The sequence below is a fragment of the Mauremys reevesii genome, unplaced genomic scaffold, assembly GCF_016161935.1.
Source record: "Mauremys reevesii isolate NIE-2019 unplaced genomic scaffold, ASM1616193v1 Contig116, whole genome shotgun sequence".
Taxonomy (NCBI): Eukaryota; Metazoa; Chordata; order Testudines; family Geoemydidae; genus Mauremys; species Mauremys reevesii.
In genome coordinates, this window is record NW_024100734.1 from 36,877 (window position 1) to 97,824 (window position 60,948).

Below are 60,948 nucleotides of genomic sequence, written 5' to 3' on the forward strand. Positions count from 1 at the left end.
ATTGCACTCTTTAAATATATCAGAGGGATAAATACCAGGGAAGGAGAGGAATTATTTCAGCTCAGTGCTAATGTGGACACGAGGACAAACGGATATAAGTTGTCAGTCAGGAAATTCAGGCTTGAAATTAGACGAAGGTTTCTAACCATCAGGGGAGTGCAATACTGGAACAGCCTACCGAGGGAAACAGTGGAAGTAAGGACCTCCATGACTTTAAGATTAAGCTAGATAAGTTTATGGAGGAGATGGTATGATAGGATAACGGGCTTAGTCAATAGGTCAATTAAGTGCCACACTGGTAAATTGTACAATGGGTCAATGACATGATATAACCTTTTTCCAGAGGGTAGTGCTGGAGAGTCTTGCCCGCAAGCTCTGGGTTCAGCTGACCGCCATATTTGCGGTCGTGAAGGATTTTTCCTCCAGGGAAGATTGGCAGTGGCCCTGGAGGTTTTTCACCTTCCTCCGAAGCATGGGGCAGGGGTCGCTAGCTAAAGGAGTGGGTGGATCGGCTTATGTGGCCTGCATCTTGCAGGAGGTCAGACTAGATGATCATAATGGTCCCTTCTGATCTTGAATTCTATGATTCTATGATTCTATGATTATTCACTCATGTCCCAGACATTTCCTTCTTTTCTGGTATCTTGGGAGATAAGAACATGTTCAGCTTCCTTACCAATCTAGTCATTTATTACAAATAGTACCTAGTAGTTCCCTGAGGAATAACCTTTCAAAGCATTAAGATGTCTGTGTAACTGCAGTAGATTTTCAGATTTCAGATTTATATGTTAAGGTATAAATAACATTTGAGTAGAAAGTTCATAGTTTGGCCCTTAAATGGTAGCTTTCCAATGAACAAGTCTTGTTTAAATCGGTAAATGGTTCATGGAAATTCATTATCATGTTAGCTAATGACCCTTTGGAACTCATTGGCATAAAATATATAAGTGATGTCAACAGTTTACCAGATATTGTTTTTGTTTTTTAAAAAAGTGGGATGATTTTATGGATAAATTCAGAGTTTCCCTAATGAGGACTTAAAAATTGAAAGATGGATAAACTTTCCAATCTCAGACAAACTGATATTTGTCCAGGTTTAGGGGAGAAACACCCCTATCAGAGATAATCCCATAACAACTACCCATCGGAAGGTGTCTTATCCCTTCCGCTGATAGCTGATACCGCTGGTAGAAGATAGTCAAAGAGTAAACACTGAACTGGATGGCCCTCTGTTCTGATCCAGTGTGGTAAATGCAGTGTTCCTATCTTCCCAATTTCTACCTCATTCCATTTCTAAAGCCTTCACATAGGAGACACCAGAGGAGTTGCAGGAGGAATGAATTGCAATTCATTCACAATGTCATATAATTTAATGGGTCAGAGCCTCCGCTGTTGCGAACAGGAGTAGCTCAACTGTTTCCTTTTAAGTGCACTGCTTCAAAACAAATGAGAAACTGGACCATTTTTCAATGGAGCTATGGCCAGTTAACACCAGCTTGGGCTTTGCCGCATCACTCCAGGGTAGATAGGCAGGCAGATTTCCACCACTAGGAATCTGACACATTCACTCCATAGTTGCCATACAAATGTATATCATTTGGTCAGCTAGGCCACATCTGTGTCCCATCATCTTCCCCCAGTGGGTTTTTCTGCAGTGACCCTGCTGGGTGCAATCATTGTGTCACTCATGCCACAGTAGTAGATGGCAGAGTTGCTCAGTTCACTGGAGTTTTTTTTCAGGTGGAAGCTCTCCTGTTCTTTGGGTGTGGCGGAGAACCCTCGCCTGATCTTTCTCTCTTCCTTATCCAGTGCTTCATATTGTGTCAGCAAGAGGCGAGGGGCTTCATTTGGGTACAGCTCGTACCACCAGAGCGTGGGATTCAGGGTGTTGTCATAGATGGAGTAAAACGTTCCTGGAAATAAGGCACAAAGCAATTGTTTGCCATTGCTTTCAAGGAGGGAGGGAGGGAGGGAAGCAGCAGAGACTGACGACATGTACCCAAAACCACCCCTGACAACGTTTTTGCCCCATCAGATATTGGGAACTTAACACAGAATTCCAAAGGGCAGCAGGAACTGTGGGATAGCTACCCACAGTGCACCACTCCGTGACTCAATGCTACCCACAGTATTAAGGAGGCACTCTGCCTACCTAATGCACTTACTGGGGACATGCACCATCGACTGTATAAAAATTGGTTGCTAAAGATCGACTTCTATAAAATTGATTGGGGTTTGGAACAGGTCCCATATGAGGAGAGATTAAAGAGGCTAGGACTCTTCAGCTTGGAAAAGAGGAGACTATGGGGGGGATATGATAGAGGTATATAAAATCATGAGTGTTGTGGAGAAAGTGTATAAGGAAAAGTTATTAACTTATTCCCATAATACAAGAACTAGGGGTCACCAAATGAAATTAATGGGCAGCAGGTTTAAAACAAATAAAAGGAAGTTCTTCTTCATGCAGCGCACTGTCAACTTGTGGAACTCCTTACCTGAGGAGGTTGTGAAGGCTAGGACTATAACAGCGTTTAAAAGAGAACTGGATAAATTCATGGTGGTTAAGTCCATAAATGGCTATTAGCCAGGATGGGTAAGGAACGGTGTCCCTAGCCTCTGTTTGTCAGAGGGTGGAGATGGATGGCAGGAGAGAGATCACTTGATCATTACCTGTTAGGTTCACTCCCTCTGGGGCACCTGGCATTGGCCACTGTCGGTAGACAGATACTGGGCTAGATGGACCTTTGGTCTGACCTGGTATGGCCATTCTGTTGTTCTTATGAACTTCTCCACCGTGATCATGGCAGAGTGCGTGTGTTTATCTGTTTAGTTTCAGTGATATTGAACTATCTGGTTGCACTTTCCTTCGAGAACGGGGCTGGGGGCAGCTTTCACTAGAGCTGCTCATGAGACGGGGGATGTGTTCTGGTCTTTCCTGATTTTCCCTTACTTGGTGACTCGTGACATTCACCATCATTTCTGAGATGGTGACACTCCGGATTAGGGCAAAGTAGGAAAACACCGAGAGCTAATGAGTGAATATGTGTGAGACAGAGATTTCTGTTTCAACTTCAATGTTTGCAGTTCTTCCCTTTCTGCCACCGACTCCCCCAGCCCCCCAGGGCCATCTCCTCGCTGCTCCACACTGACCCTGCACAGTTTTTGCTCAGCGCCCCTGACGGCCCGTGTCACTGTGTCTCTCGCCGCGCAGTAATAGGTCCCGGAGTCGCTCAGGTCGCTGGCCGGTTTCCACAGGTGGAAGGATTTGTTCTTTTTATCGTGGGTGGCATTGAACCCTTTTCTGATCCCTTCATCCGAGTCCTCGCGTCCCAGGTCCCCAGGAACAGCCGGGGTGTTGGCTGGGGAACTGCACGTACCAGAAGGGGTAAGGAAACCCAGAAATCTGATAGGTGCAGTTCAGACGCACCGGATCCCCTTGGCGGGTGATAACGCTGCCTTCAGTTTGGGTCACTGAGTCTGCTCCATAGATGCCCTCTGTGAGAGGAACAGAGCAGCAGACACACTCAGATAGAACCGAAGCTGAGACACTCAGAAATAACATGCAGGTAACAGATACAAACAAGGCAGCAAAAACGCGAGATAGACTATAAACATAATAGATACAATCAGATATAAGCACTTCCTGATCTTCGGCATCTAACATAAATTATGAAGACACAGTACAGACAACATGGCTCGATAGAATGTAACACATTTGAGATCACTGAATGTTACTCACTTAGAATAGCTGTGACTATAACAGCGGAGAGCCAAGTTGGAGCCGTCCTTGGGTTCATGATTCTTTGACTAAACAAAACCAATTTACTAACCCCGAAAGAATTTATTTGTCTTCTTGGCTAGTAGCTCCAGTTTAGGGAAGCCAAGAATTCTGCCCTATAAAAGGTGCCTTTCAAATGAATGTTGTCTCTCTCAGCAGGAGCTCTCAGAACAGCATGAACCCAACTTCACAGGAGTGATTCTCTCTGCTCTGTAAATCCTCATCAGTGGCACCGTATCTAAAAGGAAACGGGGGCTAGACTGGCGCCAGGGGCGGCAGAGAGCCGGGGACAGAAGAACGGGCTGTTACTTGTATTATTTATCTTCTAGGAACACACCGCCTCCAAGCGGCAAAATGTGATCACAATAGGAATTCGCTTCAGCGGTTTTTCTGATGCAAAGATGGGATGTTCCGGTAAAGACTCACTGTTTATCAATGTATCCTGGGCAAGTGAAGATTCTTCAACTGCTCAGTACCAGTTTTCCTCTAGCATATGAACTTCTACACCATGATAATGGCAGAGTTCGTGTTTTTTTATCTGTTTAGTTTCAGTGATATTGAACTATCTGGTTGCACTTTCCTTCGAGAACGGGGCTGGGGGCAGCTTTCACCAGAGTTGCTCACGAGAGGGGGGATGTGTCCTGATCTTTCCGGATTTTATCTTATTTAGTGATTCGTGAAATTCAGCATCATTTCTGAGCTGGCAAAATTCCGGATTAGGGCAAAGAAGGAAATCGGAGAGAGCTAAACTGTGTGTGCGTGAGAGAGATTTTAGTTCCAAGTTCATTGTTTGCAGACCCCCCGCTTTCGGCCCCTGAGTCACCCCAGACCCAGGTGCCCGCCTCCGTGCTGCTCCGCACATCCCCTCCCTGAGCGGTTTTTGCTCAGCGCCCCGGCCGGCCCGTGTCACTGTGTCTTTCGCGGCGCAGTAATAGGTCCCGGAGTCGCTCAGGTCGCTGGACGGTTTCCACAGATGGAAGGATTTGTGCTTTTCATCGTGGGTGGCATTGAATCCTTTTCTGATCCCTTCTTCCGAGTCCTCCCGTCCCAGGTCCCTCAGGAAGAGCCTGGGGGGCTGGCTGGGGAACTGCACGTACCAGAAGGGATAAACCGTAACACCGGAAGAAAATTGATAGGTACAATTCAGACGCACCGTGTCCCCTTGGGAGACAATAACGCTGCCTTCAGTTTGGGTCACTGAATCTGCTCCATAGATACCTTCTGTGGGTGGAACAGAGCAGAACAGACACACTCAGATATCACAGAACAGAACTGATATACTCCGAGACAACATGCATGTAACCGGTACAAACAGCGCAGCAAAAACATGGTAGATAAACGCGGTAGAGTCACTAAGACAAAATAGAAACACAAAGCGTGCCCTGACAGACCACACAAGAAAAAATAACATCTAGGCTCAGATATAATGAATAATATTGGCGTGCTCAGAGACAACACACACACAGAAGACATTCCTCTATAATAGAAATATAATATTTATACTGGAAACAACAGGAAACATAAACCCTCATAGACAATATAAACACACTAGGTACAATCGGATGTAATGTGAACGCTTCGTGATCTCAGGCGTTCAGACAAACTAGAGGATGAAGGCAGGATGAAGACACGGTTCGATAGAATGTAACAAAGCTGAGAACACTGAATGTTACTCACTTAGCGCAGCTGTGACTATAACAGCGGAGAGCAAAGTCAGAAACATCCTTCGGTTGAAGGATACTTTTGACTGAAGAGAGCTAATTCTCCTAGTCAGCAAAAACTAATTCCTCTAGGTGTCTATTAGCGCCAATTTAGGAAAGGCGAGAATTTTGTCCTGTAAAAGGTGCCTTAGAATGAATGTTGTGTCTGTGAACCGAAGATGCCCATGGAACAGCATGAACCCAGCCTCACAGGAGTGAGTCTCTCTCTGTAAATCCTTCTCCACGTACTGTCAGCAACGGGGGCGTGTGAAGGACAAAGGGGGCAGGTTGGTGTCCGGGGCGGGCAGAGAACATGGGACCTGGTTACTTGTGTTATTCACCTAGCACCACAGCGCCCCCAAGCGGCAAAATGTGATCACACACATGGGAAATGGTTTCGCAGATTTTTTTACACCTTGCCATAAAACAGCCTTCCCGATACAGATGGTGAGTATTTTTCTGATGCAGCAGGTGATGAAGGTCTGCTAAAGACTCTGTCTGTCTGTCTATGTACACTGGGCTGGAGAAGATTCCTCAACTGCACAGGGCCAGCCAGTTTTCCTATCGAATATGAACCTCTCACCTGTGATCAGGCTCGAGTTCCTGTGTTAATTGGTTTAGTTTTAGTCACATTAACTGTCTGGTTGCACTTCTCTTCAAAAAGGGACCTGGGGGCAGCTTTCACCAGAGTAGTTCATGGCGGGTGGGGCGGCTTGATGTGTTCTGGTCTTTCGTGATTTTACCTTATTTAGTGATTCATGACATTCACCATCATTTCTGAGATGGTAACAATCCGGGTTAGGCAAAGAAGCAAAACACAGAGAGTTAAAGTAAATATGTGTGTGTGTGTGAAAGAGAGCAAAACAGCTGTTTCAGCGTAATAAGCTGTGGGAGGGAGGAGGAGCTGGACCGCAGCACGCTTCGGGGTGGAGGCGGGGAAGGGGCAGGGATTTGGGGAAGGAGTCCAACAGGGGCAGGGAGGGGGCGGTATTGGGGCGGGAACTTTGAGGAAGGGGTTGGACTGGGGGCGGGGCAGGGCGGGGACGGGGTGGGGCGGGTCGAGCACCCACCGGCGCCAGACGAAGTTGGCGCCTATGAGTAGGAGGACAACGGTACTGCTGTGCCATTTAATAGGCTATTGTTTTTGGAACACACTGGTGCCCTCATGGCAAAACTAGCTGCCAGAAGTTCGTTGACGGAAAATGCAGTATGGTGACCAGATCCCGCCTCTAATTCTCCTAGGCTCCTCTGAAAATCCCTGTCACCGGGCGTTTCTCTGTCCTTGGGCCTCCTTCCGCTCCCCTCTCTGCAGCCAAACGGCAGCCAGAAAATGGGCTGGTTATTATACAGAGGCAGCCCCTGACTGTCACACAGTGTCGCTCTGAGCACAGTAATACACAACAGCATCTGCCATCCTCGCCCTGCACAGGGCCAGTGCGCTGGACTTTCTGTCTGGGGAGAGAACATAAGAACATAGGGATATAAGAATGGCCATACTGGGTCAGACCAAAGGTCCATCCAGCCCAGTATCCTGTCTTCCAACAGTGGCTAATGCCAGATGTCCCAGAAGGAATGAATAGACAGGTTATTATCAAGTGATTCATGCCCTGTCACCCAATCCCAGCTTCCAGCAAACAGAGGCTAGGGACACCATTCCTGCCCATCCTGGCTAATAGCCATTGATGGACCTATCCTCCATGAACTTATCAAATTCTTTCTTGAACACTGTTATAGTCTTGGCCTTCACAACATCCTCAGGCAAGGAGTTCCAGAGGTTGACAGTGTATTGCATGAAAAAATACTTTCCTGGTTTGTTTTAAACCTGCTACCAATTAATTTCATTTGGTGGCCCCTTGTTTTTTTATTATGAGAAGGAGTAAATAGCATTTCGTTATTTACTTTCGCTATACCACTCATGATTTTATAGACCTCTATCATATCCCCCCTTAGTCGCCTCTTTTCCAAGCTGAAAAGTCCCAGTCTTATTAATCTCGCCTCATATGGAAGCTGTTCCATATCCCTAATCATTTTTGTTGCCCTTTTCTGAACATTTCCCAATTCCAATATATCTTTTTTTGAGATGGAACAATCACATCTGCATGCAGAATTCAAGCTCAGGCTAAAGATAAGACACTGGCCCCATTCAAGGACACTGCTCACAGCTAAGACTTGGCTGACAACCAAGAAAAAGGCGGGGCTTGAATGTGCCCAAGCAGCTATGAGATCTGCAAAACACTTCCAGGCACTAATGAAATGTGTTAGGTTTCTTTCCTCACAGGTAAAGAAGCGCTACCCAAAGACCCTAGCAGCCCTGCCACTCCTTGGAACCAGGAGACTGGATCAATGTAAAGGTCCACCAACGAAAGACTGCTTTGGCTCCATGCTGGAAAGGCCCTTATTAAGTCCTGCTGACTACCAACACCGCTGTGAAGTGCCAAAGACTGACTGCTTGGACCCATGATTCTCACTGCAAGAAGACACCTCCACCTCGGGAGGATTCTCCTACTGATGATTAGCCTATTCCTTCTTCTAGCTCCACTGTGCCTTCTGGACAGCAGGGAAAAAGGACAAGGTGAAGTGCTAGTAACCTCTCCCTTGTCCACTGACAGACCTACTGTGCCTTTGGATTTTTCTAGAAGAATCAAAACAGGGTGATGTGTTGGTAACCTCTCCTCTGTAGGATGCTGAACCATGACTGTTTCTGAGAAAGAAGAAGGAACACTCACTCCACTGAAATTGCCAAAGTCCAGGAATTCCTGACTAGAAAGGACATTAGAACTGACCCTGGTGAAGAAACAAAGAATTATACACTGGCAGGAAGAAATTTGTGGGACCCATGCCTGGGAATGTGGTATTGATTGGATTTTGGGGTTATTCTACAGGCTGTGCCCTGTGTTCTGATAAATCCTTCAGCATGTATTGCTCTCTACTTGATTTTAAATGATAAGTACCAAAGGCACTTTGCCACTGCCTCTGCCATCTCCTCCATTACACTATTACCCATGTAATACATCCAAATACAGACAATGCCATATAGCTGATAAAACCAATGGTCAAGGCCCTCACACTTTAGTGATTTATTTAAAGATTGTTTGGAAAAAAAGATGTTTAAAGTTCAGGATATCCCTGTGACAAAGTGGGACTGTTCGTACTGGGGCTGGGAATGCTGTGTGCAGTTCTTAAGTATCTAGCAAAGCAAAGGGCCAGTGCAACTGAATGCCTGACACTCTGTCTCCTAGCAACTGATGGCCTGGGCACCTCCTGCGAAGGTGCAACCAGAGGTGTTGGAGACAAAGAGGTCAGGTGACCTCCTGGCCCGGGAAAGAAGCAGAGGAGAGAGGAGGGGCTGGAGGGGGTTGGGCAGACTGGAGCTGGCTGGGGAAAGAAGGGAAGCACAGACAGGCCTCTGATCCCCAATGGGGCCATGGGGCCCTGGGGCCCCAAGGTGAACCTAACAGGGGGGATCCTGTTATCTGTGCCTGCAAGACCTGTGTTGGACTGTGTTCCTGTCGGCTAAATAAACCTTCTGCTTTACTGGCTGGCTGAGAGTCCTGGTGAATCGCAGGGAGCCCAGGGGTGCAGGGCCCTGACTCCCCCACACTCCGTGACAACTGGTGGCAGGGGTGGGATCTACTGCACCCCGTGGATGGCGCTTCCTGCAGCAAGTTACTGGGGAGCAGTAAAATGAAGGGGCGATTGCAGGGGTGATTAACCCCTGGGAGTGTGTGACCAGAGAGAAGGACTTTGCAGTAACAGGGTCCCCGGGGATCGTGAGCGAGCGGTCCCAGGGGCGGAGGAGTCTGCAGCTCGACCATGGCAGAGAGGTGGTGACCTCAAGGACTGGCACACTAGGGGTCCCCTGAACCTGTGGGGAGTGGCAGCACCCGGCCTGCGAGTGGCCAGCAGGAAGATGTATGCCAAGCAGCGTAAGTGCGACCTGGTGGAGCTGTGCAAGCAGAGGGGCTGCTCAGTGGGAAGCTCATCAAGGACCAGCTGATTGCCCAGCTGAGGACGAAGATCGCATGAATGAACCGATCCCTGTCTCTGAGGGAAGCAGCATGGCAGATGCAGCCCAGGCACCAGTGTCTGTCCCCGCTGGGAATGGTCAGCCGGCCACTGAGGGCTTCCTGAGACCTCCCACCCCTAGTCCTAGGGGGAGGGGGAGGAGGAGCCCAGCGACTACCAAGGGCACCGTGATCCCCGGCCAGCAGGGGATCCTCCCGCGAAGCTCACCCCGAGCAGGAGCGCCCCGGCGACGCTGCATCCGTGGAGCGATGCGGCTGGAATGGGAGAAGGAGCTAAAACTGAGAGAGCTGGAGGATCGTGAGAAACAGAGGGAACAAAAACAGAGAGAGCTGGAGGATCGTGAGAAACAGAGGGAACATGAGGAGAGACAAAGCCAGCGTGAGCTGGAGGAGAAAGAGAACCAGCGTAAACACGAGGAGAACCAGCACCAGCAGGAGTGGGAGGCGAAGGAGAAGCAGCGTAAACCCGAGCTGGACATGGCCCAGCTGAAAAACAGTGCGGCCCCAGCTGCGGTGAGTGAGGGGGGACCCAAGCCTACAAAGAGCTTCGATAAGAGCTTCCTGGCCCGGCATAAGGAGGGGGAGGACATAGATACCTTCCTGACGGCCTTTGAGAATGCCTGCGAGCTGCACCGGGTTGACCCTGCAGACAGGATCCCGTTTCTCACCCCCTTACTGGACTCCACCACCGTGGAGGTGTACAGCCAAATGAAAGGGGCAGAGGCAGGGGACTACAACCGGTTCAAACAGGCCCTGCTCCGCGAGTTTGGGCTGACCCCGGAGATGTACCGGAAGAGGTCCCGGAGTCAACATAAGACCTGGGAGGTCACATACTTACAACTGGTCAACCGGGTGCAGGGGTATGCCCGCAAGTGGACAGCTGGGGCCCAAACTAAAGAGGACCTGCTTGACCTATTCATACTGGAGCACCTGTATGAGCAGTGCCCATCTGACCTGAGGCTGTGGTTGATGGGCCAGAAGCCGGAGAACCCGCAGCATGCAGGCCAGCTGGCCGACCAATACATGGACATTCGGGCAGGGGATAGCAGGGAGGCATCTCGAAGGAGCAGGTCTGCCTCAACGCAGAGAGAGAGTCACCATGGGCCTCCAGCAGGGGCCTATGGAGAACCCCCACCAAAGGGAAACATCCGGCGTCAGGTCCATCCGACCCACTCGAGGGGACCCACGAGACATGGGCTGCTATCACTGTGGCCAACGAGGCCACATACGGGCCGAATGCCCCAAGCTCAGGGACAGACCGAGCAGACCCAACCTGCAGAGGGTTGACTGGGTAGAGACCCAGTCGGATGAGGGGCAACATTCCCAGGAAAGGGGGGCTGGCCGCGCACCACCTGGGAAGGAGGGAGGAGGGCCCCAGGTCTGCTCCTCTTGGGGGCTGGATGCTCCAGACTCCAGGTTTTTGGTTTACAGGGTGGGCACGGGGCTTCTCCAGAGCGAGTGCCTTGTTCCCTGGAGGTGGATGGGAGGAAGGTCACTGGTACTGGGACACGGGCACAGAGGTGACGCTGGTCTGCCTGGGGTGGTGGCCCCAGATTGATGGTGCCTGATACCTACCTGACCCTGAGGGGTGTGAGCGGGACCCCATTCAAGGTGCCTGTGGTGAGGGTGCACCTGAAGTGGGGACAAGGAGGTCCCCAAGGACGTGGGGTGCACCCACATTTGCCCACGGAAGTGTTAATTGGGGGACCTCGAGGCCTGGCCAGGCAATGCTCGGGTGCCCTGGTCGTGACCAGAAGTCAGAGTCGGCGCAGGGCACCGCGCCTGACAACGGGAAGGTACTCCGCCCGAGGCGCAGGACCCTGACCTGGTGGGGAGGGGAACACCCAGGACATGGCTCAGAGAGGCTGTGGCCTCAGACCCAGCCGGTGAGAGAGAGCAGATCCTCATCCCTGCCCCAGCGGCTGAGTTCCAGGCCGAGGTGCAGAAAGATCCTCCTGCGGAAGCTCAGGACCTGGCAGACCTCAGTGCAGTACAGACCATGGGGGGAGGTGGCCGGAAAAGGTTCCTGTGGGAGAAGGGGTTCCTGTACCGACAATGGGCTCACCCAGGGAAGATGGAGTCAGGGGGGATCAGGAGGCAGCTGGTGGTACCCCAGAAGTATCGCCGCCAGCTGCTGTGCCAGGCCCATGACATCCCCCTCTCGGAGCACCAGGGAGCCTGGCGTACCCAGCAGAGGCTGCTACAGAACTATTACTGGCCGGGGGTCTTTGCCCATGTCCGGCAGCACTGCTGCTCCTGTGAGCCCTGCCAGAGGGGGGGGAAGGCCCGGGACAAGGGTATAATGGCTGTAGGACCCTGGCCCAGCACAGAGGATCCTGTCCAGAGGGGGGCCAGGGTCAAAAGGGGGGCTCTGAACCAAGAGAGCCCGAATCACAGCCCCCCAAACTAGAACGCAGGGAGAAGGCCCCAGCCCAGCTTGAACCCCAGGCGTACTGGGGTGGGGAAAGGGCACGAGCTGCATAAACCTTCCCACCGGCAAACTACGAGTGCCCTTGAGTCCCCTGACCTACAGGGGGCAGGAAACTGGAATGGCCTGGGTAACTCTTCCCATAACTGGGGGCCCTGGGGCCTCTGTGGCAATGTAGGTGGGTTCGAACTTCCCCAGGTCACTGGCTGGAGTAACCCCGCTCAGTTTGAAGGGGGGAGAGGTGTGACGAAGTGGGACTGTTCGTACCGGGGGCTGGGAATGCTGTGTGCAGTTCTTAAGTATCTAGCAAAGCAAAGGGCCAGTGCAACCGAATGCTAGGACACTCTGTCTCCTAGCAACTGATGGCCTGGGCACCTCCCCTGCGAAGGTGCAACAAGAAGTGTTGGAGACAAAGGGATCATGTGACCTCCTGGCCCGGGAAAGAAGCGGAGGAGAGAGGAGGGGCTGGAGGGGGTTGGGCAGACTGGAGCTGGCTGGGGAAAGAAGGGAAGCACAGACAGGCCTCTGATCCCCAATGGGAGCTATGGGGCTCCTGGGGCCCCAAGATGGACTTAACAGGGGGGATCCTATTATCTGTGCCTGCAAGACCTGTGTTGGACTGTGTTCCTGTCGGCTAAATAAACCTTCTGCTTTACTGGCTGGCTGAGAGTCCTGGTGAATCGCAGGGAGCCCAGGGGGGTGCAGGGCCCTGACTCCCCCACACTCCATGACAATCCCATATAAGTGAACAATTGAGTGGGGAATAAATGGATCAGTGGAAATAGAAATCTATGATATCACTACAAATGAACCCCAAGAATCTGTAATTGAAATTGATGGGTTCCATAGTGAAGTAGATATGATGGCTATTCCTGGAATTTGTACTGTGTTACAAGAAAGAGGGCCTGGGTTATTTCCTCTGGAAGAAGAGGGACTTGACCAGATCCCTATGGGATGGGACGAATAGTGCAGCAGCCATTTGGAATATTCTTAAAAGCCAAGAACATGATGAGAAATTGGGCCAACTAGAAAAGGTCACTAGCCTTATTGCTGGAGCTCAGCTAACCCAAGTACAGGCTGGAGTTGGTGAGTTACATGTCATTTCCACGCTTAGTTCTATGACCCAGAAGTTACTGACAGAGATGGTATTGAATATCATTGAGGCTGGGCAGGCATTGCAGTGGGATCTAGCTTGTTTGGGAATTCAGGATTTCCTGAATGACCAGCTGATGGCCATTCGGAGTGATCTTGAGCACCAGACTTGGCCCACTGCCCTTACAGACACATCAGGAATCATCTGATCTGTGATCATGGAGACATACTTGGACACTTTCTGGGTGGAAGTGTGAACATTCACAGTGCTCCTTCCAAGCATATGGACCGGTTATGGGGGTGTGGGACTGGATTATTCACCGTGACATCTGGGAGATTAGACCACCTGGTATACCTAACTGATTTATAGTCAGTGCCCCTAGAATAACACCTGGTATTTTGGATAGGAATAGGGAGTCAATGGACATTTTGGCTGTTAGAACCCCTACAGCTTCAGTGTATCCGTAACTGAAGTCAGGAGAAGTTGTCACTGTTCAAGACTACATTATCTGGGAGGGTAGAGGACAAGGAACTATCCTGACAGGACACCTACTTTTTTCAAGTTAATGATAGCTGTGTGTATATTAAAACCACCGCATTGCAAGATATACATTTTAATCTCATTACCACTGCAGGCAATCATATTGTTTACTGGCCTGCAGATAGAATTTTGCAAGTAGCTTTAGGTTCCAGATACCCTTTAATTGACCATCTTAGTACCTGATCGATTTAAAGATTTGCTTCATTGTTACCAGAGGTTCAAAGAATCTCTGAAATACAAGGGCAAATTCATATGCTTCAGAATATATATCAAGATGTAGTGTGCTTTGTGACCAAAACTGTACAACAACCCCATTATATTATTGCTATGGGAATGTTATTGCTTGTATTGCTATTAGTTAGCTTAGGATTATGTTGTTGTTGTTGTTGTAAAGGATGTACTAAAAGTAATACCTTTCATGTCCATACTAATCATGCATTGTCATTACATCCAATGAAAACCCCTAAAGATTGAAACATTTGATGTAGAATCTGAGATCCATGGCTTAATGCAAATAGAGGTTTGAAATATTTGTTGTACTAGAAGTACAATAGGGGGAAGTGTGGAAGTACAGAAAGAACTGACAGGGATTTGTAGGGGATCTTAATGCATGACAGTCTCTGTTAGCCAGAGTTAGGCTAGCTGTAATCCTAATAATGCGAGATTTGTAGAAGCGAGGATTGTGTGAGGCGAGCAGAAAAGAACTGTGTGAGACGTTGTTTTGACCTTGTGTAGATAATGTGTAGATAGACTGGCATCTCTCAGAAGTGAGAAAACAAGATATCAGGATGACCTATGTATAAACAAATGCAGCTGTTGCTTATTATTGTCTGTAACAAAAGTATAAATGCTGCTGTTGTATTTCATGCTGTATCTCTTGATCACACTTTTAGTTTTGAGGACCTCCTCCCAGACCTTGGGTCATGGTTTACGGGCTCTTCCAACAATTGTTATGGATTATTTTCCTCCTTTTCTTTCTATGTGTTATTTGAATAATGATACCATGTGCCAAATGTCTGTGTAATGCTGTGACCAGAAGCTCTGCTGTCCAAAAGAAAACCCAGTATCTGTCCCTCCAGCTTGATTGCAATTATGTGAACGAGCCTGACAATCTGGGCTTGTCAGGCCGAAGGGGGACTGTGAAAGTTACTGGTGGCTCCCAATAGCTTACAAGCGGCCAGTAGGGGAAGCAGAAGCCTCACGTACACAGTAACCTGTACTTTGAACTATCTTTTCTCTTCTGCCTCAAAGCAGAGAAATCTTGCTCCAAACCAGTTTTCCCTGACCAGATAACAGAAGCACGGGGTTTGACACCCACCAATGAAGTGTTAACACAGCATGATCTTTGTCTGAAAGTGTATAAAAAGTTTGTGAAACTTGTGTGCAGCACAGTTCTTTGTACCTGAGTACAAGGCTCTCCTTTTTTCTGCAGAATAAAGCAATCTTTCCTTATCCCTGTCAGGCTGTTATTGGCTCAGCTAGACGGACCCAATATTTTGGTAACAAGTTGAACCAGGTTTCATTGGGTTTTTATTGGGTTGTTTGGGATGTAAGCCCCTGAGCTGGCTTTGGGGTTGAGTTTAATTGAATTGATTTAGGTTGCACTGGTTTGGGCTGGGTTTGATTGGATTGTGTTGGGATCGGTTCAGCTGGATACAGGGTTCAGCCAGGTTGGCTTGATTTAGGTAGGGTTGGTTTGGATTACACTGGGCTCAGGTGGACTGGATTTCATGGGGTGGAGGGAGGAGGAATGAACGCATGCCCACGTGTCTTGTTGCCACATAGGATGCTAAAATTTGTCTGTGTTTACAGCGTGTGAGTTACAACTTTATTGACAGAGTTCTTCTCCTCCTCTCTAGAAGGGTCAGACTTGTTATGGATATGTAGCATAAGACTGGGAGGAAAATCGTGATTCTACTTTTCATATGAAATTAGAGTAGTGACAAAATATTATTAAAAGTTAAACTAAATGTGTACCTTCGGTCTAACACTTGTCCTTTGTGGCTTACCTTTCTTATCGAAAAATCTATTTTAATCCAAAGCATCTTCATTGATAATAATAAAAAAACCAGAGGACTATAATTTTTGGCAAAATTCAGGAACTAAATTGTTTTGGTGAGGATTAACAGATTATCAGATAGGTTAAAAACATTGTCTTTAAAGAACAGATTTTACAAACACCTGTCAAGGATGATCCAAGTACATTTGGTCCTGCCTCATCACAGGGGGCTGGACTAGATGGTCTTCCAGCCCCGTGTTTATACGATTCTGTCATATTGCCATAAACAGCCCCCAGCTCACTTATTGTACGAGCGGAGGTGCAGTTCTCCCCCACTGTGGGTCTCAGAGCACAGTAATACACAGCGCTTTCCTGGTGAGAAACAGCCTCAATCTGGAAGGGAACCGTCCTATTAGCCATGTACAAAGATGCTGAGAATTTTCCCTGGACAAGCGCCTGATCCGGAGCATCAAATTTCGCTTTAGTCAGTATATGCTGGGGAGGCTGGTTCGGATACTGCCGGTACCAAAACAGATACGGGCTTGTGCCAGCGGTGGTGAAGTTACAGTGTAAAGTTACACTTTGCCCCTCTGAGACTCTCACTTCTGGAGGAGACTGGTCCACGGAGTCACTTTGTGCAAGACCTGTGTGGGGAAAGAAAAGCTTTAAACATCGATCTATGCGTGGCTGGAACTTTTAAACTCAGTGCCACTTGGACCCCTCACTCCCTTGTGCTCCTGTGAAAATTTCAGCCTGTATGAAAATTTCAGCCTGTATATGTGTAGGTCTGAGTCACTCCTTGAAAACATCTCTGTATTCCCAGCACACTGATGACTTAGTTCGTGATGCTAACCTGGCTGTCTCTTGGCAAAGGAAACAAAATTCCTCCTACGATGTCTTTGTTCGGAGACCTTTTTTTTTCTTTGTAAATGCCTTTACTTCAAATGAAAGTTTTTAGCCTCACCTGACTGAGGAAGCAGAAGCCAGAGCTGTACAGCCACGTACAAGAGCATTTTGCAGCTTCAGGTTATCCTTGTGTTGTTACTGAGATCTGCCGCTAGTTATAGAATATCTCCTCCTCCTCTGTTTCTGTAAATGACCATTCATGTCCTAAAGATGAAACCTGCTTCCTCCGTTACCTTTGTCTCCTCCCTCTCAGCTTGTGACGCTACACAACGAGGCAAACTCATTCAGCTTCTGATTCCAAATTACTTTAATACACACACGCAAAACATAATGTAAATTAAAATATGGATGCGAATGTGTGGCGCGCCCCCTTGTGGATATCAAATAAAACAACAAGAAAACCATGCGCTCATCTCTTGCGAAAATCTTCTGTCTCGGCTTTGGCTACACTTGCACTTCAAAGCGCTGCCGCGGCAGCGCTTTAAGCGCTATGTAGTCAGCGCCAGCGCTGGGAGAAAGCTCTCCCAGCGCTGTCCCGTACTCCACCTCCCTGTGGGGAAGCTGGGGCTTTGACCACACTGGCGCTTTGCAGCGCCGCAATTTGCAGCGCTGGAGAGGGTGTGTTTTCACACCCTGCCGCAGCGCTGCAAATCTGGGGTCTCTCTCCAGAGGATTTTTGAAAATGAGGCTATTGTTTTGTCTGAATTATGGGAGGGTTACTGGTTTTAAAGTACCCCCCAAAATACAAAAAATTCCATCTTTGTTTACTTGCTGTGACACAAATTACATGGGTGACTTTTTGGGCAAGTCATTTAGGCACTGATTATTATTGGTTCTAAAGAGCCTAATGAAGCAAAAAAGATACTTATGGTATTTTTAAATCTATTAAATGCATAACTCTCACTGAATCCCTCTAGGCGCCTATCTTCATCTTAACACGCTTAAGAGTTAGAGTCGCAAAGGGATTTAGACGCCTAAAGTGGCAAATAGGTGCCTAAATCCCAGAATCAGGCCCCTCTGCTCCAATAGACTTTTTAAAATTATTTATCCACTGCGGAACAGCTTCAGCAGAAGACACTGAGGTTCCCCCTCCGCCCCACCCAGAACGTCCCATGGCCCCGTGAGTACCTTAACTATTGGGTTAAACGTTACAAGGGATCCCCTCCTTCCTCCCCCGCAGCTTAATGGAAAGAGGGTTTGCAAGTGAGACTCTAGACTAGAGAGGTCTTTCCCTACAGCCCAGACTGAGGCGCCTATCTCCCCGAGAGAGGCGGGGCTTAGCACACACCACTCAGCTTGGTATCTCCCTGTAGGCTAGTTTAGGGGAGGAGCCGCCTGCCTGCTGGATTTTGTGGATCCCATTCGGAGGTGTCTGTCTCTCCCAGCTCATGGTATAGGGAGCCTGGGCACCCAGCTTGAGTTTTGTGACTCCCAGAGATTTCGTAGGCACCTAAAAGCATGTTCAGCTTCACCGCACCCAAGTTCCTTGGTGAGCTCGCCAGACAAACCTAGAAACCTCACTCGGTACCTCACTTTCCCCGTGTATGATAAAATGGGTGTAGTGACACTTCCCAGCATCACAGTGGTGTTTGTGAGACAAATGCAGTAATGTTTGTGCAGTGCTGAGATTACACTGGGATACGGACCCGGCACAGAGACCCCATAAGCAGGGATAGGCAGTCAGTACAGTTTAGGACAGTAAAAGGGTAATAAAAAACTGATTTTAATATTAATCTGAACCCAAAATCTCAGTCATAAAGCCTAACTCAGAATCCTAATGCTCTCCATAACGCCTCATTCTGACCATAACCGACACTCGAATCCTCACCCCAAACCCTAACTTCTCCCTAACCGTAACTGAAAGCCTAAACATAACTGAAGGACATAAATCCACACCGTATAGAGGCCAAACATAGGAGTTTATTATGCACAGCACTGGAATAGTGGCAGAGTGATTGATGGGAATGAAGGTGCGGGGTTGGAAATTACGGTATCCGAGGTAGAAGCCAAACTTGAACAGCTTAACGGTAGTAAATCAGGCGGCCCGGATAATCTTCATCCTAGAATATTAAAGGAATTGGCGAGTGAAATTGCAAGCCTGTTAGCGATAATTTTTAATGAATCTCTAAACTCGGGGGTTGTACCATCTGACTGGAGATTAGCTAATATAGATCCTATTTTCAAGAAGGGGAAAAAAAGTGACCCGGATAACTACAGGCCAGTTAGTTTAACATCTGTAGTATGTAAAGTCATGGAAAAAATATTAAAGGAGAGAGTAGTTACGGACCTTGAGGTCAATGGCAATTGGGACAAATTACAACATGGTTTTACGAAAGGTAGATCATGCCAAACCAACCTGATCTCCTTCTTTGAGAAAGTAACAGATTTTTTAGACAAGGGAAATGCAGTGGATCTAATATATCTTGATTTCAATAAGGCGTTTGATACGGTACCGCATGACGAATTACTGGTGAAATTGGAAAAGATGGGGAGCAAAATGAAAATCCAGAGGTGGTTAAGGAACTGGTTAAAGGGGAGACTGCAGAGGGTCTTATTGACAGGTGATCTGTCAGGTTGGAGGGAGGTTACCAGTGGAGTTCCTCAAGGTTCGGTTTTGGGTCCAATCGTATTCAATCTATTTATCACTGACCTTGGAACCAAAAGTAGGAGTGGGCTGATAAAGTTTGCGGATGACACAAAGTTGGGAGGTATTGCCAATTTGGAGAAGGATCGGGATATCCTCCAGGGAGATTTGGATGACCTTGTAAACTGGAGTATTAGTAATAGGATGAAATTCAATAGTGAGAAGTGTAAGCTTATGCATTTAGGGATGACTAACAGGAATTTTAGTTATAAGCTGGGGACGCACCAGTTGGAAGTAACGGAAGAGGAGAAGGACCTCGGAGTCCTGGTTGATCGCAGGATGACTATGAGTCGGCAATGTGATGTGGCCATTAAAAAAGCTAATGCGGTCTTGGGATGCATTAGGTGAGGTATTTCTAGTAGAGATAAGGAGGTGCTAGTCCCGTTATACAAGGCGTTGGTGAGACCTCATTTGGAGTACTGTGTGCAGTTTTGGTCTCCCATGTTTAAGAAGGATGAATTCAAACTGGAACGGGTACAAAGAAGGGCCACTAGAATGATCCGAGGAATGGAAAGCCTGTCATATGAAAGGAGACTTGAGGAGCTCGGTTTGTTTTCCTTAACCAAAAGAAGGTTGAGAGGAGATATGATTGCTCTCTTTAAATATATCAGAGGGATAAATACCAGGGAGGGAGAGGAATTATTTCAGCTCAGTACTAATGTGGACACGAGAACAAATGGATATAAATTGGCAGTCGGGAAGTTTAGGCTTGAAATTAGATGAAGGTTTCTAACCATCAGGGGAGTGAAATTCTGGAACAGCCTACCGAGGGAAACAGTGGGGGCGAAGGACCTCTCTGGCTTTAAGATTAAGCTTGATAAGTTTATGGAGGGAATGGTTTGATAGGATAACGTGATTTAGTCAATAGGTCAATAACGTGCGACCACTGGTAATTAGTACCAAGGGTCAATTGTCATGAATAGTTAGTAATGGGTTAAAAATAGTACCTGGTAGGCACCTGACCTGAGGACCAATCAGGGAAGAGAATTTGAAATTTCTAGGAGGGAACTTTTTCCCTCTGTTGCTGTGTGTTTTGTTCTTAGCCGTTTTGGAATTACAAGGGTCCAGACGATTTAATCAAGTCTCTACCAGCTTTCACCTTTCTGAACTAATTTCTTCTAGTCAAGATAGTGAGTATTAGAAAGATACTTTGTGTCTCCATCTAATAATCCTATGTTTGCAATTCTGTGTGTTTGTTATTGATTATTCTTAATTCTGCCTGTACTGGTTGTACTGAGAAGGAGAGGGGATTCTCTCCAGAACTTAGCAAGGTTATACCCTATGAGTGTCCGGCTTGGGCTCATAGAGATTCTGTATTTTCTTGTTTTCTTTTAATAAATTCTTTCTATAAAGATTTGATTAAATCCCTTCTACTGTGGATAGGGGAAGGGGCTGAGAAACTCTCTCTCGGTGGTGAGACGGCTTATCTCCGGGCAGAGAAGGGAGGGGGAAGAGAGAATTCTCCTGGGTTTGATTCAAGCAGTTTGAATCAGGTATCTCTTTCCAGTGGCTAGAGAGAGGGAGGGGAGGTTTCCTCCTGTGAGTGGATCTGTATTTCCCAGGAACGTCTCTGGAAAGAGGAGTGGAGGGGAATACAGGGGTGTCCCGTCCCACGTAATTGACCGAGGTGGTGGCAGCAAAGGAGAGACCTACACTAGGATTTTGGGGTGGGGAAAGGCATGCGGGTCCTCACTTTGAAACCCCCCATTTTCAAGTGAGGGTAGACTCTGACATCAATGTTGGGATATTGAAAGTCTTTTCCTGAGTGTCTGGCTGAGAGTCTTGCCCACATGCTCGGGGTTCAGCTGATCGCCATATTTGGGGTCGAAGGAATTTTCCTCCAGGGTAGATTGGCAGTGGCCCTGAGGTTTTTTGCCTTCCTCCGCAGCATGGGGAAGGGGTCGCTTGCTGGAGGATTATCTGCTACTGAAGTCTTTAAATCAGGATTTGGGACTTCAACAGCTGAGTCAAGGGAGAGAATTATTTCAGGAGTGGGTGGGTCAGCTTGTGGCCTGCATCTTTGGGAGGTCAGACTAGATGATCATAATGGTCCCTTCTGATCTTAAGTTCTATGATTCTATGATTCTATGATTCACTGGCGGAGTGTCACCTCGCTTATTAGGCTCAGATACACTGTCAATCAATTGATTACAATTGAATATATAGATTTTCCATGGGCGGGAGAAAGTGATGGGATAGGCAGTTCCACACCCGGGATAGGTTTTGCAGCAAGACAAGATAGCACATTAGCCAACGGTTAAAATGTTACACAATGTCTCCGCCCATGGTCTCAAGTTAGCAAGTTAACATTTAATTAATACTTTGATAAAATGTTATTAGTATAATACTAATAACATTTTATCAAAGTATTAATTAATGTTATTAGTATTAGTATTATATATATATATATATATATATGTGTGTGTGTGTTGAATTTGATTTGGGGTCCATAGGAATGGAGCAACTTCTTTGATTGTCCAACAGGTACATTCCTAGGGGTTAAAGCAAAGAAACAGTGAAAGTATATGACAATAAAGATTGTCTCCTTAAGGCAGGCATTGGTCCCTGGGAAGGGAGGTGGAAGGATGCCATAACTTATACTGACATGTGCCAACTTTTCATAAACTCAAGGTTGGATCTGTGGGAAGAACGTTCCCTACAGAAGAGACTGACACAATAGGAACAGGGATCTTTTGTTCAATTTGCAACTCTGAATAAGACACAATTATTTAGTTCTTAGTTCCAACACTTGGCAATTTGCTGACCAGGCCTCTTTTAGGAAAACAAGATTATCTGTTTACTCAGCTTTCTCTTAGCTAATCACTATTCTCTAGGCCTCTGGTCTCTTGACCAAACTCTGGACTTTGGGTCTGAGTAAGAGCTGGCACAATTCATATACCAGGTTGTTATATAAAATGCATATGGATTTTAACCCTTCAATAACCCTCACCCTAAACATAACTTCAGCCCCAGCCTTCAATCTAACCTAACCCTAAACAATAATCCTGAAACTAACTCCTTCACCCTAAATTTCTTCTAATCTTAATTTTAAATCTTACCCTGTCCCTAATCTTAAACATCGCCCCAGTCCTAAACAGAACCCTAAACATTAACTTCTACCCCTACTCTGACACTAAGATTTATTAACCCCAACCATAACAAACTATATACATACCCCAAACCTAATGCTAATCCTACACACTAATCTTAAAGACTAACCCTTAATCCAGCGCTGGGCAAACTACGACCTGCGGGCCAGATCGTCCTGCCCCACTAAGCAGTGGACAGGGAGCAGGGGGCAGTTGGTTGGGGCGGAGGTTGGGGGACAGTAAGGGATGGGGAACAGGGGATTGATAGGTGTGGGAGTCCTGGGGCCTGTCAGGAGCGGGTGTGGATAGGGGTTGGGGCAGTCAAGGACAAGGAGAAGGAGGGTTGGATAGGGATGGGGTCCTGGGGGCAGTTAGGGGTGAGGGTCCCTGGAGGTCTTGGTCAGGGGACAAGGAGGGGGTTGATGGGTCAGGATTCTGAGCTGGGCAGTCAGGGGCGGGAAGTGGAGGGGCCGATAGGGGCGAGGCCAGGCTGTTTGGGGTGGCACAGCCTTCCCTACCCGGCCCTCCATACAGTTTTGGAACCCCAGTGTGGGCCTCAGGACACAAAGTTTGCCCCCCATCCCCCTTAATCGGTCTAACTCTAATCTCCACCCCTCTAGCTCCCGGCTGTGCCCCAACCCAAAGCGTTAACTCTAACCCTAATCCTTAAACTGACTGTTATTCCAACCCTAATCCTTAACCTCAATGATACACATACATTTAACCTACATTCTAAGCAGTAGATAAAACCGTAATAACCTTTAATCCCTGACTCCTAATTGTAATCCAAATGCTACCCAGGGCTAGGGTAAAAAAAAGAGCGAGGGGCGGGAAGAAGGTGAAGAATAAAACAAAGATATGAAGGAATAGAGATTGCACTCTGAGGTCTTGACACGCGAAATCTCAGCTATTTCAGCCCTTTGTGTTTCTGTCAGTCAGGGAGGTTTTTGTTCAGCTCCCAGGTGGCTTTGCTCACTGTGTCTCTCAAGGCGCAGTAGTAGACAGCAGAGTCGCTCACTTCGCTGGAGTTTTTCTCCAGGTGGAAGGATTTGGAGTCTTTCTCCAGTTTAGCAGAGAACCCTCGCTCATGCTCTCTTCTCCTCCTCGTGCGAGGCTCCCTATTGTGTCAGCAACAGGCGAGGGGCTTCATGGGGATACTGCTCGTACCAGTAGAGTACAGGAGACCCAGAGTAACCATAGGTGCAATAAAGAAGCACAGGTTTTCCTTCATGGATGGGAACGGTGCCTTTGGGCTGAGTTACTGAGTCTGCATCTGTCCTTTCTGCAAAAGAAAAAATAAAATTGGTAATTGATCAGGGCTGGAAGTTTCATAGAATCTTAAGGCACTTGGGGTCCCAAACTGAACTGTAGATCGGCTCCTCGCTTTCTTAAAATCCTTCCAAAATCTCAGCCAAACATAACATGAAACATCCTCTCACGTGTGCCTTACTTCCAAAGCTCTCCTTCAATTTACTCCTACAATTACCTATCTTAAGAACGTAAAACCGGCCATACTGGGTCAGATCAAAGGTCCATCCAGTCCAGTATCCTGAATGCCGACGGTGGCCAATGCCAGGTGCCCCAGAGGGAGTGAACCTAACAGGTAACGATCAAATGATCTACCCTCTTAAAAATGGTGTCCAGATTCCTTTATTCTTAAGCAATTTACAGCAGAAATAAATAACCATTTACACAAAAGGAAGGAATCCATCTCTTTTCACACGAATAATTTTCTATGTCCTTCTGTTGTGTCTCTCTCAGCTAATAGTTTCATATTTAGGCACTGAAAGATTGGAAGGTAAGAAAATAGAATAGAATGTCTTGGCTGCTGCAAAATGCAATTTAGAAAATGGAAAACAATAAAATAGTTCAAAACAAATTATACTCACTTGAACAAAAAAATATCAAAACCACGTAAGGAGAAAGAGCGGCATGGCTGTTTTAACAATTTGTTGTTTAATAATTTTGCAAAATCTGCCCTTTTCCCACATCCACATCTGTGTCCTTTTCTTTCCCTGATGCACAGAAGAGCAAAGACAAAAGTTTGCTTTGGATGCGATGCCTTTAAAAATATTATATTTCTGCTTTTGCAATAGCTTAGCAGCGGTGCTAGTTGTATGCTTGTGTCTCTTTTCTGTCTGCGAGAGACCTTGAACTTTTTCTGACCATGCCTGAGGAGAAGAATTACAGGAAGCTGCGGATGAAAGGAAACAGGCTCTATGCCGCAGACAAATGGAATAGGTCTTGCAGCGGTAACAGCGACCCCTTGTGTGCAAATCTGTTAAGCAGTGGGGAATACATCGCAGAGCAGATGGAAAGCTTCAGTCGGTCTGGGCTCCACATTTGACGTTGTAGAGAGGATGTTTTATTTGTTTGTTTGGGTTTTTTTAAGGTCACTTAGTTTTATCCAAAATAAAAACTGAGGGGGTCAATTAAAATATTATTTGAGTGAGTATAGGAGGTAAACTTCCTGCTTTAGGGTGTAAAATAATGTCGAATGAGGGGGAAGTAGAAATACATTTTCTCTAAGGGCAGGTTCTCCCATGTCGATCCAGCAAAGGGTTCCTTGTACCTTCCTCTGGGGCATCTTGTACAGGCTCCTTCTGGAGACAGAATACTGGACAAGGTGGAGCCTGATCCACTATGAACTTGCGTTTCCTGGTAACTCTGAACCTTTATCCCAACCCCTTACCCTAATTCCCCCAGAGCTGTAACTTAATGCTGAAATCCTAACCCTAAACAGGACACCAACCTTAACCTAAACTTAACCTAAAAATTGCCAGAACCTCACCCTAACCTAACCCTAACCTTAGCTGTACCACTACCCTTACCTAACCCTAACACCAGCTCCTAATTCTAATCCTAATTTCCCCTAATCCTGTCCCCAACCCTCATCAAAAATTTAACTCTGACCCTAACACTATATGGAAACCCAATCCTAATTCTAATCCTAGTCCTAACCCTAAATCCTAACCTGACACAAAAATTGCTCTAACCCTAAGAAAATGGTAACTAGAAATGCAATCTTACCCCTAAACTACTGCTAGCACTAACTGCTTAGCACTAATCCTAAACCCGAAATTAAAACACTAACCCCAATTTCCACCCTCTAGCTTCTAACCACGCTCCAATCCTAAAGCTTTAACCCAAATCTAAACTGAAACCTTAAAATAACCATAACCTTAATCCCTAACCCTTACCAATAACAATACATGTAACCCTAAATTCTAACTCCTTGCCATATACACAATACCCCAGCCCCTTACCCCTAACCTTTGACCCTACCCCTCACCTGGACCAGAGTAAAGAATGGAGATTAGAACATGTCAGAGTTATTGAAAGTGTTAAAGAGAAGGGATTTGCATTCTTTGGGTCCGGTTATGAACATTCAAACACTTTTGAGTTCTTGAGACACCCACAACCTCAGCTATTTCAGTCCTTTGTGTTTCTCACTCAGGGAGGTTTTTGTTCACCTCCCCAGGTGGTTTTGCTCGCGGTGTCTCTCATGGCGCAGTAATAGACAGCAGAGTCGCTCGCTTCGCTGGAGTTTTTCTCCAGGTGGAAGGATTTAGAGTCTTTCTCGAGCTTAGCAAAGAACCCTCGCCTGCGTCTCTTCTCCTCCTCGTCCGATGCTTCATATTGTGTAAGCAACGGGCGAGGGGCTTCATGGGGATACTGCTCGTACCAGTAGAGATATGGAGCCCCAGAGTAGTCGAAAGTGCAGCGAATAAGCACAGGTTTTCCTCGTGGACGGGAATGGTGCCTTTTGGCTGAGTTACTGGGTCTGCACGGGTCCTTCCTGCAATAGAAAACAAAATTGCTAGTTGATTAGGGCTGGGGTTTTCATAATTTCCTAAGGCAGGTGCGAGCCCAAATGTAATTGTAGACGGGTTCCTCACTCCCGTACTTCTCAAGATCTCATTCAGTTTACTCCCACAATTATCTATCTTATCCCGTTTATCCCGTCCCCCAGAAAAAATGGTGTCCTTTTTCCTTTTATAGCTGAAAACTATTTACATCAGAGATAAAGAACCACTTTCACGAAAGGAAGGGAAGCCCATCTCTTTTCATTTCCACATTAATACTTTTCTGTGTACGTCATATTGGATCTTTCTCAATTTTCAGGTTTCACATTTGGGCGTTGGGAGGTTGAGAGGTATGGGGAACGGAATACAATATAGGATATGAGAATATAACTACAGATTATAAAATGAAAATTATATAATATTTAAAGTAGCGGAATTGAATCACACTCACTTAAAACAAAACCACTACAACCCATAAAGCAAAAATCAGAGGAATTTTCATTGTAAGAATTGTTAACATTACACCTCTTCTCGTCCCCGATCATCTGCACAAAGAAGAAGCTTCCTGTGTCCTCTTTCTTTGCCAGATTAAAAAAAGCACAAAGCAAAATATTGTCTTGGCGGTGATGCCTTTAAAATCTATATCGCATCCCTTGGACTTCTCCTCTCTCCTGGCATTATGCAGGTAGGCGTCTTCCTTTTGTGCCCTCCCCTTGCTCAAGAATTCTTTCTGAGTCTCTCCGAAAGGAAGGAGGAGGTGGGGACTGGAGAAGGCAGAGTTCCAGAGCGTACAGATTTGAGAAACTGTTACTGATAGATGGGATGTATACTGCAAATGCAACACTGCCACCAGGTGGGAGTTTTCTCTTCTCTATCACTGGTTATAAGGCTGTTTCCCAGTTGAAATTGTACCACCAAAATGAGGAGAGTATTGGTATGGTGTTATCTTTTTCTTTCTTTCCTGTTTTTGTGGGATTGTTATGTATTTGTTTTGGAATGAACTAAACTCTTATATTTCAGGGCATGAGCCAACTTCTAGCTAACAGGAGTTCGGGGGGGAAAGGCCCTGTGGACACCTTACTCAATGAGAGGGAAAGACAATAACAGAAAATGTGGAAATGGAAGAGGTGCTTAATAACGTCTTTGTTTCGGTTTTCACCAAAAAGGTTGGTGGTGATTGGACGTCTAACATAGAGAATGCCAGTCAAAATGAGGATCAGAGTCTAAAATATAGAAAGAACAAGTCCAAAATTACTTAAACAAGCTAGATGTCTGCAAATCACCAGGGCCTGATGAAATGCATCTTAGAATACCCAAGGAGATGACTGAGGAGATATCTGAGCCATCAGCAATGATCTTTGAAAAGTCCTGGAAGACAGGAGAAATTCCAGAAGACTGGAAAAGGGCAAATCTAGTGCCCATCTATAAAAAGGGAAATAAGGACAACTCCAGGGAATTACAGACCATTTAGCTTAACTTCTGTACCCAGAAAGATAATGGAGCAAATAATTAAGGAATCAATTTGGAAACATCTAGAAGATAACAAGGTGATAAGTAATAGTCAGCATGGATTTATCAAGAACCAGTTGTGTCAAACCAACCTGATAACTTTCTTTGATGGGGTAACAAGCTTTGTAGATGGGGGAGGAGCTGTAGATTTGGTATATCTTCAATTTAGTAAGGCTTGGGATACTGTCTCGCATGACCTTCTCATAAACAAACTAGGGAAATACAACCTAGATGGAGCTACTATAAGGTGGGTGCATAACTGGTTGGAAAATTGCTCCCAGAGAGAAGTTATCAGTGGTTCACAGTCAGGCTGGAAGGACATAACAAGTGGGGTCCCTTGGGGATCAGTTCAGGGTCCAGTTCTGTTCAATATCTTCATCAATGATTTAGATAATGACATAGAGAGTACAGTTATAAAGTTTGTGGCTGATACCAAGCTGGGAGGGGTTGCAAATGCTTTGGAGGATAAGATTAAAATTCAAAATGATCAGGACAAACTGGAGAAATGGTCTGAAGTAAGTAGGATGAAATTCAGTAAGGACAAATGCAACCTACTCCACTCAGGAAGGAACAATCAGTTGCATGCAAATTGAATGGAAAATTACTGCCTAGATAGGAATATTGCAGAAGGATCTGGAGGTCATAGTGGACCACAAGCTAAATATGAATCAACAGTGCAACACTGTTGCAAAAAAAGAAAATATCATTCTGGAATGTATTAGCAGGAGTGTTATAAACAAGACACGAGAAGTGATTCTTGGGCTCTACTCCGCACTGATTAGGCCTCAACTGGATTATTGTGTCCAGTTCTGGATGCCACATTTCAGGATAGATGTGGACAACTTGGAGAAAGTCCAGGGAAGAGTGACACAAATGATTAAAGGTCTAGAAAATATGAACTATGAGGGAAGATTGAAAAAATTGTTTAGTGTGGAGAAGAGAAGTCTGAGAGGGGATATGATAACAATTTTGAAGTACATAAAAGGTTGTTACAAGGAGGAGGGAGAAAATTATTGTTCTTAACCTCTGAGGACAGGACAAGAAGCAATGGACTTAAATTGAAGCAAGGGTTTTAGGTTGGACATTAGGAAAAACTTCCTAACTATCAAAGTTAAGCACTGGAATAAATTGCCAGAAGGTTGTGGAATGTCCATCGTTGGGGATTTTTCAGAGCAGGCTGGACAAACACCTGTTAGGGATGGTCTCTAGATAATACTCAAGTCCTGCTTTGAGTGCAGGGGACTGGACTAGATGACCTCGCAAGGTCCCTTCCAGTTCTATGATTCTATTATCCTACAACTGCTCATTTGAAGGTTTCCTGCAACTTCTTCTGCATCTTTTTTGGAGGTGGGAGACTGGGGTATATTTAACACCTGATATAGTATGGTCCTATGTCTCCTGACTTAATTAAAATTTGTGTACACAATTGTTAATTCTTAACCTAATCCCAGTCACTAATGCTTTTTTGCCCAAACTTTACCACAAAACCACTAACACTTAATCATAACCTTCATCACAAAGCCCGACCTAACCATAACACTAACCCTAAACCAGAACCATAAACCTTACTGTTAACTTTATCCATAAATTTGAACCATTACTCTGATCCTGATGCTAACTCTAATGATACATATACCCTAATATGAACCAGAATTATCAGCACTTTCCTTAATGATAACCCCAATTATAACCCTATACCTCACCCTAATCTAAAACCTTGACCCCTTAAATGTTTACCCTAATGCTAACCTTTAGCCCTAACAGTAACCTGGCCTAGGATACACGAGGGAATTGGAGCATGGTAGAATTATTGAAAACATTAAAGAAAACGAAATTTTATTTTGTCTGTGTCCTGTTATGAACTTGTCACATGATGAGTTCTTGAGTGACCCAGACTTCAGAGGCATCAGTCCTTTGTGTTCCTAAACACTTGGATGGCAGGAAAAGCCTGTGTATTCTTAGCGCAGGGCTAAATCTGCTGTGGATCCTTTATTATACTCATGGAGAGGCTGTCAGTCTTTAGGTAGCTCAGGCGCTTTCCCACCTGGAGACTCTGTATAGACCAAGGAACGCTGAAGTGAAATGAGGCCCTGGGCACAGAGCGAGGGCTACTTTAGCCTATTGTTTCAAGGTGAATGAAGGCAGAAGGAGCTCCTGGGTGGCTGGGGAGGTTTTTGTACCTCCTGGAACACCCCGTGGCTCAGTGTGGGGCTCATGGCGCAGTAATACACAGCGGAGTCACTGAGCTGGGTGGAGTTTTTGCGCAGAGGGTAGGAGCTTTGTCGTGTTTGGCTTTGAATCCTTTCCTGTATCCTCCTCGTCCTGCTCCTCAGAGTCTCTCAGGAGGAGCCGGGCGCCTCTGTGGGATATTGGACGTGCCAGAAGCTACGAGCAGGCACAGAGCTCTGATACGTACAGTCCAGAAGCAAAGATGCCCTTCAGAGAGAAGGATGCTGCCCTGAGTCTGTGTCACCGACTGTCCATGTGTCTCCCCTGGGTGGGGAAATAAATGTGTATGAGTTGTGATAAATATGGTAGATAGATGGAAAGAAAATGGGAACTTCCTAATTTCTCTGAATCGCTGGGTGAAACACATAATCTAGGTGCCGAAGGCATCACATTACTTCGGATAATAAGGTTGGAGGGTTTTTTATTGTTTTGTTTTTGTTTTTGTTTTTTTCAACAGTTGCACAAGGTAGAGCCATGAACATAAACCATGGACGTGTTTACTTACTGCAAGGAAGGAAAATTATCTTCCTCCATTAGCCTTCTTCTGCCCTGCCCCCCAATACATTTTATAGCTTAACTCGCTGGGTCGGGGGGTGAAAAATCACTCCCCTGAACGCAGCAAGTCTGAGCGCCAGCGCACACAGGCTCATGGAGGTGGATTACCAGGAGCGCTGGGAGAGCTCTCTCCCAGCTGGCGCGACTCACATTCACTTAGCGCTGCCGTGTGAGTGTTCCCCGACAGCGCTGTGATATTTCCAGTGTAGATATACCCTTACTAGAGAAGACAGAGGATTACCCTGCTCTGGGTCACCTACCTCCCAGAGCATCCTGAAAGCAATGAACGACATTGACACTTAAAGCGAACCCACAGTGTATACACTGGCATTTGGGGATATTTCATCTCAGCTTCGGCGATGGAAAAGGAAGAATGCAGTGCTCAAAATGCAAAAGTCTGGACTTCTGCCCCCCAAAAATACTATGAGGCACTAATAATTTCCACCCAGGACAAAATAAAAAGTATATTTCCACAAGAATATTGCCAAAGTGGCTGGTATGCTTCATGGTTTCAATGCTTCCTTGATCAAAAAGATAAGTCGCTATTTTTAACAAAACTGAAATATAGTTCTGTAGTTCCTTGATAAATGCTAGGGGGAGTGGAGGAAAAATATTGTAAGCCCCGATACAACGGTTAACTTTATCATCCTCTCTTGGAAATCTTGGAATTCCCAAACTGGATCAGATCAGAAGTCCTCCCAGTGTCTAGCTGTGGCCAGAGCAAGTTACTTCAAAGGAAGACAGATGCCAAACACCCTTCCAAAGCCAATTATGGGTGAAACTATCCTCATTTAGATCCCTCTTTCTACAAGGTATTTTATAGCTCAACCAGAAATGCTGGTATTATTGCAGGAAAAACTGGTGAAATTCTCTGGCCTTTATCACACAGGTTGTCTGACTAGATGAGAGTGGTCCCTCCTGTATAAAATCTAAGAATCTATTAATCAGTTTGAAGTAGGTTTATGCCCTGAAGCAGGGGTATTTCTGACCCTTCCAAACTTCCACCATCTATACTAAATTAGAGGGATAAAAAGAAACTGGATTCAAATTCCCAGCTGGCTTAACCTGATTTAACTCGGTTGAAGTCTGGGGATCTGGCCCAATAGTTCTGACACATTTCTGAGTTAATACGCACCGAGAATGGAAAGGATCAAAGTAACTGAGATCCAGTTGACGAACATTGTCCGGCTACCAGCTGGGATAGAACCTTCTCCCCAACACCAGCGAATTAATCTTCCTCCTTTTTCTTTCCCCAGAGATGAAGAGGGGATGGGAAGAGAGGTCTTATTCTGAGCGATGCCTTACATATATGTACAGCTTCAGTGGTGAGAAACTCTCTGATCTGTAGAATGACGGTGATCCTAACCACACAGCAGTCTGATCTCGCCCTTGAATGATACTGTCTGGCTTCTCCACAGTGTCTGAGAGAGCGTGGGGAGGAGAAATGGCGGGGGTAGGGGAGACCACATTGAACACCAGGCTCTGAAAAGACAGCCCTGCCTGAGAGGAGTTGGTTATAAAACATCGCCCCATGTGTTAAAAGGAGGAAGTTATTTTTCCAAAGCAGCGTAGTGTTTCTCTTTTAACTATTCCCATGTGTAATAGCTGCAAAGCTGACTCATGTTAAGGAAAGGGAATTATGTGGCCAGATTTTCGGCTATTGGCCACTGTTGTTAAATGCCTTAAGTTGCCCCCTTTAAGTAGTGTTCAAAAAAGGAAAAAGAACAGGAGTACTTGTGGCACCTTAGAGACTAACAAATTTATTTCAGCATGAGCTTTCGTGAGCTACAGCTCACTTCTTCGGATGCATAGAATGGAACACACAGACAGGAGATATTGATACATACACAGAACATGAAAAGGTGGAAGTATGCATAACAACAGGCAGAGTCTAATCAATTGAGATGCGTTATCATCAGCAGGAGAAAAAAAACTTTTGAAGTGATAATTAAGATGACCCATAGAAGGTGTGAGGAGAATTTAACATGGGGAACTACCGGTAGATTCAATTAGTGTAATGACCCAACCATTCCCAGTCTCTGTTTAAGCCTGAGTTAATTGTATCTAATTTGCATATTAATTCGAGTTCAGCAGTCTCTCTTTGGAGTCTGTTTTTGAAGTTTTTTTGTTGCAAAATTGCCACCTTCAAGTCTGTCACTGAGTGGTTAGAGAGGTTGAAGTGTTCTCCCACTGGTTTTTGAATGTTATGATTCCTGATGTCAGATTTGTGTCCATTTATTCTTTTGCATCGAGACTGTCCGGTTTGGCCAATGTACATGGCAGAGGGGCATTGCTAGCACATGGCACTAAAAAGGAGTTATTTTGGCCAGCTCCTTTGGGAGATAAAAACGTGTTCAGCTTCCTTACTAATCTCGCCACTTATTATTAATCATTCCAGTTAGTACCTAGTAGCTCCCCGAGGACTAGCCTTTTGGAGGCATTTACATGTCTGTCTAACTGCGGTGGATTTTCAGCTTTCACACTGATATGTTAAGGTGGAAATAACATTTGAGTAGAAAGTTCATAGTTTGGTCCTTAAATTGTAGATTTCCAATGAACAAATCCTTGTTTGAACAGGTGAATGATTCATGGAAATTCATTATCACGTTAACCAATCACCCTTTGGAATTCATTGGTACAAGACTATATATGTGATGTCAACAGTTTACCAGGATTTTTTGTAAGGATGATATCATAAACAGATAGTTAAGGGTTAAGGTCTCTTTTACCTGTAAAGGGTTAACATGCAGTACCTGATGACCACCTGACCAGAAGACCAATCAGAGACAGATTAATTTCAAATCTCTGTGGAGGGAAGCCTTTGTCTGTGTTCTTTGTGTTAGAGCTCTCTTTGGATCTAAGAGAGGTCAGTCATGTCTCCAAGTTCTCCTGGAGTAGTTTCTACTATTTAATAGAAGCAGCAAAGAATCCTGTGGCACCTTATAGACTAACAGACGTTTTGCAGCATGAGCTTTCGTGGGTGAATACCCACTTCTTCGGATGCAAGTAGTGGAAATTTCCAGGGGCAGGTGTGTATATATAAGCAAGCAAGAAGCAAGCTAGAGATAACGAGGTTAGATCAATCAGGGAGGATGGGGCCCTGTTCCAGCAGCTGAGGTGTGAAAACCAAGGGAGGAGAAACTGGTTCTGTAATTGGCAAGCCATTCACAGTCTTTGTTTAGTCCTAAACTGATGGTGTTAAATTTGCAGATGAACTGGAGCTCAGCAGTTTCTCTTTGAAGTCTGGTCCTAAAGTTTTTTTGCTGTAGGATGGCCACCTTAAAATCTGCTATTGTGTGGCCAGGGAGGTTGAAGTGTTCTCCTACAGGTTTTTGTATATTGCCATTCCTAATGTCTGATTTGTGTCCATTTATCCTTTTCCTTAGAGATTGTCCAGTTTGGCCGATGTACATAGCAGAGGGGCATTGCTGGCATATGATGGCATATGATACTATTTAATTAGAAAGGCGGATTAGTCTTTTGAGTTGCTTTCTATATTTGCAATTGTGTGTTTGCTAAAGAAAATTCTTTATTCCTGTTTGCTGTTACTTTGCTTTCACTGAGAAAGAAAGGGGGAGGGGGGATTCTCTCCAGAGATTGATAAATTTAGACCCTGTATTGTTCCATCTTGGATTACAGAGACAGTGACTTTTCTTTTTATTCTTTAATAAATTCTTTTCTATTAAGGACTTGGTTGATCTTTCTTTGGGTGGATTCTCAGGGAAAGGGACGGGAGGTATCCTCTGTAGTTAAATCCGTGTCTCTCCTAGGAAAAGGGAGGGGGAGGAAGCAGGGGGAATGGTTTATTTCTCCTGGGTGTAAGAACTCCATGGATTTGGGGCTCTTGGGATCCCCTAGGATTTTGGGGAGGGACTGTGTCTCAATCCACATTTCCTGATTGAGTGGTGGCAGCTTTACTAGATCTAAACTAGGATTTTAGTTTAGAGGAAACCAGTGCAGGTCCCACATTGGAACCCAACAGCTCTAAGTGGGGTGAGACCTATGACAGATGATTATATGGATAAACAAATCCCAGAGTGTCCCTGATGAGGTCTCTACAATTTCAAGCAGCAAAGAGTCCTGTGGCACCTTATAGACTAACAAACGTTTTGGAGCATGAGCTTTGGTAGGTGAATACCCACTTCTTCGGATGACATGTATCCGGCGAAGTGGGTATTTACCCATGAAAGCTCATGCTCAAACGTCTGTTAGTCTACAAGGTGCCACAGGACTCTTTGCTGCTTTACAGATCCAGACTAACACGGCTACTCCTCTGATACTTGATACAATTTCAAGGTGGATGAAACTCTGCAGTCTCAAACAAATTGACATTTGTCCAGGATTAGGGGAAAAACTTCCCTATCAGAGATTATCCCATAATTACCCAGTGCCAGGTGTCTTGTCTTGTCCCTTCCTCAGAAGCATCTGGGAGCAGATACAGTCAAAGAGCGAACATTGAACTGGATGGCCCTCTGTTCTGACAGAGTCTGGTAATTCCAATGTTCCTACCTTCCCAATTTCTACCTCATTCCATTTCTAAAACCTTCACACAAGAGACATCTGGAGAGCTACAAGAGGAACTAATTGTGGAAAAAGTAATGACAGGATTTGCATTTTTAGGTATCCTGTTGGGGAAAAGAAACACGTTGCATTTTTAGTTTCACAATCCCATAGATATGCAACGGGTCAGAGCCTCCGCTGCTGTAAATTGGAGTAGCTCAAATGATTCCTAGGACGTTCACTGCTTCAAAACAAATGAGGAACTGGACCATTGTTTAGCGCAGCTATGACCAGTTAGCGCCAACGTGGGATCTGCGCCATTGACTCCAGAGGACAAGGGCAGATTAACACCATCTGGAATCTGGACCGTTCACACCATAGTTGCTACGCAGATTAAAACCATTGGGGCAGCTAAACCACAAAATCTTTGTGTCTCCTCATCTTCCGTCAGCGGGTTTCTGTGCAGCGACCCTGCTGGGCGCAATCACCGTGTCGCTCATGGCGCAGTAATAGACGGCGGAGTCGCGCAGTTCACTGGAGTTTTTCTCCAGGTGGAAGTTATTTCCCTGTTTGCCGGGTGTGGCGGAGAACCCTCGCCGGCTCCTTCTCTCCTCCTCATCCGATGCTTCATAGTCTCCCAGCAAGAGGCGAGGGGCTTCATTCGCGTAGTGCTCGTACCACCAGAGTGTAGGCACATAGGAAGTGTCATAGGTGCATTTCAGCAGCACTGGCTCCCCTTGGGACACAGTCATTCGGTCATCAGGCTGTGTCACGGACTCTCCATTAGCCCCTTCTATAAAAATTATAATAAAGCGCTTATATAACCACGTAGACGCCTCTTGGTTTGAACATGAAATGCTTATCTACCTCCCAAGCTGAAATACTGCAGACACCCTGCTCACCCGGACACGGTGCGGACACGCTACTCACCCAGAACCGGAAGTAGTGTAAGAACGGACACCCAGGGGAAGAACATATTTCAGAGATGAAGTGGGATGGAACCTTCTCCCCAATCCCCACAGCCCAAGGAGGAAGTTTCTTCCTCTCCTTCCCCAGCTGTGAGGAGGCGCTGGGAGAAGGAGGTTTTACTCAGGGAGATGATGCCTTAAATACATAGGCAGCTCCCTGCTTACTGGCGCTGGTCTCCTCTGGTGAGTGACTGCGGTGCTAACCACGCAGCCAGTCAGGTGCTGCCCCCGCCCTCGGCTCTCTGGCTGCTGCACAGAGCTGGAGGGAAGGGGGAGGAGAAACTGCGGGGATCCGAGACCACGTTAAACAGCGGGGCTCTGAACTGCCAGCCTGAGACAGCGCTGCCTGGGAGGCGGGTCCGTGATAGAACAGCGGCCCCTTGTGGGGAAGGTTTTGCTAAGCAGCTCGGAGTGTTTCTTATCTTTACTCCAGTCGGACTATCCCGTGTTTAATAGCTGCACAATCCGTCTGATGCTCTGGGAAAAGATTCAGGGTCAATCCCCCAGCTGCAGTAAATCAGTGTAAATCGGCTGGAATCACTCGAGCTACACCAGTCCGGATCCGCTGTGTATCTAGCTAAGAATGTTCAGAATAACTGGGAAGAAAAGATTATCGTCTGAAAGTGCAGGGAGGATTCACAGTCATACAGGGCACAGACATGGCTGCACTATCCTTGTCTTTCCGAGGCCAGTTTTTGTATGTTCTTTATGTGGCTAAATCCCATACACTTTCCCTCTCTATCATCTAGCCCCGTTTAGAACTGCCCAAAGGCATGTGTCCAATGGCAGATGCTTTGGCTTCATTCTGCATACGTGTCCCCGGCTATTTCCATCTTCTTTCCTGGATAAATTTGGGAATAAGGAGTTGTTCAGCTACTTGATAATTCTCACCATTTGTTATAAATCGCACTTTTTAATAACTAATGGTTTCCTGGGTTAATCCTTTTGAAAGCCTTTAGATGGCTGTTTGTAACTGTGTGGATTTTCAATTTCCATGTTACTAGGTTAAGGTGGAAATCACATTTGAGTTGAAGGTTGCTAGTTTGATCTATAAGTGGGATATTTTCGAGGAACAAATCTTATTAAGGATGGTAAATGTTTCATGGAAATTCATTGTCAAGTTAGGCAGTGACCCTTTGGAACTCATTGCCACCAGATACTCAAGTGAGGCCAAAAGTTTACCACGATAAATAAACCTTGGGACATTCTTATAGATTAAAAAACCCTTTCAGAATTTCATTAAAATTTACTTTAAAATTTGGAAGGTTAAGGAGACCCTTCTACTTCAAGACATAAATCTATGACTTATTGTCAATGGTTAGGATGAAAGCACCCGTAAGGAAGTTCTCATAACTACCCACTTTCACCTTCCTCCGAAGCAGCTGGTAGTAGCTGCAGTCAGAGCAAATACTGCGCTAGATGGCTGTGTGCAGTAACCACAGTGTAATGCCAATGTTCCCATTTTCCTGACTTCGCTTCCATTTCCGGATGTTTCATTTCCGAAACCAGCAAAACCGTCACACAATAGACGCCAGGAAGTTAGCGGAGTGAGGAATTGTGGAAAAATTAAAATTCAGGATTTGTATTTTGTGTGTTCTGTTAGGAATATGCAACATTTGAATGTCGCTAGAGACCCGCAATGTCCTATTTTAATGGCTCAGATCCTCAGCTGATAGGAACCAGTGCAGCTCAGCTGACTCCTGTGCAATTCCTCACTGATTTTAAACATTTTGAGGAACTGGATCATTTGCTTCCCCTGAGCTCCACCCAGTCCCAGCAGCCTGGGATCTGGCCCGTTGACTCCTGCGTAGCTCTGCACATTTACACCCTGGCGATGGGATTCACTGACTCCACCGGCGCTGTGCAAAGTCTGTTCCTCTGGGGCTCTAACCCAGACATCCTTAGTGCCGCCTCCTCTTCCCCCCGCGGGTTTCTGTGCAGCGACTCTGCCGGGCGCAATCACCGTGTCGCTCATGGCGCAGTAATAGACGGCGGAGTCGCGCAGTTCACTGGAGTTTTTCTTCAGGTGGAAGGTCTTCTCCTGTTTGTCGGGTGTGGCCGAGAACCCTCGCCGGCTCCTTCTCTCCTCCTCACCCGATGCTTCATAGTCTCCCAGCAAGAGGCGAGGGGCTTCATTTGGGTAGTGCTGGTACCACCAGAGCCTTGGAGACTGGGTAGGGTCATAGGTGCATTTCAGCAGCACTGGTTCCCCTTGGGACACAGTCACTGGGGCATCAGGTTGTTTCACTGGCTCTCCATTAGCCCCTTCTGGGTAAAAAAAAAACCCGTCACATGGATACAGACGGCTCTTAGCTCCAACCACGGGGGGGTTATCTACCTTCCAACCTGCCAATAACGGAGGGGAGGGGCTAAGATTTATAAACTGGTGCTTTAATAACAACAAATGGGCTCTAACTCCGCATCTCCTGGGGCTTGTTGTTACTCCACTGCCTTCCACGGAGTTGTGACAATTCACAGCAGCTAAGGATCTGGCCCAATAGACCTGAGATTTTACTCACCGAGAGTGGAAAATATTGCAAATACTGAGACCCAGGTGAGGAACATCTTCAGGGGCTCAGGTGAGCTAGAACCTTGTTCCCGAGCTGCAGAGAGAAGCTGCTCCCTTGCCTTCCCCAGCCGTGAGGAGAAGTGGGGAAAGATGTCTGTAGAATATAGATCCACCGCTTTCTTTGCGGTGCAGCTCTCCTCTGCTGGGTGCCTACGGTGCTAACCACACAGCAGCCTGCTCCTGCCCGTGAACTAGGCTCCCTGGCTTCTGCGGGGTGTCTGAGAGCTGGGGGGGGGGGGGAATTGCGGGGAATCCGAGACCACGTGAAGCAGCAGGCTGTGAAATGACAGCTTTGCACTTGGGGGAGGGGCTGGTACAACCAGGGCCCTCTTGCGGTGCATCTGCGGGGGAACTTGCTCAGCCGCTAACACGGTTTCTTTTACAACACCCCAGCCATACTAGCCAGCTGTAAAACCTGCCTGGTGTGATGCTGAGCCGGGTTAGGCAGCTGTTGTGCTGAGACCGCAGCCTGTCGTGTTACCCAATGTCCTTTCTGTGTTTCCTTTGTGTTCCTCCCTCTGTTTCTCTGCACCCACATGTTGTCTCCGCTTCCACTTGCAGTGCAAGTGGAGTCAGGGAAGACACCGCCTGTGTTTGTTCTGTATTTGCCTGGCACAGCAGGGGGCGCCTACATGTTATCATAATCACAGGTGACCCCGGGTCCCTTCCAGAATTGCCACCTTTAGGGGCTAAATCCTCAGCTAGTGTGGATTGCTGCAGGTCCCTTGACTCTGCCATGAGCATTTAAACCAGCTGTTCCCATTCCCTCATTTCATTTAAAATTGGGGCGGGGGGGTTGTGACGTTAAACCTCAATTTACAAACCAGAGAAAACCCTGCATTAACGCAGACAGGGGGAGAAATAATCAAAAATAGGCACCACAAGGATTGGTATTTAATGTACCATATCCCCAAATGGCCTAAAGAGCCATAGCTTCATTGAGATAAATGGATCCACACAGTCTTCCACCCGCTGAGGTTTCATACTGTTACAGATAATAGATGTCTATGAATCATGAATGGTGTGAAGAAAGTGAGTAAAGAATTGTTGTTAAGCCCTTCACATAACTCAGAAACGCTTAAGGGACCACATCTAAACCAAAGCCTAATAGAGTCTGACCAAGTTGGGAGCGGGGTTCCACTGGGTATTGGACTTTTCAGCTTGGAAAAGAGAGGACTAAGGGGCGGATATGATAGAGGTCTATAAAATCATGACTGGTGTGTAGAAAGTAAATAAGGAAGTGTCATTTACTCCTTCTCATAACGCAAGAAGGAGGGGTCACCTAATGAATTTAATAAACAGCAGGTTAGAAAACAAACAAAAGGAAGTATTTATTCACACAGTGCACAGCTAACCTGTTCAACTGATTGTCAGGGAATGCTGGGAAAGCCAAAGGTATAACAAGTTGAAAAAAAGAACTAGATAAGTTCATGGAGGATGGGTCAATCAATGGTTATTAACCAGGATGGTCAGGGATGCAACCCTATGTTTCCTAAATCTAGCACTGCTACAAACTGGGGGTGGATTTGGGGGGGTGGAACACTCAATACATTGCCCTGTTCTGTTAATTCCCCCTGAAGCAGCTGGCACAGGCCGCTGCAGGAAGACAGGGCTCGGGGCTGGATGGATCATTGGTCTGACCCAGCACCAGGGCCGCCCAGAGGGGGGGGCAAAGGGGGCAATTTGCCCCGGGCCCGGGCTCCGCAGGGTCCCACAAGAGAACAGCTGAGGCTCCCGCCTCCGCCCCTCTCCTGGAGCCCTAGCGCATCAAGCGGCGTGTCTCCGGGGCGCCCCGAGCCCCGCCCCGCTCCGAGCCGCGTGGGGAGGGGCGGGGCTGGGAGCTCCGGGCTGAGCTCAGCTCCCTCCGCTCGGCTTGGAGCTCCCAGCCCAGCCCAGCCCCCTCACCTCGCGGCTCGGAGCAGGGCGGGGCTCAGGGGCCCCGGCGGAGACACGCTGCGGCTGTTCAGCGAGGCGCTGAGGCTCCGGGCGAGGAGGCAGCCGGGGGTAAGAGGCTGGGGCCGGGGCCGGGGCCGGGGGGGTTGGCTAAGGGGCAGGGAGTCCTGGGGACAGTCAGGGCACAGGGAGGGGCAGAGGTTGGGAGCGGTCAGGGGCAGGGAATGGGGTTGGATTGTGGGTGTTCTGGGGTGGATAGGGTCAGGGCTGCCCAGCGGGGGCGGGGCAAGAGGGCGCAGGAGCTTCTTCGCTCCCGGTCTTCACCAGTGGGGGGTCCTTCCGCTCCGGGGCGGACGGACCCCCCACTGGCGAATTACCGCCAAAGCGGGACCCGCTGCCGACGTGCAGCTCGGTCTTCGGCGGTAATTCGGCGGCGGGGCCGTTCGGGACCCGCCGCCGAAGTGCCCTGAAGACCGCGGCGAGACCCCGCCGAATTACCGCCGAAGACCGGGCTGCACTTAGGCGGCGGGTCCCGCTTTGGTGGTAATTCGGCGGGGGGGGCTCCCACCGCAGGTCTTCGGGGCATTTTGGCGGTGGGTCCCGGAACGGAAGGGCCCCCCACCCCCGGGCCCCCGGAATCCTCTGGGCGGCCCTGGGGCCGCGGGGCTTGCCGCGCTCCCGCCGGAGCTGCAGCCAGGAGACCGAGGCTGTGGGGCAGCCGCTCTCCCGCCTGCGCTTTGGTCAGGGGAGCGGGGCCACAGAAGACCCCGGAGCAGAGAGACGGCAGCTGGAGTAAGTAAAAAAAAAAATTAAAAAGGCGCCGGGCCCTCTTAGGCATGGGGCCCAATTCCCAGGAATCGGGCGAATCGGCTTAAAGCCGGCCCTGGTTCCCAGCCACCTGTGATCCTTAATATCATGAGCTGCGGGGAACCGCCTGGGGCCTGGTGTGGGGAAAACAGGGCGAGGGAGGCCAGCGGAGGTCACGCCCAGGGAGGGGCGGGCGTTTGGCTGGAAGTCCCCTTACAGTGGAAGGATAGAGATGAGCCACCAGGAAACAGATGGAGTTTTACAAACTGCACGTGTCTGTTGTGCTCAGTAGAGCTGACAGGAAGAGATGGGACTGGGGTAAACTCAGTTCTTTGCTTGTAAAATACCAAGGGACGCCAAGCTCTTAAATCCTGCCTGAGGGTGAGAAGGAAGGTGTGTCAGTGTGCGAGAGAGAACAGCAAAGCTCAGAGAACTAAAGGGTGCGATACCTCGCAGCAGTGCAGTGAGCAGAAGCAAGTCCATGGGTGCTGTGGGGTCTGTCAGACCCTGCAATGAAAGGCAGGACTGGGTCCCTTTGCCGAGAGATCTAAGTCTGACACAGGAAATTCTCTGGGTGTGGGATTCATTCGGGGGGCAGGCTGTTTATCTAGGAGCGTGCCGTGTTGTTGTAGCTGTGTTGGTGCCAAGGTGGGTGAGGTCATATCTTTTAATGGACCAACTTCTGTTGGTGAGAGAGAGACGATTCCCAGCAGAGGAAGAGCTCTCTGTAGCTGGAAAATTTGTGTCCCCAACAGAAGTTGGTCCAGTCGAGGATATTATCATCTCGAGTGTGAATGGAGCTGTTTACCTCTGAGATTAAGTGTGTGTGTGTCATGGTGTGTATGCATAGCTATCTATATTTCTGAGTGTGTATGAAGGGGGGATATATGTCAGAGACTGTGCGTGTGTGTGTGATTTCAGTGAGTAGGTTTCTGGCTGTGTGTTAGAATCTAGAGAGTGGTTGTATGTGAGAATTTGTGTGTGTGTGTGTGTGAGAGAGAGAGAGAGAGAGAGAGAGAGAGAAGTTGTGCGAGTGTGGCCTGTGTGTGGCTGTATGTGAGAATGTCTGTGTGCATTTTACCAGTCGGACAGTGTCTGACCTGAACAACAGGGAAAATCACATGGGAATTACTGAGGTACCGGATTGTCTCCCCAGAGAATGCTTCCCCATCTGCTAGTGTTGCGGGGCAAGGAGGCTATTTTTTTATATAAAACCACCAGATCCAGGCAATTGGGGAAGGCGAAAAGGTGAAAATGTCTATAATTTTCCAGCTGATTCTTCAAGTTTCTTCCTTAAATTACTGACCCCTCTTCTCTTCTCTCCCCTTTATTCTGTTCGCATCGCTCCTGTTCCGGTCCGTTCCCGTGTGTTCTCTTCTGTTCCATTCTATTCTTATTGCCTCTCGCCGACTCTGGTCTACTTTCCTTTCTTCTCTCTGTGCTCATATCCGCTGTTCTATTCTAACTTCTGCTTGTCTCCTCTCTCGGGTCCGTGTGCCCTGCCCCCACCCAGGGTTTTGTGACGGGCTGCCTGTGCTCACCTGGCACTGTGCTCCAGCGCGCACAGATACACAGCAGAGTCTGCCAGGCGGCTGCTGTTCAGGTACAAGAAGCTGCTTTTGGTTTCGGTGTCCAGGCTCATGGTGAAATTCTCTCGGGTGTCTCTGTGACTAGAGGACAGGAGCGCCAGGAACCGCGGCTGGCCCCCCTGGGGCTGGCGGTACCAATGCACGCTGTACGCGGTGCCCGTGTAGGAGCAGTTGAGCTGGATGGATTCTCCTTCATTGGCAGCGGCCTGGGACGGCTCCTGGGTCACCGTGTATTGGGCAAACGCACCTGGGGGGAGGAGGTTGGTTTTAGTCCAGGTTTTCTTGCTCAGCAGTGACAGGAAAATACATGCACCTCTGTGCAGACAAAGGAGAAAACAAGCGAACGAAAATCCACCTTTCCCTCCGTAATGTCTGCCTGTCCATCCATCCACCCTTCCCTCTGCCCATCCTCCCCTCCGCACTGTCCATCTGTCTACCCACGGGCGCCCATCCCCGTGGTATCGGAGCGCCTTTCTTTCAGAAAAGCCATTCCCCAACCGCCTGGAAATCCCAACCCGTGGCGCCCTGCTCAGAGCAGAGCCTCGAATACCTGGAGCCAGCACCAGCAGCAAAGCGGCCAGGCTCATTGTCAGGGACTCAGCCGCAGAATGAAGTGGTTGCAGCTGAACCTGGATGAGGTGACGCTGTGACACCGCTCAGCCTCCAGGGGTGGCCTTCAGGCTGGAAGGAACTTGGTACATTTACCCTGTTCAAGTGGGTGGGGGAGGGAAAGGGTTTTCCTTCTGAGAGCACTGGGCCTGGTCCTCCACTGGTGCAGATTAATTGGGTTCCATCAGAGTCATTGGGCCGGTCCCCCAGCCGGAGCAAACTGGCCACAGTTCCACTGGAGACCATGGGCAGAGCCGTAGCTGATGTAAAACAGTGGAGCAGCATTTAAATCCGGGGCAGCTGGTCCGGTTTCTACCGGTTAAGGCTCTGTTCCTATAATTCATGGGTTTCCCTCTATGCTTTGCTCTCCTGGGTTAAGCAATATTTATGTAGCGGGCGCACACCGACATCAAGGAAGCAAAAAAAGATGGTTATAAGCCACTGGCCGAAGTGGGTAACACGGCGAAGTGCCAGCCTGTCTCACTAGCAGGCACAGAAATGTATCAGGATTTTTTTTTAACAGATGAGGGGAAGCGAATGCAAACAGAATCAAACGCCGATTGATGCAGCTGTAAGTGGTTGGAGTGGAATAGCCACTAAGTGGCACAGAAGTTGAGGAATATGAAGACGCCTGATGTTACCTTAAGGCAGGGGCAGGCAAACTTTTTGGCCTGCGGGGTGGATTGGGTTTCCTAAATTGTTTGGAGGGGTGGTTAGGGGTGGGGGTCGTGGCCCACCCCCCACCTCCTATCTGCCCCCCCCCCCGACTCCTGTCCCATCAACGGCCCCTCTGGGACCCCTGCGCCATCCACACACCCCTGCTCCCTGACCACTCCTGGACCCCCACTGCCCCATCCAACCCTCCCCTCATTCCTGACGGCCCCTTGGGACCCCTGCCTCATCCAACCACCCCTTCTCCTTGTCCCCTGACTGCCCCTGGAACCCCTGCCCCTGACTCACCCCTGCCACCCTATCCAACGCTCCCCTCCTTCCTGATTGCCCCCACCCCTGCCCCCTGTTCTCCCTGAGCGCCCTGACCCCTATCCACACCCCACCCCTAATCACCCCCGAACGCCCCTGCCCTCTATCCAACCCCCGCTCCCTGTACCCTGACTGCCCCCAGGACCCATGCCCCCATTCAACCCCTGTTCCCCCAACCACCCCTGTCCACCCCGAACGCCCCTGCCCTCTATCCAACCCGCCCCTGTACCCTGACTGCCCCCAGGACCCCTGCCCCATTCAACCCCTGTTTCCCAACCACCCCTGTCCACCCCCGAACGCCCCTGCCCTCTATCCAACCCCTCGCTCCCTGTACCCTGACTGCCCCCGGGACCCCTGCCCCATTCAACCCCTGTTCCCCCAACCACCCCTGTCCACCCCCGAACGCCCCTGCCTCTATCCAACCCCCCGCTCCCTGCCCCCTTACCACGCTGCCTGGAGCACCGGTGGCTGGCGGTGCTACCACCTCGCTGCCCGGCTGGAGCTGGGCCATGCCGCCACCGCCCAGCACAGAGACCGGGTCAGGCCGGGCTCTGCAGCTGCGCTGCCCCAGGAGCTCACAGCCCTGCCACCCAGAGCATTGCGCCGACAGCGGGGCCAGCTGAGGCTGCGGGGGAGGGAAAACAGTGGGGGAAGGGCCGGGGGTGAGCATCCCGGGCCAGGAGCTCGGGGGCTTGGCAGGACGATCCCGGGGGCTGGGTGTGGCCCACGGGCCATAGTTTGCCCACCCCTGCCTTAAGGTGTATTCTGAGAATGGGTTGGAGGCTCCGTTGGGCGTGGGACTGCCAGCCCCTAAGAGATTACATGGGAAGTAGGGGAAGGCAGACAAGGGGTGGGAGGGAAAACGGATGTGCAGAGAGCGGAAAGGACTTGCCAAGGTCATATAGCAGAGTCGAGGTGACTTAGACTGTTGGTTCTTTAGGGAAGGGCCTGGGCTGTCTGGCTGTGCATCTACACCCCCTCGGCACTACTGCCGATAATAATAAAACCCTCCTATTGTCTGTGCTAATGCTCAGTCCACCAGACCAAGCTGCTTTCCTACTTGCAGAGAAAGGCAGAACGAGAAACAATGGCTGGATGTTACAACCAGACAAATGCAAAATAAGTAGGCTCAGCAGAATTCAGTTTTATTTTTTATACTTTGATGGATCACCTCCATGCTTATTTTAAAGCATTTTAAAAATTATTTTTATCTAGTTGTACACAATTAGCTGGGTGAGGGGCGGGTCAACATCACATATGAAAATATACAAAGTAAGTATCCTTAAATTAAACTATAATAAATTCTCAAGCAGAATTCTACCTATCTTTACCTATCTGTAAATTTCAGTTTTTACAGCTGGAAATATTTTTTCATCGGTTGGTGTGCACAGGGAAATCAATGCTGACCAACATTTGCCAGTAACAATCTGATTCCTCCACGCCTAGAAAATAAAACATACTTTTTTAACAGTGAGGGTGATTATCTGTTGGACTCAACAATCAAAGGAAGTGGTAGATTTTCCATCTCTTGAAGTCTTTGGACCCAGACTGGAGGCTTTTGGGGAAGATGTTTTTTGCCATGCAAAATTTATTGAGATTAATACAGGGCTCCTGAGAGAAATTTTCCAGCCTGTGATATGCAGGAGATCAGACCAGATGATCTAACGGTCCCTTCTGGCCTTAAACTCTCTGTTTCAGAAGACGTCAGTCCCTATATTTCATTGTATAAAACTAGACTGGAGGAGGAATTTCATCCTGGGATTCAGTTTTGTCCAAAGCAGATGGGATGCTAATAGCAGCCTTGTGGTTAAAACAAATGGGCCGGAGCCTGGGAGATCTAAGATGTGAGCCTCCTGCTTTCCCGAGGGCAACCTCGCACTTATCAGCAGTGTCCTCGTTTTCATTTAGTGTCACCTAGATCCGCCTTCAGCAACCCTGGCCCAAGCAGAGGGTTTACTCCCAAAAAGGAGACGGGTCAGAGACTCCACAAAGTCCACCCAGGACTCTGGCCCAGATCCTCCAAGATATTTAGGCACTTGACTCCCGTTGATCTCAGCAAGGACTTGGGCTTTTATTACTGATGTTGATTTTATATGGGAGTTGCTCAGAGACCATAAAACCCTAAGGAAGGCCACCCAGGTAGCTGCAGCAGTAGTTAAAATGGACAGGCTGTTGCTTCCTGTCAGGTTCTTATTTTGTGTGAGACACTTTATCCTTCTTCGCAGGACGGTTTTGTCTTCGAAAAAGGCAGAATTAACAGCCCAGACTAGACAGGGGACCAGGGACCAGCTGCTGTAAATCGGTCATAGCTCCACTGGAGTCAATGGGCCAGATCGGTAGCTGGGTGAATTGGTGTCCCTGCAATAAACTCAGTGATGCCAGATGCCCAGCTGGTGTAAATTCAAGTAGCCAAATTACGCCCGCTGAGCCTCTGGCCCGCTGATGGCTGTGAAGCAGACAGAGCCGAGAAAGGCACAGCTGTAACTAGGGCTTTAACGAGCTGCACAGTGTTTTCCTGTTGCTAGGGCAAAATGTTACCATGTAACTTCTGGTTCTCATTGCGGCTCGTTAAACATCTTGCAGTCCCTCCCTGCGATGACTTTTTAATTGTTGCCTTTGCTACCTGCTTGCAAGGTGTGCAATCCCCAGGGTTAATTAGAGAGAGCTTTGAATTAATGCCCCATGGGGCTTGTTAGCAGCAGTGTGAGAGGTTGGCAAACAGCGAGTGTATGTTTGGAAAAGGCGGCAGTTGTAGCTCAAGGGAACACGGCTGTGTGCAGAGGAAAGCTAAGCCCAGCGGAGATATTAGCAAGGCCCAAAGTCCCTCGAGAACAATTATGATGTAGCAGGCAGAAGCAAAAATATAAAGTCAGATCCCCACCAGGTGTAAATCAGCCAGAGGTCAGTCGAGTTCAGTGGGATTCAGCTGATTTACTCCTACTGACTAAATGGACCTGGGGTCCATGGAGAATTTCTCAGCAGCATCACTCACAAACGGATGCTAAAGACAAGCAGAGTGGCACATTACGCTTAAACACCCTGTGACAGCCAGATGGCTCGTGGGTGGTCTGGAAATGGGATATGGGGCCTTCCTCCTCCAATCCGGGCCTTGGCTGGCTCAGGGGCAGCTGGCTCTGATCTGGCCCTAGGTCAGGGCACTACCTGGCTCAGGGGTTAGGAATAGGATACGAGGCCTTTCCCCACTAAGTGATGCCGGCTTCAATCTGTCCCCAATCCAGGGAATTTGGCAATGACATATGGGGCAGTGGTTCCAGTCCACTAGTGGCTGTAGGGTGACCAGGTGTCCCGATTTTATAGGGACAGTCCTGATTTTTGGGTCTTTTTGTTATATAGGCTCCTATTACCCCCCACCCCGTCCCGATTTCTCACATTTGCTGTCTGGTCCCTCGAAGTGGCTGAGGGTCATTACAGCAAAGTGGCTGTTCGACTGGCTCTGTAAAAGTATCTGGCAGTGGCCCAGGCATGTAATAGTGGAAAAACTGCAACATCGGGCACCAGCTCCCAACTCCGTTGTATCATTTGTCAGAGACGCCAAGTGTCAAATGGGGGCAGTGACTCTGAACTCCCATCTCACTCCTGGTGCTGATCATGCTGGGGAACGGGTCTGAGTCGGTGCTGGCCCCAGTGCCCTAGGGGGCTCTGTGCTGCAGGGAGCAGGATGTGAGGTTCAGTAGGGGGCGCTCTCCCCTCACAGTCGGTGCTGACCCCAAAGCCCCAGGAGGGCACTAGGGGGTGCTCTCCCCTCACAGTCGGTGCTGACCCCAAAGCCCCAGGAGGGCACTGGGGGGGGGGCGCTCTCCCCTCACAGTCGGTGCTGACCCCAAAGCTCCAGGAGGGCACTAGGGGGCGCTGTGCTGCAGGGAGCAGGGTGGGAGGTTCAGTAGGGGGCGCTCTCCCCTCACAGTCCGTGCTGACCCCAAAGCCCCAGAAGGGCACTAGGGGGCGCTGTGCTGCAGGGAGCAGGGTGGGAGGTTCAGTAGGGGGCGCTCTCCCCTCACAGTCGGTGCTGACCCCAAAGCCCCAGGAGGGCACTGGGGGGCGCTCTCCCCTCACAGTCAGTGCTGACCCCAAAGCCCCAGGAGGGCACTAGGGGGCGCTGTGCTGCAGGGAGCAGGGTGGGAGGTTCAGTAGGGGGCGCTCTCCCCTCACAGTCCGTGCTGACCCCAAAGCCCCAGGAGGGCACTGGGGGGGCGCTCTCCCCTCACAGTCAGTGCTGACCCCAAAGCCCCAGGAGGGCACTAGGGGGCGCTGTGCTGCAGGGAGCAGGGTGGGAGGTTCAGTAGGGGGCGCTCTCCCCTCACAGTCCGTGCTGACCCCAAAGCCCCAGGAGGGCACTGGGGGGGCGCTCTACCATCACAGTCGGTGCTGACCCCAAAGCCCCAGGAGGGCACTAGGGGGAGCTGTGCTGCAGGGAGCAGGGTGGGAGGTTCAGTAGGGGGCGCTCTCCCCTCACAGTCGGTGCTGATCCCAGTGCCCCAAGGTGGTGCTAAGAGGCTCAATGCAGTCGGAATTTCCCTCTTTGGGGTTACACTTGACACCAACACTTTACTTCTAGTGACCTTGTTGCTTTTCCTGAGAGCTAGCTCTGGTATCCAGCCCAAACTCAGACTTAGCTTGTATCATTTTGCCTTCTTCAGTTCACATTTTTGGTTTGAACTGGCTACAGGACTCTTCTTCCTCTACTATAAGGCACTGTTATAGTGCACTGTTAAATAGCCACAGCATCCCACCCCAGAAGTGGTTACTTTAGAGCAGCCAATGAGGCATCTCACAGTTGGATTATTTAGCTAACATTTCTCAAGCAGTCTGAAGTCTTTGGATGAAAAGGCCTGAGGACTGGCAATCAATACAATTATTATTAATAATTAAAAGGATCAGGCAACAACTGCAAGTGCTGTTTAAAGTATTGCACAGGCTTTCTACTGAAAAAAAAGTATCAGTCTTTATTAACACTCGGCATAAATATATGACAGGTTTCCACAAGGGGAAAATGTGCTGCGGTCATTACAGCTAGGCTTCATCACTCTTTATCTGAGTTATACAGACCATGAGGGATGGATTGATCAATAGATTCAATATTGTTTGCGGTGTTGTAGCCATGGTGGTCCCCAGGTCTGAGAGAGAAAAGATGGGTAAGATAATACCTTTCGTGGGGCAACTTCTGTTGGTGGAGGAGACAAGTTTTCGAGCTAAGCAAAGCTTTTCCCAGGTCTGGAGATGGGAATCAGTGTCACACCACTAAATACAAAGGACATGGACCCAGATCCTCCCACTGATTTCAATGATCTGGACTTGTATTATTGTTATTGATTTTATACGGAAGTCGCTCAGATACTGCAGTGATAAGTAATAAAATAAACAGGGCCCTCACATGGCGGGGGGGGGGGGGGAAATACACTTTACGGGGGTCCAGAGGCCCTGGGGGGCCAGCCTAGGCTGCAATCCCCATTACCATGAGGAAAAAAATTAGGCTAAATTGTAGATCATGCCTGAGGATATTTATAGAAACGTATTTCCCTGTATCTATATATCTATTGTCCAGATCTTATGAGATTTGCTGGAGCTAATCAGAAGCAGCCTCAAGCCACATTCTGAACAGTGAGTTGCTGGGCCTCATGTCCTCCTCTGTAATAGAGAACATGCTTGTGCCTTTAAACTAGGCAGGGGCGGCTCCAGACCCCAGCATGCCACGGGGGGCGCTCTGCTGGTCACCAGGAGGGTGGCAGGCGGCTCCGGTGGACCGGCGACCGGCAGAGCGCCCCCCACAACGTGCCGCCATGCTTGGGGTGGCAAAATGGCTAGAGCCGCCCCTGAAACTAGGACATGTAGTTTGAGACTGAGAAACAGAGACTTGTGCTCCTCTGTGTGATGTGGCCTATCGAGATAAGAACTACCAGTCCCAGAGTTCCTTGTGCATAGGCAGGAGGGAGGGACAGCTGGTGTGGGGGCAAAGCACCATAAGACAGTGGGAGCCTGTCAAGGTTCCTCCCCGACTCTGAACTTTAGGGTACAGATGTGGGGACCTGCATGGACACTTCTAAGCTTAATTGCTAGCTTAGATCTGGTAACACTGCCACCATCCAGAAATTTCAGTGTCTGGATCACTTTCTGTCCCCCCAAAAGCTTCCTCTCCCTGGGCAGCCTTGAGAGGCTTTTTCACCAAGTTCCTGGTGAACACCGATCCAACCCCTTGGATCTTAACACAATGAGAATTTAACCATCCCCCCTCCTTTCCCCCACCAATTCCTGGTGAGTCCAGATCCAATCCCCTTGGATCTTAACACAAGGAAAAAAATCAATCAGGTTCTTAAAAAGAAAGCTTTTAATTAAAGAAAGAAAGGTAAAAATTATCTCTGTAAAATCAGGATGGAAAATACTTTACAGGGTAATCAGATTTATATAGCCCAGAGGAACCCCCTCTAGCCTTAGGTTCAAAATTACAGCAAACAGAGGTAAAATCCTCTCAGCAAAAAGGAACATTTACAAGTTGAGAAAACAAAAATAAGACTAACACGCCTTGCCTGTCTATTACTTACAAGTTTGAAACATGAGAGACTGATGCAGAAAGATTTGGAGAGCCTGGATTCGTGTCTGGTCCCTCTTAGTCCCAAGAGCGAACAACCCCCAAACAAAGAGCACAAACAAAAGACTTCCCTCCACCAAGATTTGAAAGTATCTTGTCCCCTTATTGGTCCTCTGGTCAGGTGTCAGCCAGGTTTACTGAGCTTCTTAACCCTTTACAGGTAAAAGAGACATTAACCCTTAACTATCTGTTTATGACAGAGCCAGTGCTGCTGCTTCTTCTGGTAGGAGTTACAGGCCCAAAATATCTGTGAGTAAGTGTTTAATTCACTCACAGTCACACGCACCGAGGGTGTCCAGATGTCCCGATTTTAAAGGGTCAGTCACATTTTTGGGGACTTATTCTTATATAGACAGCTATTACCCCCCACCCCCGTCCCGTTTTTTCAGAGTTGCTATCTGGTCACCCTACACACACCCCAAACTGCCATGTCTGGTGGTGGCTCAGATACAAATCAGGCAGCCAGAAACGTAAGGAGGTCAAAGAAAGGGAACTATCCTCCAGGTTTTCAAATCAGACAAGGCCTTTCTGCAGTCAGGCAACATACTAACTAGGGAAGCAACTTAACAAAATAAGATGAAAATGCTTTCAATATAGAGACTTTGTGTGTGTCACTGGCAATTGATTACAAAGAGAAGCTTACAGAACATGAATCACGTGACTCCAATCTAATGCGTGAAGATAGCCAAGTAGTATCACAGTTAGCGCCACCCCGTTCAGAAGGTTTACAAGACGCAGGAGGGAGTCGTGCTTGTGAGATTGTATGTATGCGGTGAGGGATCGCGGTATGTGTATGTACATGGGTACATGTATGTTACATGTTTGTACTGGGCCCCAAAAAACTTATGCTTGGGCCCTGAGAATAAAACCATAAGGAGGGTAATACAGGCAGCTGCAGCAATAATTAAAATGCTCAGTCTGTCACTTCTCTTCAGGTTCTTATGTCGTATGAGACACTTTATCCTAAGGGGTTCACACACGTGGTTGGAGACCACTTGAAATGAAATGGTCACTTCACACCTCCGCAGGCATAGGACAAAGGAAGGCACCACAGTATGTTACAGCCAACTCTTGTAATGAGCCATAAACCCAGTGACTCTGCTTGCTGGGATTGCCTCCAAGACCTTTTCCACTCAGCTGATTCTGAAGAGCTTGACACTTCATCCTGCTCTCTGTGATCCAAAAACTCTCTTCTACTCCAGATCTCATCACTCAGGTCCCTTTATTCGGCATACAGCAAACCTACACTGAGTTGATCCGACTCAAGTGTAGGGGGTGACATACCACACATCCAAAGTTAGACAGCCAGCATGTTCCTTTAAATACATTAGATAGATAGATAGATACACACACATGACATTGCACGTACTACACATTGCAACACACGTTTGGGGGTTGGCTTGGTTACTTTGCAGCATGCTCTGTCCAAGCACTGTCCACACTCAACCAACTCTTTACCTCATCTCTACATTCCTAACTTACCTTGTCCACTGTTATCTCCTTTGCAGTAAATGGGCGTCCTTGGGTGTTCTCCTCTTATCTTACCTGACTCAGAAACTTACTTATTTTATTTAGCACAGACATTCTGTTTTCAGCCTAATGATCTGTTTACCTCCTAATTCTATCCTCCAAGAAATGAGACCTGCCTCCATGTGTTAATTACTCATGTCTGGCCAGGCCTCAGCTACATGTCCCTGCTTCTGTCTTTCTCTTTTATATTAGCAGTCGTTTCAGCTGCATCATCTTCCTCCCTTTCTGGACTCTCTTTTTCAAGTTTACCCAGCAACACAAACTCAAGACCACAGAAGTTGTACTTATTTGAACCACCTTCAATATTAGCTTTAAGTACAAACCACAGAGTGCAAGTTCAGCTCCTCTGGGACAGCCCACTAGGGGGCAATTCCACTTTATAAGCTTGCTTTGCTTTTAAAGCATCCTTTGGTAATTGTAACTTCACTTTTTATTTTAATGAGAGTATGAAAAGGTTTTAAATATAAAATCTTTCCATTTATCACCCCAGGAAATTGAGGTGTGAAACAGAACCTGGGCCAATTGGAATAACATTCCCTGGTCCATACCAGACATGATTCTCTTCAGCCATCACACAAGACTCATTATCAGCAGCATAGGCAGTTTTTACTTACCAACGTCCCAGTGTCTCAACCACCTTGTGCAATTTGAAGCCTGTTCCCCTAAAGTGAACCCACATGCCGCAACTCATTCCACCTGCACATGTAACCATCCCCCAGGGACAAACAGATGCATGAGTCTGGGACTTTCCAGACCTTGTATTGTCTTGTAACACTATTGGGGGAGGCAAAGCAAACTTCTTCCACACTGTAGGAGCTGTAGCACTTTCCACATTGAACTTCATGGCATTGGACCCTTGTTAATTTTCTGACCCTGTACCTCCCTCCTACCACATTTTGATCTTTTCTGTGGTGATAAAAGAGGGCAGACTTTGTTCTCTGCCACTTAAGGCCTCTTTAACGTTACATAGCATATATTTCCCATTTACTAAGCATCATTGGCTTTGCTTTTTACCTTTCATGATAGGAAATTAACTTTAACATACATTAAAAACACATTTACAACATCATACATACAAAACAGTTAATAACTCTTACTGAATTCTTTCAAAACACAGTTAGAACCCTTGCTCATGCAATGGATACCGTATGTCTGCTGCTAGCTTCTGTTGAAATGCTTGGTCATGTTTCCACAGCATCTCTGTCAGCTTGGTTTCAGAGTGACTGTCATACCAGTTCTCATGTTACGCTCCTTCCAGTTTAACTGGTGTCTCACTGTGGCAGCCTTATGCATTTTAAAAGTTTATTTTTTTGTCCATAAAGTACTTTCTGTTGTGTTTTTTAACCATTTTTAACCAAACCCTAGTGACTGCAGATAGGTGGAATTCAATAGCAGTTGACACATTCATAAACTATACATTGTTAAACAACATTTTCTCCATAGATTTAACGCCAAACCATTTGTTGGATTTGTTTCCAATCTAGGGCATTTCAATCTTTTGTATAATTGCTTCATTTTAATACAAATATTCTTTTTCCATTTACAAATCACTTACATGCAGGTATTTAATTCCTAATCACATTTAATTTACACTGCAGATAAACAGAACGCTTGGAGAAGCGTGATAATGGTTAAGCTCCACTTCTTATATTCATTGATCTTTCTTGGTGCCGGGTTGGTTTCTGCTTCCAAAGCGCAGCCATCTGCAAAAGAAAAAACAGCCCCTTGTGGCTCCTCCTTGGAGTCTCTGTAGGATTTTGTGTTTCCCCTTTTATACTGTACACTCATGTTCTGAGAGAATGCACCTTCCTTCCACAGTGCAACCCTTACCCTTGATTAAATCCTGTTAGCTCCATGTCTGATCTATCAGGCCTCATCCTCAAAGGAGACCTGCACAACTTGGGAACCTCAATTCATAACGCGGCTGGACACTAAAAAACAGGGACTTAGAGACACTGGTTATATGGCTCATGACAACAATTTGTAAAACTCTGTTGCCTACTAACCCTGCTTTGCCCTACAACTGCAGAGACATTCATTGCATTTTAAGTGGTGTCCTACAACATGTGTGACCCCTTATGCTTAACAATCCGTCCCTTCCTGATATTTAGCTGTGACACTCTGGTTTCCTTCTAGAGAACTGAGGAACAGCTCTGTGAGACTGTGAAACTCAGAAGTCAAAGGCTTGTTGTCCCCTGCACCAACAGATGTTGCTCCAGGAGAAGATATTACCTCGCTCACCCACCTTGTCTCGCTCCAATAAACAGACATTCAGCTGGAATTCTCAAAGGTGGCTAAAGGAATCGGACACCCTATGGAAATTCGGCATTTATCTCTCTTGGGATTCTTTGAAAGTTTCAGCTTTTGGTTCCATTCTGAGACAGCGCTGATCCATAAGCCAGTCGCCTCAGGGCCTTTTTCATCTCCTTGTTCCTCAGCGTGTATATGAAAGGGTTCAAAAGGGGGGTGAACATGGTGTAGAACACAGACACTGCCCCGTCGGATACGTGACTCGAATAGGAGCGCACGTATACAAACAGCAGTGGCGCATAGAACAGCAGCACCAGGCTGAGGTGGGCACTGCAGGTGGAGAACTGGGCCCGCAGCCTCCTGGGCCGTGTGGATCTTCAGGACGGCGGATGCGATGTAGGCGTAAGAAATGCAGATCAGCAGGAAGCAGCCAGCTGCCACCACCCCGATGTTGGCCAGAATGACAGCTTTGTTGGCAGCCGTGTCGGCACAGGCCAGCTTCAGCACAGAGGGGATGTCGCAGACAAAGTATTCCACCCGGTTGGGGCCACAGTAGGGCAGGCGGAAGGTCAGGGTGGTGTGGATCGTGGCACAGAGTGAGCCGGTGAGCCAGGTGCCGGCTGCCAGCCCCATGCAGGCCCTTCCGCTCATGACCACGGTGTAGCGCAGAGGGTGGCAGATGGCCAGGAAGCGGTCATAGGCCATCACCGTGTAGAGGAAGCACTTGGTGCTGGCCAGGAAATGGAAGGCGAGAGCTGCACCGCACAGCCGAAGGAGATGGTCCTGCCGCCAGGCCCCGCCAAGCCAGCCAGGATCTTGGGCATGGCGACGGAGGAGAGGCAGGCGTCGAGGAAGGAGAGGTGGCCGAGGAAGCAGTACATGGGCAGGGTGTGGAGTCGGGGATCGCAGAGCACAGTCAGCAGGGTGAGGGTGTTGCCCAGCAGGGTGAACAGGTAGAGGAGGAGGAAGAGAAGGAAGAAGAGAGAGGAAGCTCCTGGTGTTCGAGAGTCCCTCCAGGTCGACTTCGGTCACGGGTGTTTGGTTTCCAGCTTCCATCTGCTCCGCCCCATGCAGAGCAACAACAGCTAGAACAGAGTGAATTATTCATCCCCTCCGGTATCTCTCTAGACCCCATGACTGTTGCATCTCAGATTTTTAAATGTATTTATCCTCACAATACCCCTCCGAGGGACGGAATTAGCTTCCCATTTTTACAGCCAGTGATTGGAGGCACAGAAAAGCTCATAGACAAACAAGAACCCTGTGTCAGAGCAGGAGAGTTGAACTCAGGTTTCTCAAATCCACAGCTAATGACTTAACTGCTGGACCATCCTTCCTCTCATCTTGCCTCCTCTCACATCAGTTGTGAACAATGTCCTGCTAGTGTAGACAGATAGTTTGATTACCGGTCTGTCCCCTTCTGACCAATCAATATACACCTCCACCCCGATATAACGCTGTCCACGGGACCCAAAACATCTTACTGCGTTATAGGTGAAACCGCGTTATGTCGAACTTGCTTTGATCTGCCGGAGTGCGCAGCCCCGCCCCCCGAGCACTGCTTTACCGCGTTATACCTGAATTTATGTTATATCGGGTTGCGTTATATCGGGGTAGAGGTGTAGTTAGATTATCTATCTATCTATCTATCTATCTATCCTCATACAAGACCATCTTGTGTCTCCTGCACATTATCTATCTATCTATCTTGGTTCTTCTCTTGTCACCCGTCCCCAGCCCGTTGAATTCAGGGGAGGTGTGGTGCAGAGATGCCGAGTGTTACAAAGCACTGAGTGATGCTGGAAGCTGACTCTGTTGGCCCCTGTGTCTACTGCACAATTTCCGCTCAGATTCCAATGCCTGCCCATGCAGGAAAGTCAGCGTCCAGAGAGCCTGCACAGGTGCCAGGCAGCATGAAATCCAGGAGGACTGCATAAAGCAGGAAGGGTGGTAACCCGTCCTGATCAGGGAATGAGCTGACCCCAAACTAGAGAGGTTAGGGAGAAATGACCCACTAGAGGTAGGTAAACTCTTAGCTGCCCTCTGTACGGTGTCTCTTGTACCATCCTATGAAGCAGCTGGTATCAGCCACTGTCTGAGAGCAGAGCCTGGGCTGGATGAACCTTGGGTTAACCTGGTCTGGCAGTCCCTCTGTCCCTAAACAAAAGCACGTTCTCTGGCTCAGATGCACTCACCTCTCTCACGGTACAGGGATGAGGAACAGCCGCTTCATTGTCTCTGCTGTGGCAAAGTGCCTGACTCACCCAAGTATTTCAATGCTACTTTCAGCTTTGAGACCATTAGCTCCCAGGAGTGTGGGGAGCAATTGTCTGAAGCAAACACAGGCTAATCCTCGCCCCTGGTCTCCTGTTCCCAGGCCCTGTCAGCAGGGGAGAGCAGGCATCCCATCAGAATTCTTCATTCAGTGTTTGACATTCGCTACCAGGGCTGGAGTGTTGCTAGCTACATGGAGATCATTTTAAGATGCCTCTGGCAGCTTCCAAGGTCTCGGGAGCTTTCCTGGGACGCGTCTGCATCAAGCATGATCTAGTTGTGTAAAACCAGCAGGGGATCACTCAGACAGGCCAGGCCCTGTGGGGAGAATCCCAGCCCTGAGATCTCAGAGGGGCTGTGGGTGGGACTGAGGGGCATCAGCCAGGCTAAAGCTGGGGGAAGCAGTGGGTACCCCCAGCAGAGCCCCATCCAGTGTAAGTCAGCCACAGCTCCACTGTATTAGATCAGATGAGCATGTGGCCATGATAATACCCCCAGATAAATAATTCTTGCCTCATTTACCATCTGTGGGGCTGGGAAGGAATTTTTCCCCAGGTCAGATTGTCAGTGACCATGGGGTTTTCTTGCCTTCCTCTGCAGTGGGGGTCACTTGCCAGGATCATCTGGGTATGTCTCACTAAATCAATTCCCTGCCAGTGCAGGGCTTTCAGGTGATGGTGCACCTCGGTCCCTCCTCTTCTCTGCCTGGGGCCCAGAATAGGTTTGTTTGCTGAGGGCTGTAACACCTGGGTCTAATTTCATGTGTTGGGTCTAGTGGGAGGATGCTGGGTGGCCTCTGAGATACCGATGGGCCGACTGGCTGTGCCAATGGTCCCATCTGGATGTAAACTCTGTGGCATTTCACAAAATTGCAGAAGCCTCCATTCTATGTCATCCTCTGCCTGGACAGCATGTTACTGGCGGTTTGTATAGAGAGACAGTGTGTGTGAGAGAGAGACAGACAGACAGACTGAAGGGTTAAAATCCATGTGCATTTTATATAACAACCTGGTGTATGGATTGTGTTAGCTCTTTCACAGGCCCAAAGTCCAGTTTGGTTAAGAGACCAGAGGCCTAGCAAATGGTAATTTGCTAAAAGAAGCAGAATAAACGAAGATAACCTTGCTTGCTAAGATAGGCCTGGTCAGCAAAATTGCCAAATGTTGGAACAATAACTGAATATTGTGTCTTATGCAAAGTTGCAAATAGAACAAAGCAGCCCTGTTTCTGCTGTGTTAGTGTTTTCTGTAGGGAGATATTCTTCCCACACTCCAGCCTTGAGTTTATGAAGGGTTGGAACATGTCAGTATAAGATATGGCCTCCTCCCTTTCCCAGGGACCAATGCCTGCCTTAAAACACAAAGGAGACAATTTTTATTGCCATAGACTTTCACTGTTTCTTTGCTTTATCCCCTAGGAATGTACCTGTTGGACAATCAAAGGAGCTACTTCATTCTTACGGACCCCAAATCAAAATGCAACATCTATATTTTATGCTAATACACATAGGCATGCGCAGCACATTTCATTAGGGTGTGCACTCACCCAGGGAATTTTTTTTTTAAAGGCGAACATCATAAAGGTTGGGGTGTGGGGCGGGAGTGCAGGGTGTGGGAGGGGGTGCAGTGTGCAGGAAGGGGCTCAGGGCAGGGGATTGGGGCAGAGAAGGGGTGCAGCGTATATGAGGGGGCTCAGGGAAGAGGTTTGGAGTGCAGGAGGGGTGCGAGGAGCAGGCAGAGGGCTCAGGGCAGGGAGTTGGGGTACAGGAGGGGTGCAAGGTGCAACAGAGGGCTCAGGGCAGGTGGTTGGGGTGCAGGAGGGGTGTGGCAGGGGGCTCAGGGCAGGGGGTTGGGGTGCAGGAGGGGTGCGGCAGGGGGCTCAGGGCAGGGGGTTGGGGTGCGAGGAGCAGGCAGAGGGCTCAGGGCAGGCAGGAGGGGTTCGGGCTCTGGCCCGGTGCCATTTACCCACAGCAGCACGCTCCCTGCCTGCCTGCCCTGGCCCCACACCGCGCCACTCACCATGTCCCTGCACAGCCCCTGGGGAGCAGGCACAGGGCTCCACGGGCTGCGCTTGCCACACCTCCAGGTAACTCCCCCAAAGCTCCCATTGGCCATGGTTCCCCATTCCCGGCCAATGGGAGCTGCGGGGGGTGGTGCCTGGAGCAACACACGGAGCCCTCTGGCCCCACCCCACCCCGGGCCCCAGGGACGTGGTGCCACGCCGGCCACTTCTGAGAGCAGCATGGGGCCTGCGGCATCACGGGGGGCACCTTAGGGCTTTGGATCCAGCCCGCGGGCATTAGGGTGTGCCTGGGCACACCCAGCACACCCTGTGCACACGCCTATGCTAATACATTTCATTAAAGTACTAATTAAATGTTAACTTGTTAACTTAAAACCATGGGCAAAGACATTATGTAACCTTTAACCATTGGCTAATGTGCTACCTTGTCTTGCTGCTCGAACCTATCCGGGGGTGTGGGACTGCCCACCCCGTCACTTTCCCCCACCCATAAAAAATCCATATATTCCATTGTAATCAATTGATGAACAGTGTCTCTGAGCCTAATAAGCCAGGTGACACTCCGCCAGCGCTGTGCGTAAGAAACTCCTGTGCTTGGCCTCTACACAGGTGGATTTATGTCCTTCACAGACAGAGTGGGGAGACTGGTCTCCGTTGTGAAATGCCCTATTGGTTGTGTGACTGGACGTGTCTTTTGCACATAGTATCTTAGGAGGGAATCTTAAAAGGGGTAAAGAGCTCTGGGGCGCTGGCCCTCAGTTTCTAGCTGTCCTTCTCGTCAACCCACTTCTCTGTTCAGGGTTTGCAATTTTGTTTTGTTTTGTTTTTTCTCTCAGACAATCGTGATTCATGGGTGGGGGACGGGGATTCCCTCCTCTCTTACTTTTCCAAGTCTGGGGTTTTCTTTTCAGTTTCAAGCTGTTTCAGCGTTTCCCCGTTAACTCTAATGGGCCACCATTGACTTTTCCTGGCTGGACAAGGGATGGGTAGTTTTGTGAGAACCCTCCTCCCCCTGTGAGGTGTACTGGAATTTGTAGTACCGGTCATGATCATATGATTAAAGACAGAGACTCTTCCAGTTCCCTCCCACCCCCACTGTTACCCTTAGACCCAACTCCCCTCCCAGCTCTAGTGGTAGAATCCAGGAGTCTGGATTCCCAGCCCCTCCTCTCCCCAATCTAACCTGCTAACCCCCACTACCTTCTCACAGCATCGACTACAACCCAGGAGTCCCCCACCCATCCCCCAGTCCCTTCTCTAAGTGTTCAACAATTGGAACAAATGTTCCCAGAGGTAGGAGGAGAACCCAGGAGTGTGACAAAGTGGGACTGTTCTTAATGTTTCCTCTGAATACTGTAGGGGTGCCTCAGTTTCCCCTATGCATTTCTTAAGTCTCTAGGTGGTGGGATAAGAGGGTGTAATTGTTGCAGAGGAAAGGATCAGTGTGCATAAATAGCCAACACTCTGTCTCCTGGCAACTAATGGCCTGGGCCCTTCCCCCCTGCAAGGAGATGCTAAAGGGCTTGGAGAACAAAGGAATCAGGTGACCTCCTGGCCCGGGAAAGGGACAAAGCCCAGAGGAGGAGGGGCTGGAGAGTCAGTTTGGAACTGGCTGGGGACGAGCAGTGAAGTGCAGACATGGGGGTCTGGCTCACTGCCCCCCAGAATGGACCCAGCTGAGGTGTCCTATTCTCAGTACCTACAAGCTCTGTTTTAGACCGTGTTCCTGTCATCTAATAAACCTCTGTTTTACTGGCTGGCTGAGAGTCACATCTGACTGTGAAGTGGGGGTGTGGGACCCTGTGGCTTCCCCTGGACCCTGCCTGGGTGGACTCGCTGTGGGAAGCGCACAGAGGGGCAAAGGATGCTGAATGCTCCAAGGTCAGACCCAGGAAGGTGGAAGCCGTGTGAGCTTCTTGCCCTGAAGACAGAACAGGGGAGTCCTGACTTCTGTCTCCAGGACCCTCTCTCCTGTCCAATTCTCAGGCAGCTCCTGCTGGCAGCAGGATAACCTTGGCTCAGGCCCTGGCAGTTTCCTGCCCCCCAGTCTC

General features: G+C 48.3%; 1 protein-coding gene, 1 pseudogene and 2 gene segments (V, D, J or C); all 4 read right to left on the reverse strand.

The window, feature by feature from the left end:
* Positions 1 to 1,626: 1,626 nt before the first annotated feature.
* LOC120392780 lies at positions 1,627 to 3,973 on the reverse strand. The segment is given in 3 exon segments: positions 1,627 to 1,913; positions 3,349 to 3,495; positions 3,740 to 3,973. Coding segments are annotated over 3 exon segments (492 nt in total).
* Positions 3,974 to 35,238: 31,265 nt separating this feature from the next.
* LOC120392798 lies at positions 35,239 to 35,864 on the reverse strand. The segment is given in 2 exon segments: positions 35,239 to 35,594; positions 35,732 to 35,864. Coding segments are annotated over 2 exon segments (402 nt in total).
* A 1,558-nt stretch (positions 35,865 to 37,422) lies between these two features.
* LOC120392781 lies at positions 37,423 to 43,214 on the reverse strand. Its single transcript, XM_039517506.1, has 5 exons — positions 43,178 to 43,214; positions 42,580 to 42,874; positions 42,120 to 42,138; positions 41,488 to 41,545; positions 37,423 to 38,037 (listed from the first exon to the last, which is right to left on the reverse strand). Exons 1-5 carry the CDS (start codon positions 43,212 to 43,214, stop codon positions 37,427 to 37,429), a joined length of 1,020 nt encoding a protein of 339 aa, XP_039373440.1. The 3' UTR covers positions 37,423 to 37,426.
* An 11,408-nt stretch (positions 43,215 to 54,622) lies between these two features.
* On the reverse strand, positions 54,623 to 55,657 carry LOC120392783 (annotated as a pseudogene).
* Positions 55,658 to 60,948: the final 5,291 nt, after the last annotated feature.

What these genes read in the sequence shown, in the direction of transcription:
- LOC120392781 (XM_039517506.1), bottom strand. Translation starts at nt 43,214, where the DNA reads ATGAGCCTGGCCGCTTTGCTGCTGGTGCTGGCTCCAG. An exon ending in GCTGCTGGTGCTGGCTCCAG is followed by an intron (nt 42,875 to 43,177) that starts GTATTCGAGGCT and finishes TCCTCCCCCCAG; the next exon opens with GTGCGTTTGCCCAATACACG. An exon ending in GCTCACTGCACTGCTGCGAG is followed by an intron (nt 38,038 to 41,487) that starts GTATCGCACCCT and finishes TTTTTTACCCAG; the next exon opens with AAGGGGCTAATGGAGAGCCA.